General features: G+C 57.2%; 1 protein-coding gene across 7 annotated transcripts; it reads left to right on the top strand.

Moving 5' to 3' along the window:
- Positions 1-10,126: 10,126 nt before the first annotated feature.
- Positions 10,127-66,451, top strand: PCDH1 (protocadherin 1). Of its 7 annotated transcripts, none has more exons than XM_030459226.1 (6): positions 10,127-10,388; positions 16,243-17,057; positions 18,789-20,981; positions 37,045-37,264; positions 59,748-59,789; positions 62,004-65,001. In XM_030459226.1, exons 1-5 carry the CDS (start codon positions 10,313-10,315, stop codon positions 59,771-59,773), a joined length of 3,330 nt encoding a protein of 1,109 aa, XP_030315086.1. In that variant the 5' UTR covers positions 10,127-10,312; the 3' UTR covers positions 59,774-59,789; positions 62,004-65,001. The 7 variants fall into 7 exon arrangements, 6 of the variants coding, with proteins under 6 accessions (XP_030315086.1, XP_030315081.1, XP_030315085.1 ...); XR_003988128.1 differs by lacking the exon at positions 59,748-59,789 and adding an exon at positions 66,321-66,383 and having other exon boundaries at positions 10,152-10,388; positions 62,004-64,946; XM_030459221.1 differs by lacking the exon at positions 59,748-59,789 and having other exon boundaries at positions 10,152-10,388.
- The last annotated feature ends 2,163 nt before the right edge of the window (positions 66,452-68,614 follow it).

Here is a 68,614-nt window from a genome sequence, read left to right as displayed (position 1 = left end):
TGGCAGCAGAATGTCTTTTCCTTCTCTGGTGTCTTCACCTGCAGGAGGAATCTTTGACTTTTTCTCCATGGGTTCAGCCAGGAGCTGCCATCACCTCAGCAAACCAGGGAGAAATGTCAAGGACAGGAACCCCCAGATGTCCCCATAGCCACTGCTCTGCTGCTCCCAGGGGTGGTTTCCTGCAGGGTTTGGTTGTGAGGCCTCCCATGGGTGCTGCTTTGGGTTTAGTTTGGGTTTTTTTAGTGCTAACAATAGGGTTGCAAAACAAAATGTCTTCTGGGCTGGGTTGGTTTTTTTTTTATCACTTCCTCCCCTCCCACTTTCCTCAAGAGGTAGAGGGGCACGAAGAGGACTCTGGGGTTTTAAATACCTCACTCAGAATGAACAAGAAACCCCCAGAAAACACCCCCCAAAAAAAAACCCCAACCCAGCTGAGAGACTTTGCTGTGATTGGTTTTTCCACAGTCCCCCAGGAGGCCCTCAGGCCCTCGGGATGGTTCAGCAGAGGTCCTGATGCTTGGGAATTGCCTTCTCCAATCCTTTGGAGCTCCCTGGGCCTCCAAACCAACTTCTTGGAGCTCCCTCTCCCTGTGTTGGGATGAGGCAGCACAGCTCACTGTGCTTTTTCTTGGCAGCCACAGAACAAGAACCTCCCTCAAGGGCCTCCCCTGCCTGCTTGGTGCCCTGGGGAGGTTTGTGCACCTTTCTCCAGAGCATTTGCACCCCAGGCTGGTCTGGAGGGACACCAGGCTGGAAAAACCCACTGCATGTGACAAGGGACAAGAAATCAGGAGGGACTTCCCCACATCCCCCCCTCTTTCCCTGCTCTTCAGTGTTCAAAAAGTAGGACAGGTCTCCCAGGCTCTCCTCTGCTCCTTCCATCCCTCCCAGCATCTCCCCCCAGTTCACTCCTGTCTAACCCTGTCCTCTCCTGCCCCCCCAGCACAGTCCTCAAGCTCCCAAGTGTCCCTGGTGGTGGCTTCACCCCCTTGGAGCTGGACCTGGCTTGGTGCCTCAGAGGATGTGAATGCTGCAGGCATGGAGTGATGAGGAGGAAGAACAGGATAAGGAGGTGGGATGGGATGGGATGCCCAGCCTGGGAACTGCCCCTTCATCCCAGCTGAGAGCACCTCTGCAGGCAGCTCAGGAGCATCCTGGGCTTCCTGGACTCTCAGGCATCCTTGAGAGGGACCAGAAAAGACCCAAACACCAAGGGTGCTTTTCCTTCTTGGCTCCCACATGCTGCAGCTCAAAGCCTCTTGTGACTGAAGCCTTGGTCACTGGGTGAGGCTGAGACAAAGCTCTGCCCACAAAGGGGGTCACAAGGAGAATGTCCCCCCCATGGTGGTGACTGTCACCATCATTCCTTAGGGAGACAGAGAAGGGTTTTCCTGATCCCTGTCTCCTCCAGTCCCCACAAGGCTCTGTTCACCCCATCCCATCCCCTGGCTCACCCCACTGGTGCTGCCCACACCAGACGAGCTGCTTGTTCCCAGCCCCCCAGCAAGGAGCCCCCTCCCCATCCCTGCCCCAAGGGCCTGGAGTGGTCACCCCATTTCCCAAGGGCTGACACAGCCTGTCCCTGGGTCACCCCATGTCACTGCTGACCCTGGCAGGGGGCAGGGACCAGTTCCAGCACTGCTTGGCCACCAGTGATGTCAGAGTGGTGGCCATGGCTTTGTTTGCCTGCCTGGCTTCCTCACCCCTCACTTGCCAGGCATGTGGGTTGGGTGCCTCTTGAGGCCCCTTGCCCCGTGCCAAGGGAGCTCTTCTTATCTCTGCAGGGATGAAAACCTTCCCAAACCCAAGTGCTGGGGGGGCTTTGAGGAGTTTCCTCAGGAGGTGAAGTGAGGCTGGGGGGCTGATGCTGGAGCTCCTGCTGGGACAGGGCTTGGGTGCTTGCAGAGCACTGGAGCAGCTCAGTGGTTACCCTGGGGTGGGTTTTTTGGTGACCTCAGCAGGTTTGAGGCTCAAGGAGCCATCCTCCAGGCTAAAACTGTCCCCCCAGGGACAAAGCCCAGCAGCACGGGGCTTTTTCCAAGGGGCTGGATGCTGGCAGGAAAGGCAACCAACCAACCGAGGAAGAGCTGAGAGGGTTATGTGGGGATGCTGGAGATGTTCAAAGGGCATCCAGTGCTCCACAGATCCTCAGGGTCCAGCTGGAGGGGGGAAAAACCAAAAGTGAGTCCCTGGGAAACAAGTGGGAATGGAGACAACTTCACTTTCTGGAGGCAAATCCCTGGGCTGGGTTTGTTGTGCTTGGAGCTGGAGGGACTGGAGACAACTTTGTGGTGGGCATGGGGACAAGACAGAGGTGCTGGGGTGACCTGGAGCTCAGCACCACGGCCTGGGGAGCACCAAAGGGTTGGGAAGGCAGCCTCAGGTCGAGGCTCTGCTGTTTGCTGCTTTCCCTTCCCTATTTTCAGTCCTAAAACAAACAAACAAAAGTTCAGGGCCCTGCAGGTTGTGTCTGGCAGCAGGGGAAAGCAGGGACTGTCTGGGGCAGTGCAACCCCTGCTCTTTGTTTACCAGGATGGCCAAAGTTCAGCCTGCATGGACACATCTTGTCCCAGCTCCTGTCCCAAAGGTCACCCAGACAGCCACCCACCCCTCCTGGGCAGAGAGCACCCACCTGATGGGATTTAGGGTTCTCCTGGGCTTTGAGGACACAAGTGGGTGAAGCCCCACCCTGGAGTGGTGACCAGGAGGAGGAGGAGGAGGATGGAGGGTGCTGCAGGCTGTGTCACTGCTGCTTCCATCACCCTGCCACAAGCAGGGACCCTGGGGGGGACACACAAGTGTTGGGTCCATGGTGATGCTCCCCAGGTGCATCCCAGCCTGTCCCTCACTGCAGCCCAGGTCCAGCTGGGCCCCACATCACCACAAACTCCCTGACACAGCCAGCACCCTCAGGTGTCCCAGCCCCAGGTGGGGATCCCAATGGAAAGGATCCCCCCAGCCCTTTAAGTTCAGACTTGGCCACACTCCTGGGAAGATCCAAGCTGTGCATGGCCAACCCCACCACCCAGAGCTCCCACTGCTGGGAACCACAGCCCACGGGAGAAGGACTCAGTTGGACCTCTCCAGCAGAACCCAGCTTGGGTGGCACTTGTTTGTCACTGCTGTCCCCACGGGGCCTCTCAGCTGCCTCTGGATTTTGCCCTGGAGAAGCAAACAAAGATAAAGTCTTTGGCATCAAACATGACTCCAACCTCAAGCCCAGAACACCCAGGTCCCAGGGGTGTCCTCAGCACCAGGCAGCACCTTGACATCCCACAGTCCCTCTGTGCTTCTGCATCCCCAGCCTGGGCTGCTCTGGTCCCCTCCATCCATGAGGTCCCCAGTGCCCAGGCTGCCCCCTCCAGCTTTGTCCCCACCCTGCTGATGCTCATGGCACCTCCAGGGCCCTGTCTTCCCCCTCCCTCCTCCTTTGGTGTCTCTTCACTCACACACCTTGTCCCTGGCCCCACACCTCTCTCCCTGTTCCCACACCAAGTCCCTTCTGTCCCTCAGCTCTCCATCATGGTCCATGAGCATGGTCTGGCTGCCCTCACCATGATTCCAGCCCCATTGTTGGCACCCAGCTCCCTCCCTACCTTGATTTCTGACCCACAGGTGGTCCCCAGCACCCTCCCTGCTCCATGGTTGGTACCCAGCACCCTCCCAGCCTCATCATTACTCCCCAGCACCCCCCCTCCCCCATGGTTGGTACCCAGCACCCTCCCTGCCATGCTGCCTGCCCCCAGTGCACCCTGGAGCCCTACAGAAGCCCAGCCCTGCATGTCTGGCCAGGAGCAGAGAGGAGAACCCGGCCTCTCCCTTCCTCTCCTGCCCATCCCAGTCTCCATGGGCATGTCCAAGCCTGAGCAGAGTTTCCTGCTGGGTTGTCTCCTGTCCCCTGGATCCGTCACGCTGGGCAGGGCAGGGCTGAGCTGCTCTCCTCTCCCTGGCATTGCTCCTGCTTCCCTCAGACTGCAGGGAAACAGCAGGGACAGGGCTCAGATGCTCCTCAGCTCCACATCTCCAGGGCTTGGAAACCCCCCCAGGGATGGGGAATCCCCCTGGGCCAGGCCCTGAGACCCTTTCCAGGGAGAAATTGTTCCCCAGCTCCAACCTAAACCTCCCCTGGCACAACTTGACTTGTGCCAAAAGTTCCTCTTGTCCCATCCCTTGTTCCTGGGGAGCAGACCCCGACCCCCCCTGGCTCCAACCTCCTCTCAGGGGCTTGCAGAGAGCACAAGGTCTCCCCTCAGCCTCCTCTGCTCCAGGATCAACACCCCCAGGGCCCTCAGCTGCTCCTCACAACTTCTCCAGACCTTCTCCTTGCTCTCCAGACCCTTCCCCAGCTCCATTCCCTTCTCTGGACACTCTCCAGCCCCTCAAGCTCCTTCTGCTCCTCAGGGGCCCAGAACTGACCCCAAGGTTTGAGATGTGGCCTCAGCAGTGCCCAGCACAGGGACCATCCCTGTGGCCATCGTTGGGGCAATGAGCAGGGTGCCAGGGGCAAGAGATGAGAAAGAGGCCCCCAGAGCCCAGGTCTCTGGCATGGACATGGTGCTGGGACCAGCATCCCCAGGGGCTCCTGATGGTCCTTGGGAACCTCTCCTCAAGTCTGAATCCCAAGATCCCCGTGGGGCTCTGGGTACCAAAGCTCAGCTTGCAAGCAGGGTTTCAGTTTTGGTGCTCTGCTGGTCCTAACTTGAAGAAATCTGCAGAGATCCACCTGGACCCTGAAGCTTCTCCAGGGCTGGGGGCCTTGCAGGGAGCTGCAGCCAATCTGTTCTTAACGAGGGGTGAATGGGAGGGAGGGGGTGGATCTTGGGAGGTCACTGCCCCAGCCCATTTGCAGCTCAGCCTCAGAGCTGCTCCCAGGAGCTGGATTAACTCCTGGGGTTTTGTTTGGGTGGGTTTTGTTGTTTGTTTGTTGGGTTTTTTTTAACAAAAGAGAGATCTGATCTCTTTACAAAAGCTTGAGCAATGCTGTGAGCTCATCATCTCCCTGAGGAAAGCTCTTCCAGCCTCCAAGAGCTTCCACCTCTGGGACATTGGCTTCCAATTCAAGGCTGGATCTGCCTCTCTCCAGCTCTTGTGACCCGTTGCTGTGGGACTGAAGGGTTCCTCACTACCATTTCCACCTGGGAGGACACAGCCCAGCTCCTCAGATCCCACTTTTTAAGGAGCATCACATCCTGAGGCCCAGCTTTCCAGCCTGGGCTGAGCTCTGGGGGGCTCCTTCCAGCTCTCCAACCTTCTCCTGAGTGCGTGTGCCCCAGCATCGAGGTGGTTTGGGGATAACTCATGGTGCTGAGCCCTGATTCCTCTTCCCTGGGCAGCTCTGTGAGGCTGGCTGAGGGAGATCATCCTGGGAGGGCTGCCCAGGAGCTCTCCTGGTTGTCAGTGTTCAACATCTCCACCCTGGAGTCCTCACTTCCCAAGAGCTCTCCTGCAGGCTGGACACCCAAGCTTCACTTCCAGACACATTCCTGTCTTTATCCTCATGCAAATGCACCCTGACTATTTTCTGGGTGTGATCTGGGCATGAAACCTGCCTCCTTCCTTTCTCTCTCCTCACTCTGGGTGTCGTTTTCAAGCTTTGCCAACCAAGGTTTCACAGCTTCATCTACATCATGGATAAAAATGTTGAATAGCAGTGGACGAAGAAAGAGTCCCCGGGGGGGAGATGAATGGGAATATTGCTGCTTACTGCTCTCTACCCATTAGCAGCCACCTCACAGACCTGCCAGGGAAGCAGTTTTTCATCCATCTCATCTGTGCCCTGGTTATTCCTCAGAGTGCAAGTTCTCAGCAAAATGGCAGCTGGAAGGGAGTCAGACTCCTGGGAGAGATCTGGGTGAACACCATCCCCTTCCTCACCCAGACTGGCCAAAAAGAGGCACCAGGTGAGTGTGACAAGCCCTGCCACCCATCCCACCATGGCTCATGGTTTTGGGGACCTCACCTCACAGTTTCCTTCTTGACCCAGGGGACCACAGGTGGTCCAAGAACCCCCCAGAGGCCAAGGAACCCCCCCAGCAACCCCTTCTCCTGGCTCATCCCCCTGCTCCCTCCTCATTGGCAGGAGAAAAGTGGTCCCTGAGGAAAGGGATGAGGTTTGGAGGCTGCACCAGGAGGTTTGTGGTCCTCAGCCCCAAGGGATGTCCTGAGAGGAGCTTCCAGAGTGGCCGTGGTGGAGCCCTGGGATGAGCACGGTGGGAGGACAGGAGCTCAGGGGCTTCCCCAGCTTGCAGGATCTCTCATCCTTCGTCACCACAAAGCTGGGCCAGGTCTGTGTTTGCAGCAGCCTCCAGGAGCTGCCTCTGTTGTCTTATTTTTGTTATTTTTGAGAGGATATTTTAGCACTGAGCACATTCCCTCCTGTTGCCATGGCAGCCGTGACAGGGGTTATATACCGTGAGAAAAATACCAAAATTAATGAGTGAGTGAGTGAAAGAGCATCCGAGAGAAAAACAAGGTTCAAAAAAAAAAAAAAAGAGTTAAAATCAGTGACAAAACCAATCACCCAATAATTCAACAGCCAACATCCCACGAGCAGGAGTGACTGTGACCATCTGAGCTGCTCAGCACCTCCATCCATCCACCCATCCATCCATCCCAGAGTAGGGGTGAGCCACCTGCATCCCTTGGCCAACACATCCCATGGCCAACATATCCCACATCCCATGACCACCTCATCCTGCATCCTGTGGCCAATGCATCCCATGGCCAACATATCCTCTAACCCATAGCCAACAAATTCTGTGGCCAACACAGCCCATGGCCACTGAATCCCATAGCCAACATTTCCTGCATCCCATGGCCACTGAATCCCACATCCTGTGGCCAGGACATCCCATGGCCAGCACACCCAGCATCGTGTGGCCAAAGCATCCTGAGCCCTTGGGCCAGGACATCCAAGATCCCAGTTACTCCATCCCGCACGGGATGGTCCAAGGGATGCTCCTCTCCCTCAGCATCCCACGTACACTCCAGATGGGGCTGAAACCACCCAGCTCCTTCCCCCCCAATCCCACAGCCCTTTATTATGTGGCAGGCAGGCAGAGGAAAAGAAGCAGAAGAAGTTCTTTAATGTGCTCATTTCCTTGCATTCGGGTTGCGAGGCTCTTTTTGTTGTTGTTGTTGTTGTGTTTAATTGTAGAAACAAGCAAATTGTCAGAACATCTGTGTTATTAGCATTTGCTGCCCAAAATCCATGCTGCTGCTTCTCCTGTGGAGCCTGGAGCTGATGAGAGAGAGGAAAAGAACAGAGGAGCCTTTGAACTCCTGGCAGCAGACGGCAGCCAGGTTGCTGTGCGTGTGCCTGTGGTGGGGAGGGGGGATTTATCCTCTTGTAGGGTTCGTTTGCTCACCCTGGTTCCCTTTCTTCTCACTTTCCTGGAGATTTAGCTGGATGCTCTTCCCTCGCAGAGCTTTGTTCTTCCAATGAGCCCCCTCCACCACCACCCCCCCCAGCACAGCCAAGAGATTGTAGGGGACATCGGCACCTCCAGGGTGGTGGCACTGGGAATGCTGGGGACAGGATCTAGAAGGTCTCTCCCCAAAAAAGTCTGTGGCCAAAGCTGCTCTGTGATGGTTTCCTGTTGCTTAGCCTGGTTTTGCTCCCTGGGAAACAACCAGGACAATGTAAGGACCAGTGACTCAATCTGGAACACTCAGGAGAAGGAAGGGAAGGGAAGGGAAGGGAAGGGAAGGGAAGGGAAGGGAAGGGAAGGGAAGGGAAGGGAAGGGAAGGGAAGGGAAGGGAAGGGAAGGGAAGGGAAGGGAAGGGAAGGGAAGGGAAGGGAAGGGAAGGGAAGGGAAGGGAAGGGAAGGGAAGATGCCAGCCATGAGGCTTCCTTGCTGGCAGAGGGCAAGGAGCACCCTGGAAGAGCCTGGCCACCTCCAAAGGTAGGGAGCAGAGAAGGAAGGCAGAGAGAGGCAAATTGCTCCTGGGGTGCCAGGCTATTGGTCTGTCCCATCAGCTCCCTGGGCTCTAGAGTGACAGCCTCTGCTAAGGCCAGGACACTTTTTCTGCCCCACTTTACAGTTTCAGCAGGATAAACCCTGACAACCCCCCCAGGTCCTTTCTCTGCCCTTCCAGGGTGGGCTTTGACCTTCCCTGGGTTCTCATTTCACATCTTCTGCTCAACTGGCTTCATGAGAATTGACCAAAATCCCACCAGTAACCAGGCAAATGCCTTGAGTGACACCTCCCAGCTCGTCCCTGCCTTTCCTCCTCATTTGCAGCTGGGGAGGGTGGTCCCTGAGAACAGGAATGAGGTTCTGAGGCCAAAAGAGGCAGACCTAAGATGAGAGGTGTGCTGAGCACTGGGTCAGTAGAGTGAAACCCTGACAACACCCCCTCCCCAGCTCCTTTCTCTCCTCTTCCTGGGTGGGTTTTGGCCTCCCCTGGGTTCTCACTTCACATCCTCTGCTCAATTGGCTTCATGAGAATTGACACTCAGGAGTTAAAAAAAAACAAACCCAAAACCAAACCAGCACCCCACGGATACAGAAAAGCCCAAAAGCTCTGCAGGAAAAGCCTGGAAGGAGAGTGGGGTTTTCCACACGGAGGGGGCTGCCCCTCCTGCCCAGCGGGAGGTGGGGGCTGAGCTGCCGCCTTGGAGAGGGGGATAAAAGCCGGGGGTGCCGGGCGGGGGTGGGGGATGCTGAGCCGGATTCAGGGGTGTTTTGAGCAGCCTCTAGATGGTGCAGCGATCGCAGGCGAGCTGAGCATGTGTGCAAGCGGGGGAGCTGCGCAACAGGTTGGCGTGGAGCAGCGGGAAGCAGCAGCAGCTCCGCACCCAGCCCCGCACCCAGCCCCGCGCTGCGGTGAAGCCGGAAGGGACCTCCCAGAGACGTGGGGGAAAAACTGCCCACCCCCCCACAACACACTCCCGCCCCCCCCCCAAAAAAAAAAGAGTGGTGAGGGGTCTTGGGGTGCCCGGGGTGCAAAGAAGCACCCCAGCATCTGAGAGAGGAGGGGAAGGGTTTGGTAGAGCCAGGCTGCAGATCCAGCCCGCTGCTTGGTGGCACTGGCTCTGCTGGCGGGGACACTGCGGGGGAAGGGGCAGGCTGTCCCCAAGCCCCCCACCACCCCGCGACTCGGGCTTGCTCATGCAGAGGTCCCGGGGGGGCCAGGGGGTGACCACAGAGCTTATAAAGGCAATGGCGGGAGCTCAGAAGGTGCGGTTTGGAACCCAAAAGGTGCGTTTCGGAGCTCAGAAGCTCGCAGGGTGCAATTCGGAGCTCGCAGGTGCTTTTTGGGGCTCACAAGGTGTTTATTTAGGGGAGCTCGCAGGTGCTCTCTCGCTCCCCAGCCCTACCAGCACCAGCATTGATTCACCGAGGTGTGGCGGGAGGGGACAGTCGCTTTTCCGGGTCCCGCTGCCTCCCCTCGGCCAGCGCTGCCATTGCTTGGAGCCCTGCTGGCTTTGGGGGGGTGGAGGGAGCCGAGGAAGGGTGGGCACAGCCCCTTCCTCCCCCCCCATCCCCTTAGCAAACCACGGCCGACTGGGCCCCCCTTCCTTGTGCAGTGGGGTTGGGGGTCGAGGCGGAAGGGTTGGTGGGGGGGCGGAAATTAAGGAGCCGGCTGGAGAAATAAATGAATGAATGAATAAATCAGAGCAGCGGGAGGGGACCAAAAGGAGAGACCCGTCCCACGCGTGAACGAAGGTGGTGAGGGGGTCCCGGGAGGGGGGTGTCTGTGGGAAGGCACCGCCATAGGGCTTGGCGCAGTGGGTCAGGGAATGGGGGGTTGGTTCTGCCCGGCAGCCGCTGCCCGGTTCGTCCCGGCTGGGCTGGGGATCTGATAAGGAGCCGGAGCTCCACCTCCCCGTGGCGGCGGCGAGAGGCGGAGGCAGGGGGGGGGTGGTGGTGTGTGTATGTGTGTGTGTGTGTGTGTGTGTGTGTGTGTGTGTGTGTTGTGTGTATGCTGGGGGGGTGGGGGGGTGGGAAGGGGCCGTGCCTGCGCTGCGCTTCCCTTGCACATCCTCACACACACCGAGGGACGGAGGCGGGCACGGACGGAGCTGCCCACCGGGGCTGCCGCCAGCCCTGCCGCCGCCGCTCCGCCGGAGGAGCCGCAGCCCCGGCTCGGGGGAGGGGGGCGGTTCCCACCGGACTTTTTTTTTTTTTTTTTTTTTTTACCCCCTCCCTCTCCCCCCCTCCTTTTTTTTTAATTTTTAATTTTTAAAATTTTTATTTTTTTTTAAATTTAAATAATTTGCTTTTCCCCTGTGGATAACGATCGAGAGGAGCCCGGAGGAGGGGGGGGGGGGTCGGTGGGGAGCCCGGTCCCGGCGGGCAGGAGGCGATGCAGACGCCGCTGGATCAGCGCTCACCGAGCCGGCACCGAGCGCAGCACCGAGCGCAGCGCCGACCGCATCCAAGTAAGAGCTGCGGCAGGGCCGGGTAAACCCGCGGAGGAGAACCGCGGAGGGCTGCGGGGAGGCGCAGAGAGAACGCGGAACGATGCGGGAGCTCCCGTGGCTGTGAGGGCGAGCGGGGCTGGGTGATGGGGGAAAGCGGTGTAGGGCGAGCATCCCGCTCCCCTCCGCCTTTCTTCGCGTTTCTCCGTGTTTCTCCGCGCTTCTTCTCCGCGCTTTTGCGCGGGCGGGTGGCGGAGGTTCCGCTGGTTGCCGGTCCCGCCCGGCGCTGCCACTTGTTGTGCGGTGAGGAGCGGGGCCGGCTCTGGGTGGCGGGTTGGAGGGGGTTTGTGTCCTCCTCGGGGGTGGAACTGGGGGGGGGGGGGTGTGTCCCCCTGCCAGCCCCCGGTATGTGTGTCCCTGCCAGCCCCCCCCTGGCTGCGAGCGGGACTCGGGGTGCGGGAGAAGTTGCGGGGGCAGCTGGGAGCGAAGCTGTGCGTGGCTGTGTGGGTCTGTGAGAGGGGCCGGGGGGCTGGCAGGGAGGTGGGGGCGTGGGGGGAGACCCCCCGTGTCCCTGCTCGGGTGCGCGGGTGCTACCGGGGTGCGGGAGACAGGCTGCTTGCGGGGAGCCGGGTGGGTGCCGGGGTACGTGGCGGAGGAGGTGCGGGGGAGGGGGGTTTCTGGAGTGCGTGGCGCGGGGGTGGGTGCTGGGGAGGGGATAGAGGGGCTTGAGTGCCCGCGCCCCAGAAAATCGCGGGTTCCCTGCCGACTGCGTGAAAGCGATGCGGGGAGAGCGGCTCCCGTGTGTTTTGCCTCGGGTCTGTGTGTGTGTGCGGGGGATGTGCGGGAGTCTCCCCACACACATACACACACACTTCATCCCCCCGGGATACGGGGGATCCTGGGGAGCGAGTCGCTCCCTTCCCCGGAGCCGGTTCTGCCGGGGCTCTGCAGGGCTCCGCCGGCTGCGGGAGGTTCAGCCCGGGCAGCCCCGGCGGGAAGCGGGGATGGGAGCCCAGCCCGGCTTCCATCCTCCATCCCAGCCGGCGGGGAGGACCGGGAGCCGCGGTTTCCCCCCTCCCCGGCACCCTCTCCCCCCACCCCAGGCTGCGGTCCTGGGGAAGAGCCCCTCCTGCTGCTGCCGGCTCCCTGCGGCCCTGCCAGGGTGCTTCAGGCCCGCGATTATTTTTGCCTTCCCCCCGGCTCCCCCCCTTCCAGGCCGGGATGGCGACTGTGGGGGACACAGGAGCCCGGAGGGGCTGTGGGAGGGCGGGGGACGGACACCCCCGGGGTGGGAGGATGGAGGCTGCTGCCCTGGGGAGGCTCTGACAGGTTTCTGCCTGGCTGGCTGCTGGAGTTGGAAAGGATGTAGAGAAGGAGGCAGGAGCAGGAGGAGGAGGAGGGAGGGCCCCGGGCTGCGCCGTTTTTTCCCATCCCTGTGCGGCTCCTGAGAGATGATTTTAGGATAAAACTGCATGGGGTTCCTCATCCCGGGGGGTTCTCCCGCTTCTGGGAGCCGGGGGGAGCTTGGGCCCAGCCTGCAGAAATTGCCGAGCAGCCGCAGTGGCAGCCAGAGGTGAAGGAAACCGTGGGACGTGCCACGAAATGCCCAGGATTCAGCCCATCCCTGCCTTCCATGCAGGACCCAACATATCAGTGGCCCTCTTAAATTTTTTATTTTATTTTATTTTATTTTACTTTATTTTATTTGCAATCTGGCCCTGGAGCTCAGCCCTTCGCTCTCACTGGAAGCGTGAGGATCATTTGCTGCTCGCTCGGATGTTGCTCCAGCTCCCAGGGTTGGAGCAAAGCTTGGAGGGGGGGATGTCGAAGGGGCAGGGGGTGGTGGTGGTGTGGATTTAGTACTCGTGTGCTCAGTGCAGGGTTTGGATGGACTCGGAAGGATGGCTCCGAGCCACTCAATCAGCCGTCGGGGAGCAAGGAGGAGGGTGGGTGGACTTTGGTGCCCCTTCCCGGAGCGGTGCTGCCTTCCATGGAACGGGGCCAAGGGGCTGTGGGAATCACAGGGAGCTTGTTCAAGCAGTTGCTTAAATTTTCGGCACTTTTATAACCTCCTTCTCATTAAGGCTTGGGTGTTGGTTTTTTTGGGGTTGTTTTTTTTTTGTTGGTTTTTTTTTTTTCGGGAGGGGATGGCTGAATTTTGTCGGATTTTTGCATGCCACTGTGCTCCGAGAGCTTCCCAGTCATGCATTAAGCAGCGTGACTAACGCCTCTCTCATGTGGTTCGGGCTCTCTCTCTCTCGCAGTCTCCCCGTAGGGAGAATTCTGTGTGCGGAGGAAGAGTTGTTTTGGGAGGGGTTTTGATTTTTTTTTTTTTTTTAAGAGCTCTGCCAGCAGGTCGGGGAAAAAGAAAGGAAAAAAAAAAAAAACCAAAAAACCCAAGCAAAACAACAACAACAAAAAAAGGTGCCTGGCACTGGAGAAGAAAGTGTGGGATGGTCCTTAGATCCCATGGGAAAATAGCCCGCTGCCTTGGACCGGCCCCTGGGAAGCCTCTGTCTCCTGCACAGACGTGCTTTTCCCCGTGGTGGAGGCTTCCTCCTCCTCTTCCTCCTCCTCACACCCAGCTCTGAGCTCTCACGTCTGCGCTGTGTCATTCGCACCCCGAGGCACCCAGCAGGATTCCTCACCCCGGCCAACCTGGGGCCCCTTTCCCACCCACCCTGGGACCTCTCAGGTTCCCAGCCCCTTTTACCCTCCTGCTTGGGAGATTTCCTTCACCTGCAGGAACAGGGTTCAGACTCCAGCCTCTTTTTTATTTTATTTTTTTTTTCTGAGTGGAAGACATGGGTGCTGGGCACCCTTTGGGTGCCTCCCTTCCTCCTCCAACCTCCCACTGGGCTCTTTCCCCACTCCCTGGATCCTCCCTGCCGGTTCAGGCAGGACCATGTGAGGCGTCACCCTCTCTTGGGACTTTCACCTTTACCTGCCACCCTCCACCTCACGGCAAGGCTTAGTCAGGGCCACCCTACGTCACCAGCAGCCACGGCCCAGCCTAGTGCAAACAGCCTTGTGCAAACAGGCTGTGGGGGTGGCTGCCTCTCCCAGCTGGGGCATCCTCTGGGAGCACCTTCCCAGTGGCTGAGGTATCCTCTGGGACCACCTTCCCAGTGGCTGGGGTATCCTCTGGGACCACCTTCCCAGTGGCCAGGGCATCTTCTGGGAGCATCTTCCCAGTGGCTGGGGCTTCCTCCAGGACCACCTTCCCAGTGGCTGGGGTATCCTCTCTCTGGGACCACCTTCCCTGTGAACAGGGCATCTTCTGGGAACACCTCCCCAGTGGCTGGGGTGTTCTCTGGGACCACCTTCCCCGTGGCTGGGGCCCCTCCTGGGAGCATCTTCCCAGTGGTCAGCACTGCCCATCTTCCCCTTCTCCCCGTCCTCACCATTTCCAGCACAAACAGACAGAGCATTTCCCAAGGGACGTTTTTTTTGGCACTGCCATTTCCAAAGATGACATTTTTGGCACTGCCATTGCTGAATTCAGAGCAGGGCAGCAGGGTGCTGAAGCCCAGCGAGGGTCTGGTTCCCCCGTGAAGCCAGGTGGGTGTCGGGTGTGAGCGCACACACGTGCTGCGGGCAGGCTCACGCGTGTCAGAACCCACCCCCATCCCCCCACCACCACCTCGGGGTGTGCAGGCACAGTGCAAGTCCCCCCACACAGGGTGACATCACCCAGAGGCACAGCCGGTGGTGACAGGGACATGCGCACACGCTCCCCCCGCGCAGGCACACGCGTGGCCTGGTGCACGCACACGTGCGCTGCGTGCAGGGATGCCAACTGGTGCCTGGTGCAGGGGGTGGGCAGGGGTGTGCTCCTCACAGTGTGCACACCTTGCTGGTGCACAGGGGTGTGCTCCTCACAGTGTGCACACCTTGCTGGTGTGCAGGGATGGGGCTGTGCTGGGTTTTGCCCGTGTCGGGGTGGAGATGCATCGTGTTTCTGCTCAGCTTCTTCATTCCTCCATCCTCAGCCCCGTGCGGGGATGGCAGGAGCTTGGTTCACCTCATCTCTTCCTCCTGGGCTGGGCATCCCGGAGGTGTCCGCACACACACAGCGCCAGGCTGGATGGGTCTGCACAGTGTCAGGGGGTGGAAGGATCTCTTCCTCAGGGGTCAAGCTCAGCTTCAGGACCTTTGGTTCATCCCTAGAACCAGAGATAGATTTTCCCCTGTGGAGGGAGAGCTTTTCTCTTCCATGCAGTTGTCCGTGGAGAAGCAGCAGGGTGGAGAGGCTGGGAGCTGCCTGCTGGAGGGGAGCAGCGTGGTGGCCAGGGCAGGAGATGTCACTTGTTGAGCTGGGAGACGCTGGGATCCATCCCAGGTGTTCAGACACTTGCTGGGTGGCAGCCACAGAGGGGAGATGGTTGGAGATGGTTGGAGATGGCTCAGCCATCCCACCAGAGACAGGGAGCAGTGGGAGTGGCAAGCGAAGGGTGGCTGCTGGGGGACAGGGGTTCTGGATTTTGGGGCACCCAACCAGTGGGGTTTTTGGGTGTCAGTGAGCTGGGCTGCACCTGTTCACCCTTACGGCTCAGCAGAAGCTGCGTGGGTGCTCTCAGAGCCTGGAGGAGCAGGAAGGGATGTTCCCAGCATGGAAAGCTGGCGGCCAGGCACAACAGGAGGCAGAGGCTGGGTGACAAGGCGTGTGGCTCGGCACAGAAGGGACGGGTCGGTGGGGCTGGCAGTGTGCCTGGCACTGCCTCTGCAGTGCGTGGGTGCCTGCAGTGCAGCCTGTGCAGTGCTCATCTCTGCAATGCAGGGGGGCAGTGCTCCCAGTGGGCAGGGGTAAGGGGTAGGGGGGGAGGTTGGCACTGGGGGGGCACCCACGGGGGTGTCCCGGTGTGGGGTGGATGGGAACGGGGAGGGACAGTGCATTTGCAGTGAGCCACAGGAACAGCATTTTCTGGCAGAGCCTGGGGGCTGTGCAGCAGGGGGAGGGGGGCTGTGCCCACTGCTGCAGTGTGCAGTGCCACTGCTCCTCTGGGGGGGCACGGGCTCTGCCCCCGGGGTGTGTCAGCACTGCAGTGGGGGGCAGGGTCCCTCTGACATGGGTGGGGTGGGCAGTGCCCCTCCGCTGTGAGGGGATGGCAGTGCCCTGCGTGCAGTGCAGGATGGGTGATGCTTGGGGCTCCTGCAGTGCTGGGTGGAATCGTGCAGTGCTGCTGAGTGCAGGGAGGGCAGTGCTGCTCTCTCCCTGCTCTGGCAGTGCCCCCATCCCTGCAGTGAGGGATGGGTGGGAGCCCTGCAGTGCAGGCAGTGCTCTGACTCCCTGCAGTGATGGATGGGTGGTAGCTTTGTCTCCTGACAGTGCCCCGTGTCCCTGCAGTGCGGGTGGGTGGGTGGCATCCCAGCATCCTTGCAGTGCAGGCAGTGCTGCTGCCTGCAAGTGCAGGAGCTGCCTGCCAGAGCACTGCGGGGCTGGCAGTGGGGTGCAGTGCCCCGTGTCCCCACCCTGCGTGGCATGCAGTGGCCCTGCAGTGCGTGGCACACGTTGTCTGACACCACTGGGGTGAGAAGCTGCCTCTAAGCCTGGCTGGCACCCTTGGGATTGCTGCTGGTGTGCCTCCTCCTTAGGTCTAATTACAGCTTGCGTGGTGACAGAGAGGGTGGCTGGTGGCAGGAGTGGCTTCCTGTCACTCGTGGAGAGCCAGGGCTGAGGTTTCAGTGAGGGGTGGCTCATTCCAGGGCGGTGCAGGAACTTTGGAAGCCAGGATCAGTCCTCCCGGGCAGCTCTGCCAGGGCTGGGGCAGCTCTGCCAGGGGAGCCCCTGGAGCCCCATTCCTCTGGGGAAGGAGCCTGTGGTTGTGGGGTGCAGAGGGGCTGCCTGACCCGGGGTGTCTGTGTCTCCTTGCAGCTCCCCCGCAGCACAGGATGGAAGCGCTGGCGTCCTGCCTGGGGCTGTGGCTCCTCTGCCAGCTCCCTGCCCTGGTCTCTGGGACTCGTGTGGTCTACAAAGTGCCAGAGGAACAACCCCCCAACACCCTGATCGGGAGCCTGGCCTCCGATTACGGCTTCCCAGACGTGGGGCACCTCTACAAGCTGGAGGTGGGAGCCCCGTATCTCCGCGTGGACGGCAAGACCGGGGACATCTACACCACGGAGACCTCCATCGACAGGGAGAGCTTGCGGGAGTGCCAGCACCTCCTGCCCGGAGAACCCTGCTTCCTGGAGTTCGAAGTCTCCATCACTGACCTGATCTTGAACAGCGGCCCCCGCCTGCTGGAGGGGCAGATAGAGGTGCTGGATATCAATGACAACACCCCCAACTTTGCCTCGCCCGTCCTCACCCTCTCCATCCCTGAAAACACCAACCTCGGGGCGCTCTTCCCCATACCCCTGGCCATGGACCGGGACTCGGGGTCCAACGGCGTCGCCTCCTACGAGCTGACGGCTGGACCGGAGGCGCAGGAGCTCTTTGGGCTGCAAGTGGCAGAGGATCAGGATGAGAAGCAACCGCAGCTGATTGTCATGGGGAACCTGGACAGGGAGCAGTGGGACTCTTACGACTTGACCATCAAAGTGCAGGATGGAGGCAACCCACCCCGGGCCAGCAGCGCCCTGCTCCGCATCACCATCCTGGACATGAACGACAACGCGCCCAAGTTTGAGAAGGCTCTGTACGAGGCTGAGCTCTCTGAAAACAGCCCCGTGGGGCACTCTGTCCTCCAGGTGAGCTCGGCCCTTCTGAGGGTTTCCATACCCACTCCCCAACTTAAGGAGTGTTCCTGTGGTTTCCCAGGGGAGGTTGTGGAGTCCCCATCCCTGGGGATGAAAACCCACCTGGATGCAGTCCTGTGGGATGTGCTCTGGGTGTTCCTGCTTTAGTGGGAGAGTTGGAATAGATGAGCTTTAAAGGTCCCTCCCTTTAAAGGTTTCCTTCTGATAATTCTGTGATTCTACAGCCACTTGCCACCACGGTTGCTCAAGGAAGCCTGGAAGGTTTGCAAGCTGTGGGAGGCCATGGTGTCCCCCGGCTGGCAGGCAGCTCCCGGGGATGTCACATCTGCTAAAACAAAGTTATAAGGATGCGTGGGAAGGTGCAGCCAGCATTTTGGGAGGAGGACAGGAGCAGCAGCAGGGTTGGGGGTGGGGGTGCCAGGAGGGTTACGAGGAGGGCTGGGACCCGAGGGCCATGGGGACTCTGGCTTCATGCCCGCAGACAAGACACAGCCCCTTTCATGAGCTGCATTCCCTTGGTGGCTCCGTGGAAACACAGGAGGAAGGGGGCAGGCAGCATCCCTGCTGCCCCACTTGGGGGCTGCCCCACTTTGGGGGTGCCCAGGGTGGTCAATGGGGCAAAGTGGCCTGGGGGAAAGGGTTGGATCTTGGTGGATTTGGCTTGGAGAGGGGGCACTGAGATGATAGTAGGTGACATCTGTTTATCTGCAGCTGCCATCTTAATCAGCAAGCAGGGCCAGCTCTCGGCTGCTTGCTTAATTCCACTGTGAATTTTTTTTTTCTTTAATTTAAGAATTCATTTTTCACCGTTAAAGAGAATGGAAGTTGGGAAGCAGATAAGGGAGCCGGAGGAGAATGAGCTGAGACGTTGCTGCTGCCATTGCTCAGCTTTTATCTTGGGGTGGGGGGGGAATGACTTCCGCCTGGTGTGAGGGTTTTTTTTTTTCCCACTCCTTTTGCAAGTGGAGAGGTAAAAGGTGGAATTTACACCTAAGGATTATCTTGGTCCCCCTCCTCCCCATCCTAAACCTGCTGAGTGAGATAGCGGTGGGGGCAGCAAACGGGGCAGAGAAGAGGCTGTTCAGGGAGCCAAGTAAGGAGGGAAATGTGAGACAAACCTCATCTCCTTCAGGGAGCAAAGCAGGGGAGCAGGGACAGGTTGGTGGGAACACAGAGCTCCTGATGGGTGGAAACAGAAGTGCTGAGGCACTAACAGGCTGACTCCTGTTCTTCCCTCTGCTGTCAGAGTGGTTCCAAAGAATGTCTATCAGTGTGGTGATAGGCACTTTATGTATATAAATATAGATATATATATGGTGCACCCCTTCCCCCTCAGCCCCAGCCCTGAATGCTGGGATGGGGCTGCTGCAGCTCCCCACACCTCCATTTCCCTTCCCCTCCCCTCGCCTCTCTTTTGGGGAGGATTTTTTTTTTTCAAAGCAGGCAGAGAGCTTTCCCTCCCCGCTGCTCCGCCTGGTCCTGGTGGCACGGGTTCCCAGAGGATTCCCTGCGTGCCGGGAGGGGAGCGTGGCCAACCGGCCCAGCCGGTTCCACTGGAAAAGCCAGGAGCAGCCTGGGTGCCTCTCCCAGCTGCTCTGCCGGTCCCAGGCTCTTTGGCCCCAGAAGAGGAAATCCTGGTTTTTTTTTCCCCCCCTCCCTCTGCCTGGAGGAGGCACGGCCGCCTCGGCCTCTCGCTCACCGGTTGCCCCTCCAACCCCGCAGGTGAAAGCCAACGATTCGGATCAGGGCGCCAACGCCGAGATCGATTACTCCTTCCACCAGGCCTCGGACATGGTGCGGAGGCTCCTGCGCCTCGACCGCGCCACGGGGCTCATCACCGTCCAAGGGCCCATTGACCGCGAGGACGTCGGCACCCTCAAGTTCTCCGTCATGGCCAAGGACAAAGGGGCCAACCCCAAGAACGCCCGCACCCAAGTGGTGGTCACCATCAAGGACATGAACGACAACGCGCCCTCCATAGAGATTCGGGGCATCGGGCTGGTCACCCACCAGGATGGCATGGCCAACATCTCGGAGGACGTGCCGGTAGAGACGGCGGTGGCTCTGGTGCAGGTGTCAGACCGAGATGAGGGCGAAAACGCCGTGGTCACCTGCGTGGTGGCTGGTGACGTCCCGTTCCAACTGCGGCAGGCCAGCGAGACAGGGAGTGACAGCAAGAAGAAATACTTCCTGCAGACCACCACGCCACTGGACTACGAGTCGGTGAAGGAGTACACCATTGAGATCGTGGCGGTGGACTCGGGGAACCCGCCCCTCTCCAGCACCAACTCCTTGAAGGTGCAGGTGGTGGACGTGAATGACAACGCCCCTGTCTTCAGCCAGAGCTTCACCGAGGTGGCCTTCCCCGAGAACAACGAGCCCGATGACCTGGTGATGGAGGTGAGCGCCAGCGATGCTGACAGCGGCTCCAACGCCCAGCTAGCTTATTCCCTGGTGACGGACCCCTCTTCCAAAGGCTCCTTCAGCATTGACCCAGACTCCGGGGAGATCCGGGTGAAGGCGGTGCTGGACCGAGAGCAGCGGGAGCGCTACGAGTTCTTGGTGGTGGCAGCAGACAAGGGCAGCCCCAGCCTCAAGGGCACAGCGTCTGTGGCCATCAACGTCATGGACCGGAATGACAACGACCCCAAATTCATGCTGAGCGGCTACAACTTCTCTGTGATGGAGAACATGCCACCCCTCAGCCCCGTGGGCATGGTGACGGTGATCGATGCTGACAAAGGAGAGAACGCCCGCATCCAGCTGTCGGTGGAGCAAGACAACGGGGACTTTGTCATCCAGAATGGCACCGGCACCATCCTCTCCAGCATCTCTTTTGACCGGGAGCAGCAGAGCACCTACACTTTCCGCCTCAAGGCGGTGGATGGCGGAGATCCCCCCAGGTCTGCCTACGTGGGGGTGACCATCAATGTCCTGGATGAGAACGACAACGCTCCCTTCATCACGTCACCCTCCAACGCCACCTACAAACACATCCTGCCCCACACCAGCCCCGGCCAGCAGGTGAGCAAAGTCAAGGCGGAGGACATCGACTCCGGCGTCAACGCGGAGCTGACCTACAGCATCACGGGAGGCAACCCCTTCGAGCTCTTCCAGATCTCCCCGCACAGCGGAGACATCACCCTGGAGAAGGAGATCCTGCGGAAGCACCACGGCCTGCACCGTTTGGTCGTGCGGGTCAACGACAAGGGCAAGCCCTCACGGCACGGCACGGCGCTGGTGCACTTCTACGTCAACGAGACGTTGGCCAACCGCACGCTGCTGGACACCCTGGTGGGCCACAGCCTGGACACCCCGCTGGACATCGACATCGCCGGAGATCCCGAATACGAGCGCAGCAAACAGAGAAGCAACATCCTCTTCGGAGTCATTGCCGGCATTGTGGCCGTCACCCTGGTCATCGTGCTGGTGGTCCTGGTGCGCTACTGCCGGCAGCGGGAGGCCAAGAGCGGCTACCAGGCGGGCAAGAAGGAGACCAAGGACCTCTACACCCCCAAGCAGGCCAGCAAGAGTGGGAAGAGCAAGGGCAAGGTGAAGAAGAGCAAGTCTCCCAAGCCGCCCAAGCCCACGGAGGATGAAGAGGAGACGGGGCTGCAAAAATCGCTGAAGTTCAACCTGATGAACGACTCTGTCAGCGACAGCCCCCGGATCCACCTGCCCCTCAACTACCCGCCGGGCAGCCCAGACCTGGGTCGTCACTACCGCTCCAACTCGCCTCTGCCCTCCATCCAACTCCAACCTCAGTCGCCCTCGGCCTCCAAGAAGCACCAAGTGGTGCAGGACCTGCCGGCCACCAACACCTTTGTTGGCACCGGGGACAACAACTCGACGGGCTCTGAGCAGTACTCGGACTACAGCTACCGCACCAACCCCCAGAAATACACCAACAAGCAGGTAGGAGAGCTCATCCTGCGGCCTGCGGCGGCCCCCGCCCTGCACCGGGGACCCATCTGGACAGAGGTGTGGGAGTGAGCCTGGACTGGCCCCCAGCCCTGCATGCGTGGCCTTGGGGGGCTGGCAGAGGACTACCCTGGAGCCGAGCCACCCAGCCTGGGCGTGGGGAGGGGAAGGGGGATGGTGGGAAGGGGGTGGCCTGAAACCCCCACACACACACACACAAACACCCTATAACTTTCGGAGAGCCCGGGGCTGGGTCCTGGGTGATGGTGGTGTGAAGGGTGCTGCATGTTTCTGCCTCTGCATGTGGAGCTCCAGGGAAGGAATCTCAGCCACTTGGGTCCACTCAGGGGATCGGCTCTAAGAGCGCTGAGGAGGGCAATGTCCACCCTCCCATCCACCCTCTCATCCATCCATCCATCCATCCATCCATCCATCCATCCATCCATCCTTCCATCTCTCTGCTTGAGCTGGCTCAGGGATAGGATGGACCTGTCCTGGCCAACCCATCCCCAGCCAGGGAGCACTGAGGAAAGCCTTAGCACTACTGCCACCCCCGCTCACCAAACCTTTCACCTTCTCTGCTCAAAGCCACCCAAAAGGATGCTTTGCACCCAGCGTGGCTGCCCGGGCAGGTGGGGTTGGGTAGAGGAGCAAAGTTCTGCCTTTTTCCCAGGTTTGGGCTCTGGTTTCTCTCAGGATTGGGCCTTCTGCCATAGCCAGCTCAGGGAAAACCAACCCGCCCTTAGCACCAGGAGGAGGAGGAGAGTGGATTCCTTGGGTCGGGTTGTGTGCTGGGGCTGGAGGAAGGGGACACAGGGTCAGAGGTGGTTCTGCTGCCGTCGGGTCACTGCTCTTGGTCCAGCTCTTGGTTTCTGGTGCTGCGTGGCGATGGGGCAGGGTCTTGGCTGCAGAGTGGGGAGGGCTGGGCTGCTGGCTGGTGTGCACTGGAGCTTGGAGCTGGTCGTGGAGGTTGTGGGGTGAGGAGGTCGGAGCTTGCAGGACCCTCTTTCCCTGGGGCTCTCTCCCTGTTAGCTTGCACCACGTCTCTGCTTTGGCGCCTGTTGGGTCTGACCTTCACCAGCTAGAGAGGGAGAGGGGGCACGAGTGCCTGGGGCTTTGCCTTCTTCCTGGGGTCTTCCTGTGGGTGAGGACCACCCACTGCTCCCCCTCACACACACACACACACCACCCCGTGCTGTACCCGCGGAGTCCCCTGGAGACCCCTGCTCCCCTCTTTGTACCCCGGTGAGTGGCAGGCTGGGCTCCTGCCAGCTCGGCTGCCCTGTTGGATTTGACTTCAATAAAAGTTTTATATTTTTGACCTCTTGTGCCTTATTTTCCCCGCTGCCCCAAAGATGTTCTTGCCTCCCAGGCAGTTTCCCAGGTGTATTTTCCACGTCCCCAGCCACCACAGCACCCAGAAGTGATGCTCATGTGGGGCCGGCCATCTCCTTGAGCCCTCCACCGTCTCCCGCTCTGGCCAGTCCCCAAGGACTCGGGGTACTGATCCCCTTACCCAGATGGCCGTGTCCCATCTCCAGTCACTGCCTGCCCCTCTGAGGAGACACCTTCCTCCAGGACACGGATCACAACACACACGTGTACATGTGTGGACGTGAAGGCGAATCTAAGCCAGGGACCAGTTAGCCCAGCTTCCTTCCAGCCCACCATCCCGTTGCGTAGCTTCTCCTGCTGCATCCCCAGGTCCTTTTGGGACCCAGCCATGTCCCAAAGCCCAGCGTGTGGAGGAGCAGGTTGAACCCTGCCTGGCATGACCCAAATCCTGCCAGCAAGGGCTGGAAGACGCCTGCCTCTCCCCCGCCGCGGCGCTGGAATGAGGACACGCGCGGTGGCAGATGGAGGTTGGGTGCGTCTGCAGCACCCAAAGCAAGGTGCTCCCCCCACCCCAGGATGTGATGGGCACCACTGTAGTGAGGGAGGGGTCCTCCCAGGCAGGCTTGGTGGCCCTGCTCCTCATGAAGATGGCTCTGCCCCTGCCAGCGGGCAGCTTGGAGGTGATGCAGCTGCCGTGGGGCTTGCTCAGGCTCTTGGCTCCAGTGCGCTGGAGAGATCACAGAGTCCCAGACTGGTTTGGGTTGGAAGGGTCCTTCAAGATCACCCAGTTGTAACCCCCTGCCATCCACAGGGACACCTCCCACCAGCCCAGGTTGCTCCAAGCCCCATCCAGCCTTCAACACTGCCAGGGATGGGGCAGAGCCACAGCTTCTGGGGGCAACCTGAGTTAATGTCCCACCATCCTCACTGAAGACTTTCTTCCTGCTCAGTCTCAGGGGCAATCCTACATCTCCAGGATCCCCCTTTCCAGCCACTCCTCCCTCTTTCTCATGGTTTTCCTTTCAAACTGGGGCAGCCACCCCTGTGCTCGTCTCACCAGCTTCACCTTCACCTCATCCCCAGGGGCTCCAACCAGGCTGCCGGAGAAGAGGAGCTCTGGCGCTGGGGGAGATTAGATCATCCAGGGAAACCAGTGGTTCTGGCTTTGGTGGTTTCAACCCTGTGCCAGCCTTGGCTCTCACAGCCTCCTACTTTGTTTTGCTAACAGCAGAAGGTTTTATCTTGAACCATCCAGGAAGCGTCTGGGCCTCCTGGGCAGGCAGGGCTGGGACCTGGGGGGAGATGCGATGGCTGCGAGAGGAGGAAAGGAGACAGCACCTAACCACCTAAATAACTGCTCCCTGCAGGGCTGGGCAGGGCGGGCTGGGGGCTTGGCTCAGCCTTGCTATCTGCTTCCCTTTGGGAACTTTCTGAGAGACGTTTCCCTTCCTTCCTTTGATGAACCCGGGGCGAGAACACAACCTTGGAGACACTGGGGTGGGGAGTGTCTCCTCTCTTCTGCCCTTCTCTCAGGCTCCATCCTTTGGAGCTTTTAGTTTTTATACCAGGGGGGGTTATCATCTATCTTTTCCCAGCTGCACAAAGCCCCCCAGACTGCCCTAGGTCCTTCCAGCCTCCCCCCATCTGAGGAGCTGGTTGGGGTGGTGCTCAGCAGAAGTGGCTGCACCTGTGTGCAGGCTCGGGAGCAGGAGCAGTGTTGGTTACTGTCTTCCAGGGGCTGTGAGGGATGAAAAGAGGAATATTTCAACTGTAATGGCCAGAGATGAAATTGTCTTGCTGGAGAACTGGGCTCAAAGCCTCCATAAATTGCAGGTTTAGGTGTTGGCAGCTGGCTGGGAAAGTCTCCTCTCATCCCGGGTCAGTGGGTTTGCTCAAGGTCGTTGAGGTGGAAATGAACTGAGAGATGGATCCAGCAACGAGCCACAGGTGGGGCTGAGGGCTCAGGGGGGGACCTGCCCTCTTTTCCCCCCCAGTTTCAGAGCAACTCTGAGCTGGAGGAGTTCCCAGGCTCTGCAGATCAGCTCCTGCCCCTGGGATCCATTGTGCTCAGCTCAGATTTGGCTCAGGTTGGTGTGCAGGGAGGGAAGGAGGGAGTGTGTTGGTGAGGTCCTGGGGTGCTGAGTTGAGGCTGTTGGGATCTGGTCCTGAGTGCTGAGCTGGGAAGAGTAGCTGGGCTCTGGAAAACAACTGGGAATGCTGAACACCTTGTGGGCATCAGTGGAGGACTTGTGGGGTGAGGAGAAGGTTGGAAGTGATGGTTCCTAGGGGTTTGATGAGGATGCTGAGACATCCCTGGGTGAGACAGGATGGCTCTGGGCAGGGCTGAACTTAGGGGGCTTTGGTTTGTGGTAGGGATGGGGTGCCTAGAGGAGGAGGGCACCCTGGGGTGTTTGGGACCTCCAAATGAAGGGCTTCACTTGGGGACAATGAGATGGAGCCAGTGTGGGGGTGCTGTGGGGGGAGGTGACAGCAGGGTGGACACAGCACACAGCCTCGGGCAGGGGCTGGATGACTCCTCTGCAAGGAGGTGGTGGCACTTGCTGTGCCTGTCCCCTCAGGGGACATTGGCTCATTCTTGGCTGACAGTCCCTCATCCCAGCAGTGCTTGGGACCTCGTCCTTGGCAGGTTGGCCCAGCCTGTCCTACCCACCTCAGGTGGACATGGGGTGTGTTGGGCTGGGCTGGTGGCTCTGATCAGTTCCTCCCTTCCCACCCTGCTGAACCAGGGGCTGTTCCTTCCTCCCTGCCCTCCTCTTCCTCTCTCCAGCCCCTGGGCTCTGCTATGCCCGATGCCCTTGGAGCCAGCGTTGGGCTGGTGAACACGAGCTTGGATCTGGGTGACTTCTCCTGGCTTTTTCTCCCTCTCCACCTCCTCATTTGTATTTTCACAACCATACCTGCTCTTCTCCATCCCTCTCCATGCTCTGCTCGGGCACTGACCTCCCCCTTCCCCATCTCCTGGCCCTGGTGCAGCCCCAGCAGCCAAGCTGTGGCTGGGATGAAAGCCCTGGCTGTGTGGGCAGCCACCTCTTCCAAACCATCCTGATTGATATTCCCAGCACTGTTCTGCCCGCTCCGTTGGGCTCTCAGCTGCAGGGCTGCTCCCAGTTCTGCTTCTCCTCCAGCCTTCCCCCAGCTCCTGGGGCAAACCCTCACCCCCCAGCTCTGTCCCCAGGGGTGACCACAGAAACTTTGGGGGCCCTTCCCCCAGAGAGAGGCTGGGGATGAAGGGTGGAGGGTGGGGCAGGATGGAGGATGCTGGGGTAATGAGAGGGTGCAGGATGTAGGGCAGGGTGAGGTGGGGGAGAGGGAGGGCTGAAGGACATGGGGAACAGAATGCTCCTGCTCCTGGGAACTCTGTCAGCTCCTTGGGGGGAGAGGAACCCCCTGAGGGTGTGGGGCAGCACCCATGTTTCTTGGTTGTGTCCCCCCCACCCATGCTGGTGTCCCCTGCTGGGTGAGACTCATGTGGGGCTGAGCCAGGGTGGGCTGCAAGGAGCAGGAACTCCTCATGGTGGGTGGTGGGGACATTTGGCTCCTATGGTACCCTGCCAAAAATCTCTTTTTTGCCACTATGGTCTCCTGCTGGCTGCCCCTGGTGCTGAGAACCTCATGCCAAGCCCAAAGCACCTTCTTCACCCTCCACCCATCTCCACACGTACCTGTACCTGTCATGTGAGAGCACCTGACCGTGAAACCCTGGGCAGGGCCCACGGCCACAGGACAGATGTGCTCCTGCCTCCTGCCCTGCCAGCCCCACCATCCCAGCTGAACTTACACAACCCGAGATCTGCTCCCGGGTGAAACCAAGATGGTCAAGGCAGATTACTTTAAATGCCTTATTCCCACAGTTCCCTGCTCCTTTGGTGCCCCGGGAAGTAGGCAGGCTGCTCACCATGAGGTGCTGAGGGTTGAATGATGGGTGAGGAGGAGCCTGCCCACCCCTGGCACCTTGGTCTCCGTCTTCTTCTTGGTTCCCCTCAGCTTCTGGAGCTGTTGGTGTGAAGCCAGAGGTGATCCAAGGGCTGGAGCAGCTCTGCTCTGAGCCAGGCTGAGAGAGTTGGGTTTGGTCAGCTTGGAGAAAGGAGCAATGGGGAGACCTCAGAGCACCTTCCAGTGCCTGAAGGGGCTCCAGGAAAGCTGGGGAGGGACTGGGGACAAGGGCCTGGAGGGATGGGATGAGGGGGAAGGGTTTCCAGCTGCAAGAGGGGAGATGGAGAGGAGATGGGAGGGAGAAATTGTTTGGGGTGAGGGTGCTGAGCCCCTGGGTGCCCAGGTTGCCCCCAGAAGCTGTGGCTGCCCCATCCCTGGCAGTGTTGAAGGTTGGATGGGGCTTGGAGCCCCCTGGGCTGGGGAAGGGGTCCCTGACCATGGCAGGGGTGGCACTGGATGGTTTTAAGGTCCTCTCCATCCCAAACCATTTGGTAATTCCATGATTCTTACAATCACAGCTGCAGTACCCAACCTAGGGGAAGCTTAGTCTTGGTTTAAACTCTGGGAGCCAGGATCACCTGCAGCTCAGACCCACCCATTCCCCCCACGTATGTGCCCTGATGATCTTATCTTCTCTCTGCCTTTTTTTGGCTTCTCTGGAGGTCTCAGTCTGCACCCTCGAGGACCTTTCCATATCCCACCACTAGTGTGGGTTTCTTTTCCTTGTGGAGTTCCTGATTCAAGCCTGTGGTTGAGAGCACAAGAGGCGGAGGAGGGGAGACAAAAGGAACAGAAAGAAAACAACTCCCCTGCATCCCTTCAAAACATCTCAGTTGTTTTGCCTCATCATCCCCTCATGGTGTAAGCTGTTTACTGCCTCAGTCCTTCAGATGCTCCCAGGAAGGAGTGGGTGGGAGAGGAGGTTTGTGGCCATGACCTAGAGGAGAGCAGGAGAAAACCCACTTGTTATTGTCTACATCCAGTCTGGCATTCCCAGCCTTGCCCTGCGGATCCTACCCTGAAGATGCCCCTGTCCCAGGAGGTGAACGTCCTTCTGAGCACCTCTGCAGCTGCCAAGCACCCACCTCCCCATCTCCTGTCTGGCTGTGGCACCACTGGGTGCCACCCACCCATCTTGGCAGGTCCTTTAGAGGCATCGTTTTGGGAGGGCAGCCTTGGAACCCCTCCCCAGCAGAGTTGTTGGAGGAGCTGAGTGCCCTGATTCAACTCTCCCCAGACGTCTCAGAAGGCTTCAGCAACCTGAAAGCCCTGAAGCTGTTTAGTTCCCACGTGGCCTGGTTTTCACATGCTCCCAACTCCTTCAGCAGCTGCAGAGCTGCTGCCAGGGAGGCTCTGCCAGAGCCCTCCCTGCTTGGGAAGAGGAGGAGGAGAAGGGGGGGGGGGGGGAGGACTTCTTGTCTGAGCTCGGGTCTCAAATCGTGCTCTACACGTCTTGCTAATGTGATGTCTGATGTTCCTCTTACACTAATCTGTTAATCTTCCTTGCTTCTTCATCAAAAGCACTCGAGCCCAGAAGAAAGCAAAATCAGATGTTTGAAGAGCCCTTATTATTCAGGCTGGGCAAAGACCTTTGGGGTTGTTGTGATTCAGGGCCCTGGGAGTGCCTGGAGGAGCTTGGGCTGGTTTTTTTCCAAGGGTTTCAAGTAGATCACAGTTTATTAGAGACTATTCAGGATGTCCCTTGCCCAAAGAAAGCTCAGAAAGCTTCTCTCATGTTCAGGAAATGTTGCTTGAGCCAGGATCTGCACGGACCTTTGTCCTTGGGCCAGCCCAAGTTCACCAGTAAGCCCAGTAGAGCCAAGATAAACGGTCCTAACTGGTGTCACTGGTCCTACCTGTTTGGTCTCCTCTGCTGGAGGCTTCTCGGGTGCTGCCATCACTCCTCATCCTGTGCAGGTTGGTTGCAGACCACTGGAGCTCTGCCCACAGCCTCTTGGTGCAAGGACTTCATGGCACAGGCACAGTTCCTTGGCCAAGCAGAAAATCCTTCTGCCCTTTGGCTGTGGGAATAGAGGGGATCAGAGAACAGGGTTGGCATCAGGGGAACATTTTCAATTTGAGAACAAATCATCCAGAATGATTTTTTTTTCCCTAGTTTGGCTCAAGCCAGGAAATTAATAAATATATATAATTTCTTTTCCCCTATTAATTTCTACAGGCATGATTCTGACCCACCTTTTTTCATTTGGCTTCATAATGAGCCCTTGACTTGATTCTGACGTCCAAGATCCCTTTGCAAGGCCATCATGTTTTCATTTTTCCATCTCAGCAAAGATCCCCTCCCTCCTGCAACTCTGAAACAAGGAGCTCGCTTGAAAAATGATCTGATTTCAACAAACTGACGTTTTTCCCCCCGTGCAGAGTCTTCTGTTGAAGCAATCTTTGTTGCCTCTCCGTTTTTGTTTTATTTTTTAATTTTTTGTCTCTTCTTTTCCTTGGGGCCCTGAGGCTTGGGACCCCCTGCTCTCCCCAGAGCTTTCAGTCCTATCTGTCAGCTCCACTGGGTGCAACTGGGAGCCAGATTAGCTCATTATTTTCCCAGCATTATTTTCCCCACTCTACAGCTGTTGGGCTCCTTCAGGGTTTTATTCAAGTGTTACTCCCTGTCCTGGAACCTTTTTCTCCCTGGGATTTTCAGATGGTTTTAATGTGATTATGAGACCTCCTCCTGCGTCCCGAGCAATTTCCTCTCTACCAACCATCCACCAAATGGCTCTATTATCAGCTTGGAGGTTATAGACATTTCAGGACACCACGGTCAGTCCAATTTAGACATTATTCCATAAAGATTATGACCCCTTTAGATTTTATGATTCACCCTTTCGATGATTTATTTCCATATTTTCCTTCCCAGTCTTCATTTCACCCTAAGAAAAGCCAAATTGCCCATCCTGGAGGGGCTGGGGGCTCTGATAGGCTGAGAGGTTAGGCAATCTCTGTCCTCAGGCTGGCTAAATGGCTTTCTAATTGCCTTCCATCTTGCTCTGAGTTAGATAAATTCCATCTGACCAGGCAGGTTGGCACCAGGCTTTGGCGGCTTCTTTGAGCAGCATGCAAATTTCCTGAAGCTTCAGGGCACCCATGTGGAGTCTAGACCACATTTCACCCAGATTTATTCATTAAACAGTGCCTGGGGAGCCTGATGGCCACTTGAAGGTGGCTGTGCTGCTGTGGTTCTCTGGGCAGCACTCGGAGCAGCTCTGTGCTGCCTGCAAGCTCAGCACTTCCGAATCCTCCACTTTAGGAGTTGCTTTCCAGGTGATAACCAGGAGCTGGGAGCTGGGGGTTTTTGGGGGGATCCCTGCCCAAGCCACTCGAGGGGTTCCTCCTGTAGCTTCCGTTGTCCCCAAAGAGCTAAAGGGTGGGTGGGGGCATGGGGATGGACACGAGGGTTTGTGGGCAGATCCCAACCATCACCCGAGACCTCGGGAGCATCAGAGGGAGCAGAACTGTCACCCCCATTGCTATGTGGGCATCAGGAAACTCCAGTGGCTGTGCTGGAGGTGACCTCAGCAAACCATCAGGCAGGGAGATCAGCAAACTGGGCTTCCCAGTCCTGTCCAGAGCTGTGAGCGCCCTTTGGGAGCCACCACATTCCATGACAACATTTGAGGAAGGCTCCAATGGGTTTTTTGGGGTTTTTTTTTTGGTTTTTTTGCACGCTGGAGGGGTCTTGCAGATGTGCCCAGCTCACATCTTTGCTCAGAATTGGGTCCATCTCCCTCCCTTGTTTGTAGTGGCTGGAGCTTCAGGCAGGCAATTGTCCTGCCTGGTTGCTCCATCCCTCCCTTATCCAGAGCAGGCAGAGCCTGCAGGACTGGTTCCTTTCCTCTGGGCCAGTTCTGTCCTCAATTCCTTCACGTTGTGCTAAAAGGGAACAATCCTGTAGTGCTGGGAACTGCAGCTCTGGTGTGGTTTGGTCAATCTCATTCCTGCAGTCCTGGTCCTCGTGCCTTGGAAAAGCTGAACCTGGAGATGCTGTGGGGGGGTAGGGAGGAGCCCATGGGGCAGAGAGGATCCCCAGAGCACCAAAGGGACCAGAGAGGCACGGGGGGGGGGGGGGGAAGAAATGTTGTCTTTGAGGAGCAGAGAGTTCCTGTGGGTGCCAGGAGGTTGTTGCCAGGGCATGGTTTGCTGCTGTCTCCAAACACTGTCCCTCTGTGCTGTCACATCAGGGCATGAGCTTGGACACCACCTCATCCCCCTGGATGTGAGAGTGGGCTCAGGAGGAGCAGGGGATGCTCTGGGGTGGGGTGGGGGTTCAGTGCAGCATCCAGACAGTGTGGAAAAGGCTGGGAAGAGCCCTGGCCCCTTCCTCACCCCAACCCCCCAGGAGAAGCTCCCAGTGCTGCTCAGACAAGCTGGGGAATGGTCTCTGGCCACCAGCTGAGCTTCTCTCCTCTTTCCTACAGCCTTGCCCTGCTGGATGAACCTTTGCACTTCAGGTCCAGCTTCCCTCCAGGCTTGCCTTGCTTTCCAGGGGCAGGATTTTTCCCCAAGCCCAGGTTACCTTGCTGGCGTTGTGCTCCTTCACAGACAAGACCCCAGGGAAGAAAATCATTCCCCCAGGCAGCAAAACCTCCGTGGGTGGAAACCTGCATCCCTTCCACTTGGGGCACGGTCCCCAGGTTTATATTTCTGTGTGTATTTGGGGATGTTGTGTAGCTCCAGGTTGGTTTGTACCGGAGAGGGGCTGAGGGATGGATCTGAAGTTGATGAACCCGTGTGTACAAAGGCTCCCTTGTCACTTCCCTTCCCATCCCAGGCAGTGGGGCTGCCACTGCTTTTCCTCCCAGCCCTCTGAGATGCTGCATTGTGGTGGCTGCTGGGGAAGCAAATGCCTTTGGCAGCCGTGGAGGCTCCTGGCATGTGGGGAGGTTGCCAAAGGAGCCCATCAGCTCCTGCTCTGGGCTCAGCGGTGAGGTGGTTAATTTCCCAGTTGGATATTTTCACCATTCCAGCTTTAATCAGGGCAGGGAAAGGGAGGGGAGGGAGCAGGGTGGCTCATCTCCGCGGGGGCTGGTGCTCTGCATCATCCCTGTCAGCAGGAAAAAAAGAAGAAGAAGAAGAAAAAAAAGGGTGCCCGGGGTGGATTTAAAGGGTTTCTGTTGGGAACAACCCAATTTCTGGTGGGTCAGGTGGGACTGTGTCCCCTGCCACCCACCCAGCTGGGTTTGGGGGGGTCAGGGTGGCACCTGCAGCCCTGTGCCCTCCCAGCACTGCTCAGCTTCTGGCTGGGTTTGTGTTCCCCAGGTCTAGCAAGGAGAAGCAGCTTGGAGATGTCTGACAGGGGGAAGCAGAGTGGGTTAGGGTTAGGTCTGAGTGGGGCTGAGGAGGGAAAGGGTCCCATTAGTCCCCCCCTGCAGCACCCAGGGGTGGGGGGACCCTCCTGGCCCAGGGCATCCAGGGCAAAGCTGCCCCAGGGCAGGGATCTGGTGTTGAGGGGGTTTGGGGTGTGCAGGACCAGGGAGGTTGGGGAAGGATCTCAGGGTGAATCCAAACAAATCCAAGTCCCTCCTACTGGCAGATGGGCCCCAAAACCAGAACCAGCATGGAGAAGGGCTGGAACCAGTATGAGGAAGGGCAGCAGAGCTGAAACCAGGATAGGGAAGGACTGAAACCAGTATGGAGAGGGGCAGCAGAGCTGAAACCAGTATAGGGAAGGACTGAAACTAGTATGGAGAAGGGCAGCAGAGCTGAAACCAGGAGGGAGGAGGGCAGCTGAGTGGGAACCAGTATGGAGAAGGGCTGAAAGCAGTAGGAAGGAGGGCTGGAACCCGTATGGAGAAAGGGCAGAAGAGCTGGAACCAGTAAGGAGAAGAGCAGCAGAGTGGGATCCATTAGGGAGAAGGGCAGTAGGGTCAGAACCAGTATGGAGAAAGGGCTGGAACCAGTAATGGGAAGGGCAGCAGAGCTGGTCAGACCTGCCTGGGGTCAGTTCATCACTGCAGGATGCTGGGGGGGCCAAAATCAGGTGTGGACTCAAAAAGCATTTTGCAGAGGCCAGGGGTGATTGAACAGGGGAACTGCAAAGGATTCCTGATTCCTTGCTTGAGGAAAAAAACCCAAACCAAACCAACCTGAGCTGTGGGACCCCCGAAACCCCCAGGGTTCACCAGGGGGTGAATGCTTCCATGGGTGCTGGAGGCAGCTGGTGGGGCTGGTGGGGTTCAGAGGGGAGAAAAAAGACAGCTTGGGTCCAAATCCCATCTGGTGCAGTGGGAAAGTGGAGACAGCAGCTAGGAACAGAGAAAAAATAGGGAAAAAAGTTAGAAATATAAAAATAAATGCAGCCTGGGGGGGGGAGGGAAAGAGAGAGGGAGTGTGTAGCAATTAGTAGACATGACTTGTTGTGGAGTGGAGAAAATTGGCAAGGAAAGGCAAAAATGTGGCAGGGAAATCGATTTTGATGAGCTAAACATGATCAGGAGGGCTCGGGATAAAAAGCAGGGAAGAGGTGGAATCCAGCAACTCATTTCCCCATGGGGGCTGGAAAATTGTGAATTATGGAGAAAACTGCTGCAAGAAAGAGCTCTGGTAATTTGGGCTGAAATGTAGTTTGGAGGAGGCTGTAATTTGGAGGAGGACCTGCTGGGGGTTGGCAACCAGGGAGGGCATTCCAAAGATCAGCTCCTTGAAAGAGGGAAGAGGGGGATGAGGAGGAGGAGGAAGGAGCAGTCCTGCTGAGCCATCCAAACTGAGCTGAAACTAAAGGGGGGTTAAAGGTGGAGGAATGCAAAGCTCTGCATGGAGAAGTGGGGGATGAAGGTTTAGATCCTGGAGAACATTGACTTGAGGATCAACCCAAGGGTAAGGCTGCAGGAGGAGCTTGGTTGGAGTTAGCAAAGACCTCAGGAGGACACCAGGGCTGCCTTGGTGACATGGTGACATGCTCCAGAAGGGTGGCTCCTGCAGAGGGATGGGGACAACAGGGGCAAGGGAGGTGAGGACCACAAAGCTGCCAGCAAGAGAGAGACTTCAGGAATGTGGGTTGCTTAACTTCTCCCAAAGAATCATAAAGTCCTGGAATCCCAGACTGGTTTGGGTTGAAAGGGACCTTAAAGCTCATCCAGTGCCACCCCCTGCCATGGTCAGGGACACCTCCCCCAGCCCAGGGGGCTCCAAGCCCCATCCAACCTTCAACACTGCCAGGGATGGGGCAGCCACAGCTTCTGGGGGCAACCTGGGCACCCAGGGGCTCAGCACCCTCACACCAAGGAATTTCTCCCTCCCATCTCCTCTCCATCTCCCCTCTCCCAGCTGCAAACCCTTCCCCCTCATCCCATCCCTCCAGGCCCTTGTCCCAAGTCCCTCCCCAGCTTTCCTGGAGCCCCATCAGCCACTGGAAGGTGCTCTGAGGTCTCGGAGTTGCCTGGATTGCTCTGTACAAGGAACTTCTATAGAAAATCCTGCTTGCTGCAAGGCTCTTTAACCCAGCAGAGAAAGGTCAAACAAAAGCCAGTTTCTGGAAGCCAGAGCCAGACAAATGGCTTCAGTTTCTCTCCATGACTCCAGAACAAAGCCCTCTGGGTGGAGAGCTTCAGCCAGACACAAGCTCCTGTTATTTTTTGAAGTGTTTTGGTCACAGCGTGGTGGGGACTGCTCAGAGGATGAGGGAAACCCCAGCCCCTGTCACTGCCATGGCCTCGTGTGGAGTTGGCTTGTGATGGAGATGAAGGGAGGAGAAGCCTTTGAGAGGCTGGATCTGAGCTGTAATGAGGGGGGGTTTACCTGAGAATGATGCCATTTGGAAGGAGGTTCCTCAAGTGAAGGAGAGGAGCTGTCACAGGCTGGGTTTGTGGGGCTGTCTGTGGGTATCTCTGGTGGCACCCCAAGGAGCCCTGGTGGCTTGGCTGGGGTTTGACAAGCAGAGAGGGACAGCAGAGCCTTGGAGCTCAGGCTGAGCTGTGGAGATGGAGGAAAGAAGCTTCAGACAAAGAGGAGGAGGCTGTAGGACATCTGCCTTGACCTCAGAGCTGTACCAAAGCTCTCCTGAGAGCTTCTTGTCCATCCCTTCATGACCAAGGTTGCACCTTCTGGTTGGGCAGTCCATCACCCAACCACTGTGGGGTCTTCTGAAGGCCAAAGCTCCACCTTCCCTGCTCCAGGTGGAGGCCACTCTGTCCTGTCTGCCCATGAAGCCTTCTGCCTTTGCCATCCCCTCCCCAAAGCAGCTTCCTCAGCCCTTCCCTGGCTTGTCATCCTTTCCAACACCTCCCGGGCTCTGCTCCTCTCTACTTACCTGGTGGTTACCTGGTTTTTTTTGGAAGTGATGCTCTGCCTCTGAAGTCCTCCTGGAGCCCAGCAGATCCTTTGTGACCCAAAGCCAAGATGCCTGTTTGGGCACCCTGATAGACAGGTGTCATTTTTTGGGGTGCTCACCCCCTGATCAGTTGCCACTGCTCCACCCTTCAGCCAAGCTGCTGCTGCTGGGAGCAATGGTTTGGGGTTTTTTCCCCCAAAGGTGCAGATGTGACAGATACATTCCACATCTGTCACCTCAAGCTGTTCAGGAAGAGCCAGGGCTTGGGACACAACCCCAAAAATTTAATTTGATCATAGAACCATAGAATGGTCAAGGCTGGAAGGGACTTTTAAGGCCATCCAGTCCCAGCCCTCTGCCATGGCCAGGGACCCTTCCTGACCTTCAGCACTGCCAGGGAGGGGCAGCCACCACCTCCCTGGGCAACCTTATTCCAGTGTCTCACCACCCTCATGGAGAAGAATTTTTTTCCCATTATCTAACCCAAATCTCCCCTCTTTTCAGTTTAAACCCATCACCCCTTGTCCTATCCCCACCCTTGCTGGTGAAAAGCCCCAGCCCAGCTTTTCTGCAGCACCCTTCAGGGAATTCTCCCCTCCAGGCTGCCCAACCCCACCTCTCATCCTGTCCTCCCCACAGATCCCTCTGATCTGATTAATTCCCAACTACAACCTTCCAAAGGCTCCACATCCACCCCACGGGGTAGTACCTACACCTGGGAGTTCTGCTCTGCCCCTTCCCTGCAGCACTTAGGAGAGCATCACCTGAAACAGTGTCAAACCCCCCCCAAAAAAATCCCCAACCCTTCCTGCAGTCAAAGTGTGACATCTGCTGCTCCTCCTCCCTCCACCAGGCCTGATGGCTTTTCAAAGGCAGAAGTTGGAGGGTTTGACATGTTTGTTTGTGACAAACCTACAGTGGCTGTTACTCATTTCCTTGTTATCTTGTAGGTACTTACAAAGAGTTCTTTCATCTGTTGCAGTATTTTTCCAGGATCTGAAATTAAGCTAACTGTTATAATTCTCCAGCTCTTCTTTTTTTTTCTCTTCTCATCTGTAAAGACAGGAGCTATTTTAACTCGCTTCTGGAAGTCCCTGATCCTCCACAATTATTTTTTTTTTTTTTAAGAAAAAAATATATAAAAACCCTAACAGCTCTGAAGTTCTCTAAATCAGGTCTCTGAGCACCTGGGGTGAATTTAATCAGGTGCAACCACCCCAAAAGCTCATCTGAATGCTCCCTGGGTGTTCCTGCCCTGGGTTAGGCTGGATTCTTGCCCCTGCCTGCTGGTAGGATGCCTGATTGCCACTTGTAGTAAAGGCATCAGGAGAAAGGGGATTTGCACACCTCTGGTGTGTTGGTTCCACACCTGCTTGGTTCCTCTCTCCTCATGGCCTTCAGATCCCCACCAAATAGCTCCTTTTTTGGGGGGGCTCCTTCCTGTGTTCATGGGGGACTGGGTGTCTTTTCCTCCCTCCCGGTGTTCAGGTCTCATCCTCCTGCTCTTGCCCCGTGACTTTGTGCTCCCTTTTCTTTCCACTCCTCAATCACCACCACCAAGAAGGGTTTTATGGAGGGGTTGGGAGGAGGATAACACCATGGCTGCTTGCTGGGACCTCCTCCCAAGCATGAGGCAGAGCTGGGGAGAGCAAGTGTGAAGGAGGAGTCTGGGGGATGCTTAAACACCATGACAGGAGATGGGGGAGAACCTCTTGGGATGGGAGATGGTGTCAGGGCAGAGGCTGGAGGATGACCAGGGAATGGTTTGGGTTGGAAGGGACCTCAAGGTCATTCAGTCCCAACCCCCCTGCCATGGGCAGGGACCCCTCCCACAGCCCAAGTTGCTCCAAGCCCCATCCAACCTGGGCTGAGACACTGCCAGGCATGGGGCAGCCACAGCTTCCTTGGACAGCCTGTTCCAGTCTCTCACCACCCTCAAATTAAACGTTTTCTTCCTAATCTCTGACCTACATCTCCCCTCTTCAACCATTTCCCCTTGTCCTCCCTCTGCACACCCATGAGGATGTCACCGTGAGGATGTCACCAGAGCTCTGTGCTGGGCAGGGATCCCATCAGAGAGACTTTTGGGAGAGGTGACCCTGGCCAGGAGGGAGTCTGAGAGCACCAAGGGTGTTTGCAGAGGCTGAGGGACCCTGGGTGAAGGGTGAGGTGGGGATGATTCCTGATGGGGACCTTTCCCCAGGCTGTCTTGTCACAGGAGAGGACATCTGGTTGTCTCTGGGTTCAGGAGCAGCTGGGTCAGGGGGAGTGCAGGGACGAGGGTGTCCACATGGAAAAGGGTCTGGTGGGATGCTCCTGGCTGGGATGGAGCTGGGCACTGTGTCTGGGGGGCAGATGATGGACATTGCTGGGGTGGGGAGGTCTGGGCAGGAGCTCTCTGGGGTCAGGGTGACTCCATCACCCACCCATCCCACAGATGAAGGCAAAGGGGGGGTCACCACCAGCTTTTCTCTTCTCCCCCAGTTACCTCATCGCCGAGTGACGTTCTCTGCAGCCAGCCAGGCTCAGGACCTGCAGGATCCCTCCCAGCACAGCTACTACGACAGTGGGCTGGAGGAATCAGAGACCCCAAGCAGCAAATCATCATCGGGACCTCGCATCGGGCCCCTGGCCCTGCCTGAGGATCACTACGAGCGCACCACGCCCGACGGCAGCATCGGGGAGATGGAGCACCCTGAGAATGGTAGGTCCTGGCACCCAAGCCTCCTGCTTCTCCCAGCCCCAGGGACCCTGCTCCCCAGGTTCTTCATCCTCAAGGCTGCAGCTCCCCCCCGGTGTGGGTGAGGTGGGGTGAGGAGCTGGGACAGGATGGGCTTGGTGTGTGTGTCAAGTCTGGAGAAGGAGGAGATGGGGATCCAAGAGAGGAAGATGGTGGGATGGGGAGAAGTGGGGTCTGGGGAAGGTTTGGAGGAAGTCGGGAGAGGTGGGAGAGGGAAGAGCTGAGGAGGCAGATGGTGGGTTTGGGATGGTGCAGAGGGAGGGCCCAAGGTGATGGTTGGAGATGTGGGCAGCCCAGCCAAGGGTGAGCTGGTGTGCTGCAGCCAGGAGGTCCCAGGGGTGCAGGGGGTGCTGCAGGCTCCTTGCTGTGCTGGGTGTCAGAACCAGGGGAGGTTGTGGGGAGCAGGAGGGTGAGAGGAGGTTTAGTGGCACAGACTGGGGTGGGAACATCCCTGGGGTGGAGGATCAGAGAGCCTGGAGGTGGCAAACCCAGGAGTGAGGTGTCCTGGTTCACTGGGCCCTTCAGGGCTGGGTCCACCTTTGCAGGAGAAGCCCACCCGAGGGGCCTGCAGTCTCCCTGCAGGAGAGAAGGGTTTGTCCCCTGCCCTGGCACAGCTTCAGCCCCACTTCTGCTCTTTGTGCTGCCTCTGTGCTGCCTGCCTGACCCCCCCAGCAGCCCACCCCCCAAGCTATCTTCTCTGGCCACCTTCAGTCGCTTCCTTGGACTTGGCTCTGGCTGTGCACATAACATCTCCTTCTCTGTACCTTCTGTGCTCTTGTCTTCAGGGGAGGTCACAGGTCAAGTTTAAAGAAACCTCCAGGAGGGAGGGAGAGGGGGGGGAGAAAAATGGGGGTGCAAAGATTTCTCTTGAAGTCTCCTCTGCCTTAGGGGAGCAACTTTGGCTTTGGGAGAGGGCTGGATGTGGTGTGAGGAGGTGTTCAAACCTGCTGGGTGTCCCTGCTGAGCAGCACAAGGGGCCAGGGGTAAATTGTGGTCTTTGAAGGTCTAGTGGGACATCTCTCCCACCTTCCCAGGGGAATTCCTGGAGTAAAGCTGGAGTTAGCTACGCTGTGGTCATTGCAGCACCAGGGCTGGCAGGGTTCCTCAATCCATCCTTTGCTCGTGCCATACGAGGTATCCTCCTACCTAGGAGTGTTGTGCAGATCACTTTCTTCCCAAAAGTTCCATCTGGGAAGAGGGGTGTGGAGAGGTTCCTGGAGCCTGGAGCAGGATGAGGGTGCTGGATTTCTCGTTTGCCCTCGAGTCCTCAGCCAGGTGCCTGCAAGAGAAGCCGGAAGGCCACGTGGGCAAGGAGATGCTGGGTGGCTGTGCTGAAGGCCAGAGGGTGGCTGTGGTGATGATGGGGCTGGAAGAGGAAAGTTTGAACCCCTGAAGGTGAGAAGCAGCCCAGAGGTGAGGAGGAGGCTGTGGATCTAAAACTAGAAAGAGAGAGAAAGAGAAGAGGACCTGGAAAGTGTGGGGTGGGAGATGGAGGGCAGAGAGGGTTTCCTGTGGTCCTTGGGATGTTTGTTGGCAGCTTGATGGGGATGAGCAGTGTCCTCCTGTAAGAGCAGCTCCCTCCCTTTGCCCAGGAGCCCTCGGGTATGTTCCCAGCCCAGGAGGACAGAAACAGCCACACATCTATCCACACACAAATCCACGTGTGACACGGACCTGTGTGGAGGCCCCCAGGGATGGGGGTGACCCGGTTCTGCTGGCTGTCCCCCAGCCTGGCCTGGCTCCCTTTGTGTGCCAGGGCTTGGGAATCAGGCTCTGGCGTCCCCAGCAGCTGCCCTGACCTGGATAAACCCAAGGAGGAGGCCACGGCAGGTCAAGGCTCCAGGGAATCCACAGGCATTAACTCCAGTTGGTGATCTTCAGATAAGCTGAACCTGGGGGGCTGGGTCAGGGTCATGAGCCATTAAATGGACTATTAGGGGACCTTGGCCCTGGGCCAGGTGGTTTGGGGAGGATGAGGAACTGGTTGCATTAGATGGGTTCATCAGAGTTGTGTTTCCTGTGGTCCACCTGCCCCAACCATGGCTTGTTGGACCTTCCCGTGGCACCACCAAGACCTTCCTGCCTCCTTTGGCCAGGGAAGGGTCACATCTTGGTGCCTTTCTTCCTACAAAGCATCTCCAGTGATGTGGGACCCCTTTTTGGGGGGCTGTCTCCCAACACCTTTGTCTTGGCATCACCAGCCCCTCCAAGAGTTCAGTTTTTGCTTTTTTTTTTATTTTTTTTGGTGGGTCGTTTTTGTGGGTTTTTTTTTTTTTAATTCATGAAGCTGGGGAGATGAAGCCATTTCTTGGCCTCATATTAAACCCAAGAGACTAATTGGATCCCACACCTTCTATCTCGTGGCACGAGCTCAGGGCTGACACTCCTGTGCATTTCCTAGGCTTTCATCTAGTTATAAATATCCAACAAAACAAGGCTGCCATTGCCTTCTCCAGGAGATGATCCCTGCAGCCCAACCAATCTGATAAGCAAGTATGCAAGGTTATTTATAGCTTTTTTTTTTTTTTTTTTTTTTTTTTGCAACTGGAAGACAGCTCCATGCCTTCTCTTTGTAGATGGTTCTTCACTTGATTAACACACCTATCAGTGTCCTCCTTTTTTGGACACCTTTTTGCCACGCAGACTGCAGTAAAATGCTGTATTGCAGGGGCTGAGCCAGGGCCTTCTTTAAGGGGAGCGTTGATGTTGTTGATGGAGACTTCTCCAGGATCTTGGCACCGATGTGGCAGCTCCTCAGCCAGCCCAGGCATTTCTCATCCCTTGGTATTTTACCTCCTTGCCCACTGTTTCCTCCCCAGCATTTTGTTTTCTGCTTCTGGGGGTTAAACCAGGCTGGGAACTGAGTTTTTCAGCCTCCCACTTGGCCACCCATTGCTTTTGCTGGAGACAGAATCCCAGACTGTTTAGGTTGGAGGAGACCTCCCAGATCATCCAGTCCCTCCCAGATGATCTGTCCCATCCAGACAGATTTGCTTTCATTGGAAGGGGGCTGGGAGCTGGTTGGGCCCTGCAGAGGATCCTCCCTGCCAATCTGCACCTAGAACTTGGGTCAGGAAGGTGCCAGTCCCTCTCCAGCAGCCACAGAGAGAGCTCAGTAAGGTCACAGTCTGGGAAACCTGACGTGAAGGCTCTGTCCCCAAGTGGCACAAAGAGGGTTTGCCCTCCACAGGGACAGGAGTTGGGCTCCATGATCCTGCAGGGTCCCTTCCAACTCCCATGAATTGGATCTCTCCCCTCCCATCCTCCCTGGCAGTGTTGAAGGTTGGATGGGGCTTGGAGCCCCCTGGGCTGGGGGAGGTGTCCCTGACCATGGCAGGGGGTTGGGACTGGATGGTTTTAAGGTCCCTTCCAACCCCACCCATTCCATGTTACATACCCAGCATGTTCAGTTGGACTCGGTGATCTCTCAAGGTCCCTCCCAACCCCGACCATCCCGTGATTCTATGAAAGGTTCCTGAGATGATGACATCTTGGATGAATTATTTCTGAACTGCATCCTGCAGCTGCCCCCAGATCAGGGGCAAACCTTGAATCTGTTTTCTCCCCCCTCCTTTCAGCTGCCATTTTCCATGCCTGCCATTCCAACCCCTGCTGGAGCTGCAACCAACCATCATCCCCACCTTTCACCCTGCCCTGGGTGCTGTAGCAGCTCCACCTCACAGATGTTAATCAGTTGATCCTCCCCGGCTCCTCTTCCAGGGAAGAAATCCCACCATGGGGAGGGAATGAAGCTGCAATCCAGCATTTACATTTCTGAGAAGTCTGCTAGCCTTGGGTGACCTGCCCAGATCAGCTGGCAGCTCCTTGCTCTCCTCTTTTCTTTGGACGGCAGGAGATGATGGGAGGTCCCAGTGCCTCTGAGCCACCAGGCAGGGCTCCAGCTGCTCTTGGATGGAGAAGCTGGAGCTGCATCAGCTGTGATGCACCAGCAGCACGGCCTGGGGACTTGGTGACTGAGTTAGATATCCAACTCTCTCACCTGGTTGGTAGCAGAGGCTTTTCTAACCAGCCCAGCCTTTTTGCCATGGTCCTCTACCTCCTCTGTACTCAGCACAGAGTCACCAAATGGACTGAGGTGCCACTGCCCGGGTTTGGCTGCTGAAAACCTTTTCAACCCAGGTTGTCCTTTGTTTCAGGAAAGGTTGGTAGACTGATGTGCTGGGAAGCCAGGAGCAGCAGTTGTGTGACCCCTGCCATAAAACGTCACCTTTCCATCTCCAGGAGCACTCCTTTGGGAAGGTCCCACCTGGACAGCAGGTTACAAATGGTGGCAAGTGTGAGGGACCTGTGCAGAACCCTTCCAGAGGAAGATCCCCTCTGCCCCCTCTTTCAGCCCATGCTGAAATTCTGCTGGAGCTGCTCTAGCTCCCATTCCTGCCCCCTGGGTCCTGTGCCATCAGAAAACACCTCGGGTGATGTGTAGATCAGACACGTGAAGCTCTCTTTGATGCACTCAAAACCTTGAGGCAAGACCTCACTGTGAGCAGAGCCCAGGCAAGACATTTTGCCAGCTGGTCCTCTCTCTCTCTTCATTCCCTCCCACCCTTCCTTGGGTCCCTCCCAACCTTTGCCATCTGCTCCTGACACCCTCACAGACCTGCAGCCCCATTCCTGGCCACCAGCAACATCTGGCACATCTGGGATGGAAGTGCTGCTTTTTGGCAGCCCTCGCCGAGGAAGCCTGGGGAGATTTGATTTTGTTTTTCTCCGTGTCTGAGCCTTCCATTCCTTCATCTCCTTATCTTTATTTTTTCCCCCCTGCATGATGGCCAATTTGCCAGCAACCTTTCAGCAGCCTGGCTGTGGCCAGCTGACAGCCTGCAGCTCTCCAGCAGCTCTTGGTGGCACCCAGAGCAGCACCAGCACTCAGATAATGTCATTGCAAGTGTTTGGCTTCATCAGGCTCACACCAGGCGTGTGTGTGGCCATCACGAGGAAGCAGAGATGGGGCTGGGGCTGGGGGGGAAGGCAGGTGGCTCAGAAGAGGACTCCCAAGCCAAGGAGTGCTGATGAGATGGATTTGCAGCCCTGGGCAGCTGCTTCCTCTTCTCTTCTGCTTAGTGGCAGGCTGGTGATGAGCTTCTTCACAAGCTTCTCACAGCTATTGTTATGTAGTTCCTTCCAGCCAGCAGATGGGACCAAAAATTACTTGTTGTCTCCTCTGGAATTCTCTAAATCTTAAAATCTATTCTTTTTTTTTGCATTATCTTTAAACGTCCCTTTTGTCTCGCAGAAAGTGTTCCAGGCACATGTTCAATCTGCAGATATTTTTTTTTTCCCCCAAACGTAGCCTGCAGCATTTTCTTTTTTATTTTGCTTTGTTGCAGAGTGCTGAGGAATGCTGTGGGCTGGGCTGTGGGATTTCAGCTCTGTGCCCTCCCCAGTCCAACGCTGGTGAGCCCAGAGAGGATGGTCTGGTCCACAGATCCAGAGAGATCTCACAGTTTTGTCAGAGAAACTTGAGGGTATGGCATAGGGCAGGATGAATGCTGGAATGAAGATGGTTTCTGGCTGGGGCTCTGCTCCAGTTTCCCCTTGGCTGGGGTCACACATCTGCCCAGCTGAGGACTCTTGGGTCTGGCTGGGGCTTGGGCTCCTCTGTCCCTGAGACCTGGTGAGGGTTTTGTGCCTGATCTGAGCCCTTTCCAGCTGTGGCTGTAATTCCTTCCTGCAGAGGTTTTGGTCTGAGTCTTGGTTCCCAAGTCCTGCTCTTGTTCAGGGCATGCACGATGAGGCTCTCTCTGTGCCACCACCCTCTGCCTCTCCTTGCCTTCTACAAACTCTGGGTTTCTCAGTGCTCCTCAGGCACCTGCATTCCTTCCAAAGTCATGATGAGCTTCTCTGCTTTCCTCACCTCCTGTTGGGTCATCCCCAAAGCTGCCTTCTGATTTTCCTGATGGCTGCTGCAGAGGGATGTGGGAAGAGATTCTTATCGAGACAGACAGCTCACAAATGGTCAGGGATTGCAGCAGCTGGGTTTCAGCACACGTGTAGGTGTTGAATTCCAGCCTCAGAGCTGGAATTCCCAACTCCTTCTCACCCTCTTTCTTCATTCCCTTTGTTTCCAGCACCCGTGTCTGGATAATTCCCTCTTAGGAAAGAGCTGCTGAGGTCAGAGCAGTCCTGGTGACCACTCAGCCAGGTCACCTGCTGGAATTGCACCCAGGATCAACAGGGTGCAGATCTTTTTTTTTTTTGCTCCCCCAGACTAACAAGTGCATTGCTTGTAGCTGCACAGAACGCCTTTAATCCTCTCAAGACCTTCTAAGAAGGCTGCTACTTCCTTCACAGGTTGTCCAAAATAGCTTTAATAATGTATTTGACAGTGACTTCCATGCCTCACAGGATTAGGTGGCAGCACACATGTACGACTGTCCTCAAGCTCTCCAAAGATCCTTGGCAGGTGCAGGGCATCTCCCGAGGAGTTATTGGAAGGAATTCAATTTCCCTCTTGGTATCTGATGAATTTTTTAAATTATTATTATTATTATTTTCACCTTTGCTGTCCCTGAACTGTGGCCACAGAAATCTAGGCAGGACAGGAGTTCTGAATCAATGCCCAAGAGACAGAAAGCTCCATATTGCAGTGGGCAGGTGCCTTCTCCTGGAGGGCAGATGGCTCCCCGGGGCTCTGTGTGTGCCTCCTGCATTTCAGATGGAATTTTGTCAATTTGCTACTATTCTTTTCTGGGCTGGGCTGTGACATCTTCCATTTCTTCTTGCTGTCTGTGGCAAAATGATGGAAATCGGTGAATGTCCTCTCCCTTCTTTTATGTCCTTGGTGTTCTTCCTGCTCTGGACCTCTCAGATGTAGAAAATCCTGTTGGTTTTTTGGGGGTTTTTCTGACTCATTTTTATTTCTTCCCTTTGGAAGCCCCACCCAACACAATCCTCTCCCTGCAGTGCCCTGCACATCAGAGGGACCTGACCCTGCTCTGACTTTGCTGACTGAATGGGTGACACTGCAGAGCCCACAGCCTTGGAGAACATCTCAGGGCCAGCCCCAGACTCACCTTGCTTTTTTTCCCAGGTCACCAAACCACAGCAGACTTCAGGTTTTCCTTTTCCTGTAGACAGGTGGGAGCACACAGTTTTACTCTAAGAACTCCTAAATGAGCTTATGCAGGGACGAGGACTTCTCCTGTCCAAGGGAAAGGAGGAATTCCTGGTCTCCCAGACCCAGGAAACCAAGTTACACCTCCTCCAGTCCAGAGCAGGAACATTTCCCAGCACCATTTCATCTCAGCAGGCCTGGGGTTGGGTCACCTGGCAGGATGTATGACATGAAACCAGAGGAGCTTCACCTTCACAAGGTGGCTGCAAGGTGAGGTACAGGTTATGGTCACTTGGGCTGCACAGGGCTTTTTCTTGTGCCTGGCTGCAAATGGCCATGGAAATGGTCATGGAAATGGCCACAGAAATGGCCACGGAAATGGCCACGGAAATGGTCATGGAAATGGTCATGGAAATGGTCATGCACAGCTATGTTTATCTTGGGCCAAATCTAACCTCCTCTTCTTTGGTGTAAAGTCCATTTTTTGTGAAGAGCACTTTCTGTCACCCTCAAATTATTCACGGGTTCAACTTGAGTTCACAGAATGGGGAAGCAGGAAGAAGCTTCCAGAGTTAGAGCTGGCAGAGGACCAGGAGGGTGGGGTGGGTCCCTTCTTCCTTTGCCCAGGGAGGTGCTGGAGTCACCACCCCTGGATGTGTCATTTGTGTGTGGTGTTGGGGGGATGGTTTAGGGCAGAACTTTGTTCAGTAGGGATGCTGCTTGGACTTGATGATCCCAAGGGACTTTTCCAGCCTAAAAGATTCTGTGATTTTATGCTGCTCTCCAGGGAGGACATTTCCTCAGAAGGAGCTGGATGAAGCTCCTTCAGACTCTTTTTTTGTGTGTGTGCTCTCTAACATTTTAAAACCTGCACTGAAGACCCCATGCCCTAACTTTGGGGGGGTGTTTGGAGCACTTACAGATGATACCAGGGGGGGAGGACCAGCAGCTGAGGAGCCTTTCTCTTGGGGAACCTCTCACCCCAGCCAGCACCCCTGCATTTCATTAGCACAAGTGCCAGGCCAGGCAGCTCCCTCTTCCCCAGCTTGGTTTGCTCATCCCTGTCCCTGAGCAATTCCCTGACCTGAGTACCCCAGGGCTCCCCCAAGAGAGAGCTGGCAGAGGGCAGGGGTTTGGCAGCAGCCAGGTGAGGCTGAGTTCAGGTTTAGCATCTGGCCAAGACCAAAGGGACCGAGTGTGAAAGCTCCAGACAAGCAGCATCCTGCAGCAGTCCCCAGCTATTTGTTGTCTTCAAAGTCCTGCTTCCTTAGAAAGCTCCTTTTGAAGTCGTTTGACGTGCCATTTCCAGCTCCTCTGTGATCTCACTCACTTCTTTTCCCTTTATCTGCTCCTGGATGTCTCTGGGAACCATCCTGCTAGGCAGGACCTCATCCCACGTAACGGGACCTGCTTGGGATTTCAGCTTAATGCTGGAGGAGCTTCTGGGCTCTTCCCACCTGAGGAGCTTGAGGACTTCACACCGCATTTTCTGTCTCAGGAAAAAATAGCCTGGGCCTGAGTTTGAAGGATGGGGGTCAGGTGAAGGTCCCTTAGGTGGAAAAAAATCTCTCTTGTAGACAAGAGGCAGAGAGAAAGGGATTTGTTCCTGTCCCCAGCAAAACCAATGTGAGCTCTGCTCCAGAGACAGGTCAAATGTCACTCTCAGTTGTTCTCTCTTCCCTGGGTTTTTATCCTTTGTGCTCTTCACTATCAATGAATCTCCCTCCCTGTCTCCTCCCCACAAGCTCTCATCCATCCTGCTCTGAAGGCACCTCCGAGGAGCTCCAGCTCTGGACACTCCATCCATCTCCCATTAGTCGTGGCATCTGCTGGGAGATACCAGGGCTGGGCTGCTTTGACTCAGAGCTTCTCTCACCAGAGCAGCCCCCATGTTTGCCTTCCCTTTGCAGAGAGCTGAGGCTCCCGACAGGAACCAGGGCTGGTTGGGTGGGAGCTGCTGCAGCCTCCTCCCAGGCACTGCCAGCTCCACAGGGAAGCCTCATGCTGGTCAGTCCCTTCCTCCCTGGGTGCTCTGCTTGGAGCTGGGCTCCCTTTCCAACACCTCAGCCCTCTGGCAGGTCCAAGCAGGACAAAGAGCTTCCCAGAAGCAGAAATGGCTTGTTGAAAGGCTCCCTTTTCCCAGGCAGGACTCAGAGGAGTGCAGTGAGAGGTTGTCCCATGTTCATTCTTACTGGAGTGGGATGGAGACGGGGCTGTGCCTTTGTACAGGCTGCCCAGATCCCCTCTGCCATGGGCTCCAGCCACACACCCTGTGGAGGGCTGCAGATTCATGGATAGGAGAATGGGATTGACCAGGGTCTGATGGACCCCAACTGCTATGGGGCTGCTCTGTCCACCTCCATATCACAGAATTCCAGGCTGCTTGGGTTGGAAAGAGACCTTAAAGACAATCTGTTCCAACCCCCTGCCATGGGCAGGGACACCTCCCCCAGCCCAGGGGGCTCCAAGCCCCATCCAACCTTCAACACTGCCAGGGATGGGGCAGCCACAGCTTCTGGGGGGAACCTGGGCACCCAGGGGCTCAGCACCCTCACACCAAACAATTTCTCCCTCCCATCTCCTCTCCATCTCCCCTCTCCCAGCTGCAAACCCTAACCCCTCATCCCATCCCTCCAGGCCCTTGTCCCAAGTCCCTCCCCAGCTTTCCTGGAGCCCCTTCAGGCACTGGAAGGTGCTCTGAGGTCTCCCCATTGCTCCCTTCTCTTCTCCAGCCTGGACACCCCCAACTCTCAGCCTGGTTCCAGAGCTGCTCCAGCCCTCCCAGTATCTCTGTGGCCTCTTTTGGACTTGCTCCAAAATCTCCATGGCCTTTTTATGTTGGGGACCCCAGCTCTCAGGAGAGCAGAGCAGAGGGGACAAACCCCTCCCTCTCCCTGCTGGGGATGCAGCCCAGGACACAAAGTTGGCTTTGAGGCCACTGCCCCAGCACAGCTCCTGCCCACTGGGTTCCCATCAGGGTTGCTTCCTGCCCATTGGGAAGGTCTCCTCCAGAATGGACATCCCCAAACTGTGCCAGGAATAAAGCAGAAGCACTGGGAGAGGCTGGGGAAGGGATCAGGGGAGAATAGCAGGATGCTGGAGGAGACAGACAGAGGTTCCTATACCCAGCATTTCTCCATCACTTGTCTCCATGTTTAAAAAATCTTAGTTGGAAGTGAAAAAAAGGAGGCAGGGAGAGGTTTGGGTATGATCTTTGCTGAGGGACCTGTCAGAACAGCATGGTGTGTTGTTTTATAGCTGCAGAGGAAAGAGAAGATGGAGTAGGGAATGGAAAATGACAGAGAGAGAGTAGATGTGATATTTGCCTGATGTATTTGGCTGGTAATTAGTATAATGCCAATTAGACAAAAGTAATCTCTTTTTATTTCTTCTTTTCCTTCTCCTTCAGCTGGATAAGTTATTGCTTGAAAACGTGCCAGCTAAAACCAAGATATTAAACTTGGAGGGATATGGAGATCTCTGTTCCTTGAGGATCTCGAGATGAAATTACCCAGACAAGAGGGATCTCCACAAAAGCAAGAGTTATCTCTAGAAAGAAAATGAAGGGAAGGGAAAGCAAGGGGAGAATTCCATGCCCAGCACCTGCCAGGCAGGAAAGGCACCCCCAGAGCTGCAGCTCAGTCCAGGACAGGAGGCAAATCCCACACCAGGCAATGCTGCTGCCATGGGATTGCAGCTTCCCTCAGATCCCAAACCCTTCCCGTGCTCTGGCAGCAAACCCTGCTGCCCACACCCTTACTTATTTCCTTCCCCAAGCTCTGGATTTATCCTCTTGCTGACCCCACACCATCAGGCAGAGGACTGGGGGGGTTTTGCCTCTTGGTCCCTCGGGACAGAAAGCTCCATAATGGTCACTTCTGGCTTCCTTGCAAGGGGCAAGTGTTGATCCTGGACCTCTCAAAGCCCAGCTCCTTTTGAGCTCTCCACCTTCCTGCTTCTGGGATGCTCTTTCCAAGAGGTTCCCACTGCTTCCCTCCAGGCCACGACAACTTTAGCTAAGGGGAGATTTTTTCTAGCAGAAGGAGCAGAGCTGCCCTTACTGTCTTCTCCATTTCGAGAAAGGATCATTAACAGAATTCTGCCCTCGGACTGATTCTGCAGGTTTTCAGACATCTCTGGGGGCCTGTGAAATCCAAACCTCCCCATGATCATCCCTGGTGCTCTGGGAGGGAGGATTGGGGTGGGACAGAGCTGGTTCCTTGCTCAGTCTGCCCCCAACACAAGGTGATGCTGCAGCCCCTGTGTCCTGCCAGGAGGTTTAACAGTGAGTTTCATCCTCCACCTGATTCTCCAGGGTGGGTTTATTTTTTATTTCATTCTGTGCCTTTAGGATTGCCTCTGGCAGCTCTCCCTCCAGTGGTGCAAACTCCCAGTGGTTGCATCTCACCTCCAGCAGTCTGTAAACTGCAGCACCCAGGGGTAGCTGGAGGTTGAGGTTCCCTCTTGGAAACGATTACTCTCTATTTATATTTTTTGTCTTTATCCACAAGAGTGCCTTTCCTGATAACAAACTGAAAGCAGAGCAGAACTCATCAGGATCTGGGGATTTCTTTATTTTTTTTTTTTCCTCCAAACCTGCCTGCCCTCCTCTTCAACCTCAAAAATGGTTCAGTTCAGAAGCTCTGACCACCTGGCTTGATTTCTTGGCCTCTTATTTTTTTGGCCACGCCACGGGAGGATTTGCCTGGTGCTCCTGCCATGTGCCAGCCCCCAGTTCTCTCCCTGTTTTGCTGCCACTGCAGATTTTTCAGCCTCTGGGGGGGTTTGAGGTGGCTCTGATATTGCATTTTCAGCAGTTTTCTGGCCTGCCCCTTCACTGCAGAGAAATGGGCCGGGTGGTTCAGAGGTTCAGGCTCTCCTGCTCTTCATCTTCGAGGGCTCAGACCCCTCCTTTGGTGGCATTCAAACATTTTTCCATATTTCCAGGACCATGCCCCTGGTTTAACACTTGCAAAAGGTTTTCATCCCCATTTGGTTCTCCATGGCTGGGTGGGGATCTACGTGCCCAGCAGCAAGCAGACATTTCCTCTTCAGGGCAGCCCAAGAGCCTTTGGATTTCATGCCCATCCTCTTCAAAAACCCATGGCAAATTCTGGCAGGGATCTGGCCTCTTCCTCCTCTGTGTCTGCCGGATGGATCAGGCACCCAGCAAGTTCCTAAGGTTGGAACTGACTGTAAAAAAAAAAAAAAAAAAAGGAAAAAATGGGATGACAAGTGGACATGCTTACTTTGCTCATGAGCAGCCCAGGAAAAGACCAGTGGGAAGGAAGCAAAACCTCTGAGTGCAAAGCCCTGCTGCCATTTCCTCTCCTGCTTTCCTTGAGGTTTGGTTTGACTCCTGTCCAAGGGCTCTTCCTTCCCCCCCTGCTCTGCTTCTCTCTGAGTGGCCTTGGGTTTTTCCTTTGTTTCCGGATCCCCTGGCTCTGAGAGGCAAGCCCTTCTCAAGGAGTTGTGATTTTCTTTTGTCCCTCCACCACTTGTGAGACTTGAAAGGCTCCGAACTGCAGCTTTGCTTTTGTGACTCCCCGGCCCCCCTGCCAGAATCATTTCCCCCCTCTCATTGTCCTGCCAGTGACAGATTATTGCGTTGGTGATGGGGCCCAACAATGGCTTTGTTCCCAGGCAGACACACACGTGTCTGCCAGCTCTTTTCTCCTTGCACAAGAGCTTCCAGCCAAGGGGACAATGAGAAGCTGCCACCAAGGAGCAAACCCCGAGAGCGCTCCTAAATCCAGAGCTCTGCTCCGAGTTGGTGCCCCTGGTGCTGCTCTCCCAGCTCTGATACAATCATGGGATTTTCAGGCTTGGAAGGACCTTTCAGATCATCCAGGTCCAAGCCCTGCCATGGGCAGGGACACCTCCCACCAGCTCAGGTTGCTCAGAGCCCCGTCCAGCCTGGCCTTAAAAACTTCCAGGCATGGATGGGGCTTCCATCCACTGTGCCAGGGGCTCAGCACCCTCATGGGGAAGAACTTCTTCCTAACTTCCAATCTAAATCTCCCCTCCTCTAGTTTGCATCCATTCCCCCATGTCCTATCATCCTAAAGATGCCCAGTGCCAGCCTGGGACTCTTAGGAGCCTGGGGGTGACTAAGGTGGTCTTGTTGAAAGTGAAGGAAGGAAAAAAAAAATCATGAAAATATCATGATTATCTTCTTGAGGTACAAGGAGGACACCTGAGGTAGAGGAGGTGGGACAGGGACCACCCTTTCCAGGAGCAGTGGAAGGATTGGGCCCTGTTGGCATGAAGCTCTTCCCATGTTCCACACATCCATCTCCCACCTGCAATGGGACCTGCACTGAGGATCATTCCCCAGCCTGCTCAGCCTCGGGCTGCTTGGCATTTGCTGTTGTACATGTGTGTTGTACAGCCTTCTCCTCCATTCCTGAGCACTTCAGCAGGTTTCCAGCAGTAAAGCTGAAATTTTCCATGCTGGGTTTCCTTCAGGTTGATTTCTTTTTCTCTCATTGTTGTTTTTTTTTTTCCTTGTCTTTCCTTAAGTTCTAGCAGAGGTGTTCCAGCTGGGTTTTTTGAGAACAAGACACGCTGTCTCAGCCCTGCTAACAAAGTGCTCCTCAGAACTTCTTTCCAAGAGCCATTGGCTTCCCCAGGCTTTGGAAGGGAAGGGGTGGAATTTGGCACGGAGGCTCCCAGCACCAGGCAGGGGTTGTTTGCCCCAAAATCTTTGAGTCTGTGGTTGAAGGGCTGCCAGCACACAGCCCCATGGAGCTGCTCCCACACATCACTTTCTGTGCCCTTCACACAGTGCTGTTTCTCAGGGCTCTTGTGTCCCTGCCCTCCCTCAAAGACCTCACTGCTTGATGGACATAGAATCCCAGACTGGGCTGGGAGGGATGGTCAGGGACACCTCCCTGAGCCCAGGGGGCTCCAAGCCCCATCCAACCTTCAACACTGCCAGGGATGGGGCAGCCACAGCTTCTGGGGGCAACCTGGGCACCCAGGAGAGCCCCCCCAGAGCTCAGCACCCCAAAGCCTCTCGTTCTTCAGCTTCTTCTCCCTTTGATTGTCCTTCCTGGGGTGAATTCTCTTCCCTTCTCCCCCTTCTCCCCTGGCAGAGGCCTCAAGCTCCAGTGCCCTCCCTGCTGAGCTGATGGGGGGGGTACCAGGACATCAACTTTAATTAAATGATAAGGGCAGAGCCCCAGAAGTGGGGGAGATAAGGGCAGCAGCTCGGGGGCTGCCACCACACTTTGTAATTAGCTTTGAGAAGCTCAGATTAACCCTCGGGGGGAGGCTGGGGGGAGCACTGGGGCTCAGGCCAGCTCTAGGGGTGGAGGGGCTACAATTTGCCTCAAAACTCCACCTGGGATGGGGGCTGGAGGGGACCCTTCCATGCTGTCCCCCCATGCACATGGAGCTGGGGTGGGATGGGGGTGACCTGGGCCTCTGGCAGGGTCAGGATGAGGATAAAGCTGGAGGATTAGCTGCCCAGGTGCCCTCTGTAAGAAGCATTTGTTGCTTAAACACATCCTGTTCCTGGTAGTTATGGGGTGGCTCAGGGCAACTGGGTTGCTGAGCTTGTCCCCAGGGGACTGTCCCCAACCCCTGGAGAGGTGGCAGGAGTGCAGGGCTCATTCCTCCTGCAGGAACCAGGGGACAGGTCCAGAAGGTCAGTGTCCCAGGGATGCTCTGAGAGGGGAGGAGGGAGATGGGGTAAGAGGATCACTGTATGGCAGCAACCCATAATAATATGGACCAGGAGCTCCTCGGGACCTGACCCGGTGGCTTTGGTCCCTCCAGGTCCCCTTCCTTGGGCTCAGCTGAGATCAGTGCAGAGAGACCCAGAAGGTCCCAGAAGGACCCATGTGTGCTGGGGAGGCTTTGGGGGCAGAGGGGGGACAGAACAGCCCCAGAGCTCCCCAGCAGGAACCTTTGGGAGGAATCCCAGGCATGGGGTGGGAACGTGGCAATCAGGTAGGTATTTGGGTAGCAGGAATGTGCATCCCAGGCATGCAGGAGCTGAGAGCCCCTGGGGCCATCAGGTGCTGTGGATTGACACCTTCAGAGCCTTCCCTTCTCCTTGGGCAGGGCCTGGGGAGCAGCCTGGGTGCTCTGCTCCCCACAGCTCCTTGGCAAGACCTTTGTGTGCTCCTGAAGTGCTGGAGCAGTGGAGGCTCAGCTGGGGATGGCAGGAGCACATAATGAGGTTGGTTTGGTGACCACAGTCTGATTTGGTTACCAAGGGGCTCCCCAATCTTTCTGGGGGGGATTTGTGGTGTGTCTGGAGGTGTCATGAGAAGTTCTGGGTTGGCCAAGGGCCAGGAACCAGGATTTGATGATGGAGTTAGACTTGTTCCAGTCTTTTCTCCAAGGTGGGTGAAGAGGTTTGCCCAGGAATGCTCATTGCCTGGCTTGCTTTTCAGTTGCTTGAAGTTTTGGCACTTTGTTGCTTTATTTCTTTACAGTGGGCCTGTATCACCTAGCAAATAGTTTGGAAATGTGGCAGTGAAACCTCTCCCAGGTATTTCACTTTGAAAGGAGGAGTAGGGAAGGAAATTTCTAGGTATTTTTTCTCTTTACTGGCTAGTAAAGCAATCCCCCTATCCTCCCACCCTCTGGGGAGATAACTCTGTGATCTCTCGACCTTTTTATTGTACTTACCCTAATTTCTCCAGCCTGGGGGGATGGAATCTCACTAGCAAAGCCTCTTCTCCCTGAAAAGCCTGGAATATCTCCCAGCTGCTTCAGTCCTCTCACCCGTAGGCACAAAGGGACCTCAGGGAAAATGTTTTCCAGCAGATGAGAACTCTGCTCTGCATCACCAAGCAGCCTTCCAGCCAGGAGGTGAAGGAAAACTGCGTGGCCAATCCTAATTTGGGCACCTCCTAACCCTTGAACCCTGTAATCCTATTAAGGCAGTTCTTAAGATAATTATTCTAGAGTTTAATGTCACCATGCTGCTTCTGAGAGCTGAGAGAAGGTTGAACCCCACTGTGTGGGGGGAAGGAGCTGATGGAAGTGGCACCAGGAGCACAAAGCCCGTGGCAGGGGGATTGGATTTGTTTCACTGCAGGGGGGTTGCAGTGGAGATGAGGTTGGGGTTGGGGGAGGCAAATGATGGTTTTTGGAGTCCTGTGAGTGCCTGGTCCTGCAGGGTCAGGGGCCAGAGACAGCAGTGCAGGGAAGGGACTGGTGGCCAGGGGATGCTGGTGCTTCCCAGCTCTGCTGATGGCAGCAGGGAGGTTGTGCCTAAAGCTCTCCAGCTACAAGAACACATCCTCTGGGACCCTGGGCTCAGCCCCTCGAGGACCCTGGGCTCAGCCCTTCTGGGACCCTGGGCTCAGCCCCTCTCTGCCAGCAAAGCTGTTGAGCTCTCCCTGAGCTGCTGAGCCTCTTGGGTGCTTCTGTCTCCATTCATTAGGGGTGGGTTCTGCCACGATGCCCTTGGCAGGCTGGGGGAAGTCGTTTGCTTTGGTGCCACCGGGATAGACTCCAGGGAACCCATTTTGATCCAGGTGTGGAGCTGTGGGGGCTGACAGGCCATGAGCTCTGCAGCAAGCTGCCTTTCACTGCCACTGTTTCACAGGAGGGGAGGGATGCTCAGCACCATCAGGTCCAGGGGAGGCAGCTGCACCAGTGGTACCACCCAACTGGGGCACCTGGGAGAAACCCACCTGGGTCTGAGGTTCTGTACTGGGAGAGCTGGGGTGTTGCTGGTTTTTTAATCACAGACTTGTCAGGGTTGGAAGGGGCCTTTAAGATCATCCAGTTCCAAGCCCTGCCATGGGCAGGGACACCTCCCACCAGCTCAGGTTGCTCAGAGCCTCACCCAGCCTGGCCTTAAAAACTTCCAGAGATGGATGGGGCTCCCACCACCTCTCTGGGCAGCCTGTGCCAGGGTCTCGGCACCCTCATGGGGGAAAACTTCTTCCTAACTTCCAATCTAAATCTTCCCTCCTCTAGTTTGAATCCATTCTCCATGTCCTGTCCCTATCTGATATCCTGAAAAGTCCCTCCCCAGCTTTCCTGGAGGTGTTTTTGCCCCCTCCAGAGCTGGAGGTGTGGCTTGGAGCAGCATTCTGGGCAGCACTGGGGTCAGGCTGGGATCCCAGCAGCCATCTGCCTGCCCTCTGGAGTGGTGGTGTTAAGTTTGGAAAGCCATCTGTCCGGGTGGGGTGGTGTGAGAATGGGTCCTGGAGCCGTCTGCCTGGGTGTTGTGGTGCTAAGGATGGTCCTGCAAACTGTCTGCATGGGTGTTGTGAAGGAGGGTGGCAGCTCAGGAGAGGGAAAAAGAGGTCCTGCTGTGGGAGCTCTGAGCTGGGGCTCTCAGCTCCTGCTGTTGTCATCCCCATCGATCTCTGGAGCATCGCTGGGGAAATGGGCAGCAGCCCTGCAGCCTTCCCCAAGGCCTGGAAAGTCCAATCAGAGTCATGTCTGTGCTGCTCTGGCCACGTGTGATGGGAATCAGAGACCAGAAAGGGCTGGATCGGACATTAGGAAAAAGTTCTTCACCGTGAGGGTAATGGAAAACTGGGACAGGATGCCCAGGGAGGTGTCTGAGGCCTCATCCCTGGAGATGCTCAAGGTGAGGCTTGAGGAGGCTCTGAGCACCCTGAGCTGGGTGAGGGTGTCCCTGATACTGCAGGGGTGGCACTGGGTGACCTGGAGAGGTCCCTTCCAACCCCAATTATTTTGTGATTCTATTCTATGATTCTCTGACTGGGGAGGTGCTGAAGGGGAACTTGCTGCTCCCCATGTCCCCATGCTGAGGAAACCCACATGGCCCACCTCACCTGGAGGTTTGGATTGGAAACCTTGTGCCTGGGCTTTGCCAAGGAGCTCATGGCTCCACAGCTCCCTCCAGCACAGCTTCCCCATCCCCAAAACCCTTGTAAAGGGGAAGTGGGGTGGAGAAAAGCCACTGTGCATCAAAGGAAGCCCCTGCTGGGCTGGCTGGGTGGAGATGGGCACCTGAGCATCTCTTGCTGATGGGGAGCTGGTGGGGAGGCCCTCCAGGATCCTGAGTTGGGCTGTGGGGGAAAGGCAGAGAGGGGGGAGAGAGAGGAGGGACTCCTCCCAGCATGGCTGGGTTGCAAAGATGTGAAGAGTAGAGGATTGGGTAGGGTGGGATGGATGGGATGGGACTGGGGGAGTAGAATAGGATGGGATGGGATAGAGGAGTAGCATTCTACTGGGGTGGGATGGGATGGGATGGGATGGGAGAGGAGGATAGAATGGGGGAGTAGAATGGGATGGAGTGGGTTGGGATGGACTAGAACAGGATGGGATAGAAGGGAACAGGGGGGGATAGAAGAGAAGAGGATGGGACAGAAGGAAAGAGCGATGAGGCTGCAGCTATTAAAAAAAAAAATGTTGGGGCACAGTATCCAAATATCTGAACTGTTAGGTTGCAGAGGAGCAGGAACAGCCTGCAAAGCTGCAAAGCTGCAAAGCTGCAGAGCTGCAGAGCTGCAGAGCAGTGGTGGCTGGGGGAGGCAGCACAGCAGGAGTGGTACCTGGAAGGGAAGAAGCTGTAAAACACGGCACCACTGGAGCAGCAGTGCCTGAAGGGAAGAGAGCAGAGGGGGGGAGGCAACACCTGGGGGGAGCAGCAGCACCGAACATGGCACCTGGAGGACCTGGCACCCTGGGGGAGCTGTACCTGTAGGCAGCAGCACCTGGAAGGATGCTTCTTCCTGGGAATGCACTGCGGGAGGGAACGGCACCTGTAGGGAGCAGCTCCACGGGAGAGTGGTCCCACTGGGATGGTACCTACAGAGAGTGGTCCCACTGGGATGGTAGCTACAGGGAATAGCCCTGGGGGGCCGTCCCTGGAGGCAGTGGTGCTGGAAGGGGCTGGTGTCTATAGGGAAGAGGGACATGGGGGAATGGGAGCTGTTGGTGGCGCCTGATGGGGAATGGAGCTGTAGGGAGGAGCTCTGTGGGTAATGGTACCCACAGGTGTGAGCACTCCAGGGAGTGCTACCTGGAGGAGGGATGGTGGAGTAGGGGAGTGGTGGCTGCTCTGAGGAGCTGGGCTGTGGGAACAGGGGGTTGTTGGAAAGAGCAGCCCCAGGGAGGCTGCTCCCGTTGTGTTTGAAGCTGTAGGGGCAGGCAGGGAGGAGGGTGCTGCTGGGATGTTAGGTTGGATATTAGGAAAAATTCTTTCCAGAGAGGGTGCTCAGGCATTGGGATGGGCTGTCCAGGGAGGGGGGGGATTCTCCATTCCTGGAGGTTTTTAAGCAGAGACTGAATGTGGCACTGAGTGCCATGGGCTGGGAACCACAGGAGGAGTGGATCAAGGTTTGGACTTGATGATTCCAGAGCTCCTTTCCAACCTGGATGAGTGTGATTCTGTGGGATGTGATGTCACTACCCTAAGGGCTGTCCCAGGAGTGGTCTGCAGAGTCCTGAGAGCTCAGTGTGGGAGGAGAGGTCTGCAGGCACCTGCAGGGGGGTACCAGAGGAGAGGAAAGCTGCCTCTCCTGGCACCACTGCATCCTTCCCTGGCAGCTGACAGCCAGCCAGCTTGGAAGGAAAACCTTGCAGCCATCCTTCCCTCTGGGTGTGCTCCACCCTCCTACCCTCCCACCCCCCGAGGTGCAGTGTTTTGGGGCTCTGAACAGGGACAGCTGCTTGAAATGTGTGGCCAATGACTCAGGTAGGGAAGCTGAATCTTTCTGCTCTGACACTTCAGGAATTCATCCTGCTTTGCCTCCCAGCTCCTCTCCCCACCCTCTCCCTTTCCCCACTTCTCCATCCCACCCACCAAACCTCTCCAGTCCCCTCCTAGCATGCTGCCCTTCCCTCCCTCCTCCCTTCCAGGCTTCTCTGCACCCGCTGCCGTGCTCTGCCGTGTCACATCCCTGCTGCCTTTCCCTCCTGGAGCTGCTCCACTCCATCCTTTCACCCCCAGGATCCGACCCCCCCGTGGGGCAGCATCACTGCCACGAGTGGGAGGCAGGGAGAGCCCAACCCAGCTGCCAGCCCCCCAGCTGGGGGGAGAGGAAAGAATCCCAGCATGTCTTTGGTTGGAAGAGACCTTCCAGATCATCCAGCCCAACCTCTGACCACCACTGAGCCATAGCCCTAAGGACCAGGTCCACACGCTGTTTAAATACCTCCAGGCTTGGTGACTCCACCACTGCCCTGGGCGGGCAATTCCAGTGTCTGAAAAGCCTTTCAGAGGAAAAAAATGTTGCCACCTATCCAGCCTAAACCTCCCCAGGGGTAGCTTGCATCCATTTCCCAGTGAAAATCCAAGTGGTGGAGGTTGGCCCTTGAAAAGAGAGAACTCTGTCAGAGGAGCCCTTGCAAGGAGCTGTGTCCCTGCCCTGCCTGGGGATGGGGAGAGAGGGAGAGAGAGAAATAATGAGCAGCAGCACCAATCTGTGCCTCTTCCCCGAGGAGACAGCCTGGCCCCAGGCTCCTTCACAGAGAGCAGAGGTGTCCTGGATGTCAGGAGCTGAGAAAAAAAAAACAAAAACCCACACACACACCAGGACTGGAGAGTTTCCCCTCTTCCAGCCAGAAGGAAAGCCCAGGATGCACCCCTGAATTTCTCCCGGTGCAAAGCCCCCTTTTCATCTGAAGAGTTGAAAGGGATGAGGGGTTTGGTGCTCTGGAGTCATCCCCGAGGCAGCTGACAAGAGGATGGCAAGAGAAATGCTGAAGCTAAAAAAAGGAGGGAGCCAGAAACCTGTGAATGCCCCACAAACCCCTCCTGGCTGTGGGGTGCAACCCGTCTGGCATGGAAATGGGGATAAGAGGATGGAGCAGCCTCTGGAGGAGCTGAGGAGGAGGAAGAAGAACACGGAGGCTTCTCCAACGTTGCTTTTTATTTCCATGGCCAGGATGCTGTGGAGATGAGGAATGGGAGAGGAGCAGCCCATCCTCTTCATCACCTGGGAACCTTGGGGGGGATCAGCACCACGGGACTGCTTTCCTGGAGGAAGGAGCCCAAATCCACTTGGGAAGCTGAAGTGGGCACCCTGCGTGGGGGCTTTGGGCTCTGCCTCCTCACCCCCACCACAGGGCATCAAGAATCAGCACTCTGGGGGGCAAAATTCTCCCCATTTCAGGAAAGAAATGGTTTTTGCTTGGCTGCTGTGGCACTCTGAAGCCTCTAACATCCCCCCCCACCAGCAAGTGCTGAGAATTAGGCCGTGGGGTCGTGTTTGCTCTAAATCCCAACTATTCAGGAATGACACCCTGCCCTGTTCCCGGGCTCCTCAAGCAGAGCTGCTTGTGCTCCTGGCACATAATGCACTCCTTGAGCAGCAGAGCTCCCGTGCCAGCATCTCACTGCAAGCAGAGGGACAACGCTGGGAAAAAAAGAATACAGCGGTGCCAAAAAAAGGGACAATGGGAAAAGCAGAATAAAAGAGCCTGGACACGGCGTTCCTGCTTGATCCTGAGCTTTCTGAGCTGCTGTGGGGGCAAGGAAATCCCCCTGCCTTCGTAGCATTAATTTGGGTCCTGGCAGACCCCTTCAAGGCACCTGCTGGCCCAGCAAGAGGAGGTGGCACTGGGCCACTGCCCACCCACCCACCCAAGGTGGCACCGAGGAGTCTGGGGAGGTGGAGGGGATGCTGAGCCCCCCCCGGGTCAGCTGGTGGGGAAGGAGATGAGAGAGGCACAGAGAGAGATGCTGCTGCTGCTTGGAGAGAAGTGGGAAACAACAGAACACGACCTCAGAATGAGCAAGCCAGTGGCCACCTGGGCATCCCTGCTGTCCAGAGTGAAGGAGCTGGGGGATCACTGAGGACTCAACCCTTGACTTGCAGGGAACAGGGATGAAGATGAAGCTGCTTTGCCTCTGCTTTCATCTTTTGCTTTCTAGCTGGAGCCAGGAGAAAGAAATGAGGCAAATGCTCAGGAACTAGGACAGTTGGTTTGTGGCCAGCTCTGGGAGTGACCCTAAAGAGAAGCTGTGCTCTCAGGCTGGCTCCATCCTGTCCCCTGCCACGCTTGGCCTCCTGCTTTTGCACCCTGCAGCATCAGCACGCCTGCCCCCTGCTTTTTGGAGTGTGCAGCTTTGGGGTGACAGCTTTGGGCTGTACCCCTGTGTGTGTGTCCCCAGTCCCCCCTCCCTCCAGGGAGCCACCAGCCCGAGGGTCCCCACGCGAGTCCCACGGGGCCTTGGTGGGTGCCAGGGTGAGGCTGGAGCAACCACCTTGAGCTGAATGGTGGTGGCCAAGCAGGCTCCAGGAGGCTGGAGCAGGGCCAGGAGAGGACTCTTTGAGGCCAGGAGGTACCCCAGGTGGGGTTTGGGGCGAGGTGATGGGGAGGGCTGGCAGAGGTCCAGGAGGGTCCGAAAGGGGGGGTGTGGAGGTTCCAGGGGTTGGTGCAATGATGTGACCCTCTCGTCCTTTTTCTGCCCCTCATTAGAGTCCCCTGAGCGGAGCAGGCTGTGAAGGGGGCTGCGCTCAGGTACGTCCGGATGGCTTCTGCCAGGATGTCACAGCTGACCTGACGGGGGTGCCACCAGGGGACGGGGACACGGGACTATTCCCAGCACCGGGAGCAGGGCTGCTGCCTGCCAAGGGGAAAAACTGGGGTGCCTCAGCCCCCAGAGGATTGGAGATATGGTCACTGGGGGTTGCTTTAGGGCAAGAGATGCTCAAGTACTGGTTTGCTGCTGACTCGGCCCCTTCTGCCATCCATCATCCTTGTCAACCCTTCTTGGCCCTTCTTGGCCCTTCTCCCAGCCCAGGCTTGCCTGTGTGTGAAAAGCTGTGCCAGGGTGGTGCCTGTGTCCAAGAGCTCCAAAATGGTGGCAGGAGGGACGTGGTGACAAGGGCAGAGCCCCCCAACATGGTGGGAATGGCTCTGGTTTGCTCCTTCCCAGGGCTGAGGCAGTGCCAGCAGGACTGTCCTTTCTGGGGGGAGAAATGAGTGTCCCAGGGTGTATCTGGTGGGAAGGGGAATGCCCTGAGCTGGGGACAGCCCCATATGTCCCAGAGCTCCTCAGTATCTCCCTCCATCAGCCTGCAGGGCTGTAAGGGAGTGAGCACCTGGCTGGAGAGGTGGGAGAAGACTTCTGCCCACCAGGAGGGACATCTGCAAGGCAAAGCAGACACCAGGTCAGGAGCAGCATCCCCCTTCTTCAGCCCAACATCAGCACCAGCAGGGTGGGCAGGTTCCAGGCAGAGGCAAGAGCCATGTGGTGCCCCCAAGTTGGGGGAGATGGCAAGGGGTGGCTTGTGTCACCTGGAGGGACACACACCCCTGCGTGGGAATGCCAGGTCTGGGGCTCTGAGGACTTGTGGCAGATCATCCCGGGGTGAATGATGCCTGGGCAAGGCTCAGGGAGGGCTTGGAGTGCCTGGGGCAGAGGGTGGTTGGTGCTGGGGGGACACCAGCCTGTGACCTGGTGGGGCTGATGGTCAGAGCTTCCCAGCTCTGCCAGGAGCAGGCACCTCTCAGTGCCCTCAGCTACCTGGGTGGTTGGTGCAGAGAGGCTTGGGTGCTCCTGGGGTGCTCCTGAGGCAGGGACTCCTGAGCATCAGAGTTGTCCAACCTCTCTGGTGGCAGACGTGGGTTTGCAGTGTGTGCTTTGCTGTGCTGGGGGATTTCAGGCTCCGTGGCAGATCAGATGATGTCTGAGGATTTCTGGCTGGGTTTGGGGCTCCTGCTGATGGGTGCCTGGGGAGGCTGTTGGTGCCTGACGTGGGACAGGGCAGGGCTGGTGCTCAGGAGAGTTGGTTGTACCTCAGGGCACTGAAGAGTCTGGAGGTGTTTTGGGCACTTCCCTGTCCCTGCGTGGTGGAGCAGCCAGCAGTGCCCAAAGGTGATGGACCAAGAGGGTCCTTGCAGCCCAGCAGGGCCCTGCAGGACCCTCAGCTGTGGGGTGACCAGTTTGGTGGCAGCATGGGTGGCAGCATGTCTCCTGCAGTGCCAGTCCAGGCTGCAGAGCCCCTCGGGCACGATGTTCATCTCAGAAGGGGTGTGCAGGGAGGATGTGTGAATCCAGGGGCAGCTGAGCTGGGACAGGGGACACCAGCTGCCCTGGGGCCTTGGGGTCCCCTCCCAGCTCTGCTCTCACTCCCTGGGTGATCTTGGGACCAGTTCCATGGGTGACCGTGGATCTGGCTCCCTAGGTGGATCTTGTTCTCTGGGTCACTATGGATTTGGTTCCCTGGGTGACCATGGGTCTGGCTCCCTGGATGAGCATGGTACCAGCTTCCTGAGTGGCCATGGTTCCAGCTCTCTGGGTGACTGTGGGACCAGCTCCATGGGTGATAATGGGTCCAGCTCCCTGGGTGGCTGGGAGACCAGTTCCCTGAGTGGCCATGGGTGACCATGGGACCAGCTCCCTGAGTGGCCATGGGTCCCCTCCCATGGGTAACCATGGATCTCTCTCCCTGGGTGACCATGGGTCTGGCTTCCTTGGTGACCATGGCTCTGTCTCTCTGGGTGGCCATGGCTCTGGCTCCCCAAGTGACCATGGAGCTAGCTCCCTTGGTGACCGTGGGGCCAGCTCCGTGGGGTGTCTGTAGGTCTCCCTGTCCCCTCCCACCGTGGAAGGGTGTGGGTAGGACGGAGACCTCCAGCCTGTCGCTCATCCCTGTGCTCCACCCTCATCCCCCGAGCCTGTAGGACCCGGGGGGTGTGTAACAAGGTTCCTCTCTTGCTTCCCCGCAGATCTGCGGCCCCTGCCCGATGTAGCCATGACGGGGACCTGCACCCGGGAGTGCACAGAGTTCGGCCACTCCGATACCTGCTGGATGCCCGGCCAGTCCTCCCCCAGCCGCAGGCCCAAGAACGCCCTCAAACTCTCCACTTTTGTGCCTTACCAAGACAGAGGGAGTCAAGAGCAAGTCGGGAATGGCAGCCCCAGACTCTCAGAAGAGCGCAGCACCAAAATGCCCAACCTCCGCCTGCTCCCCACGTACAGTGCCTTCTCCAATAGTAGCCATGAGCCCTGCAAGGACTCTCCCATGGAGGAAATTCCTCTCACCCAGACCTCGGACTTCCAGCCAGCCACCACCCCTTCCTCCCAAACCACCAAGAGGGAGATCTACCTGTGAGGCTGGGCTGGGGGTTGGCGAGGGGGGCAGCAGGGAGCGGATTCCCCTTCTGAAGGCGAGTGGCCAGAGGAACCTTTTCCATTTCAATGCTTTATGGCTCCTCCTCCGGCGGTGGCTTCAGCCGGGCAGGGCAAGGCAGGGGATGAGTGGAGCATCTCTTTTCTTTTTTTTTTTGTTTTTTTGGTTTGCGACCCCTTGGGCCGGGGTATTAGGGGTGGGGGATGTTGTTGGGTGGGAGAAGGGTGAAAATCATCCCACCCACCCACCCACCCCATCAATTTCTAAAGCACTTGGCGCGTCTCCGAACCGCTGCGTCGCCGGGGAGGGCTGGGCAGGGCACAGCTGGGGAGAAGGGCTTTATGTACCAAAGGTCCATGCAGAGCTGGGGGAGTTCCTGGGGCATGGGAGGAGGAGGAGGAGGAGAAGGAGGAGAAGGAGGAGGGAATGTCCCCGCCCAGGGGGAGCGAACTGCCTGGCTCTTTGCTGTAGACTCCTGTAAATACGAACCTTAGGAATGACAATTCAAGTCCTGCCTGATCGCAAACTTTTTATTGTCCTTGAAACAAAGCGAAAGAAAACAAGCAAACAGCAAAACAGAGACGTTTAAACAAACAAACGAAAAAAAGAAAAAAAAAAAGGAAAAGGAAAAAAAACAAAAACACAAAAAAGAAACAAACCACAGGGAGCAAGTTCCAGCTTTGAATGGTTTTGCTGCGTGGAAGAGCCCACGGGAGCGCAGCCTCCAGCCCACACTCGTGTTCTATATTGTAAATAGAGATGTGACCCGTCCCTGAAACAGCAGCTGGGGAGCTGGAGGAGAGGGGCAGCATCCTCCTCGCCGGACTGTAGGGACTTTTTTTGCTATTTTTCAGCCTGGATCTCTTTTCTGAACGTTGTCACTGTGCCCACAAGCTGCAGGGTCCCTTGGGGACTGCCTGGTGCCATAGGCAGGGTCTGCGTGGAGGGGGGAGGTGGGGATGGCCCCAGGGGCGGCCCTGTGCCCAGCAGGTGGAGGAGGGATGGAGAAGCCCCTGGTCCAGGGACCGGCCGGCTCAGGAGAAGCCCTCTAGTCCAACTCTGCTGGCAGGGGAGGTGCTATCGGTTCCGGGGTCTCAACCCCACCTCCCGGTGCCTCCTCCGGGGCAGGGGATGCCCGTGTGGGCGGCTGTGCCACGCCTTCCACCTCCCTCCCGTCCGCCTCTAAGCCACCATTGCCTTTGTGAGGAGGAGCTTTGTCTCAGGGTCACACCGGGGGCCACCGAGCCCCTGCCCGCTGGAGTCCCGCTTGCCCTTAGGCCACAGGGCCACTCTCACGGGCTCCGGCTTTCTCTTCCATTGTCAAAGGTCGACCGGTCTCCCCGGTGGGTCCCCTCTGTCCTTGGCCCCCTTGCAGGGTACCCAACTCGGGGTGACCCCCGGGCGGGACCCCTCACCCTTCCAAGGGGTTCTCCAGGGCGCTTTCCTGAGCCTCTCTGCTCCCCTCCTAGTCCTGGTTTGGGGAGCTCCTCTAGAAGGTGGAGTCTGGGAGACTCGTGCCTCCACCTTGGGGTGCCCATCAGGGTCCTCCCCCCTCTTTGGGAGGCAGGGGGGGAGGGGGCTGTGCTGCACCGTTGTTCTTCCCGTACTCACACGCGCATCGGTCGCCTTCATCTCTGGGATCTTCCTTAGGGAGCGAAGCCAGCGGTGGTGGTAGCTGCAGGATGGTTCCCCCCGAAGGGTTCCTGGTGGAGCTGCCTTGGCCGAGCTTGACGGGCAGGGGGGGGACACCGCAGGGCCAGGGCCAGGGCCAGCACGGGGCAGAACCTGCCCTGCCACAGTGCCTGTTGGGGTGCAGCGCACCAGGGCCCCCCCTGCCCAGCCTCCTCCTCCTCCTCTTCCTCCAGCATCCCTCTCTCTGAGCAGCTCCTCCCCCTTTGGCGAGGTGCGGGCGGCTCCCCGTGACCCGAAGGGACATGGGGTGAGCTGAGCCCGGGTGACAAGGGAAGGGCAGCAGAAGGCACCTGCTGGAACCCATCCCTCCCGCTCCTCACCTTCCCCGGGGCAGCACCCCGGGCGGCCTCGGCACCTCGAGGTGTCACCTCTGGGGGTCACCTGGAGGAGGCAGGACCCTCCTCCTCCCGGCCTCCCGCTGCCGGCAGTCCCTCGGGGTGGGGGTGACGCTCCAGTCCACCCACCCACCCACCCCTCCGGGCATCCCTGCTTGACCCTGACCCGCCCGTCAGGGCCCGTGTTCCCCTGGCCTGGCTGCCTGAGCAGGTCAAGCTCCTCAAACTTGTTTTTATTGTAGCTCTGTAGTTTCAGGGCCAAACTGGGCAGAATGTGCAATTTGGCCGCGCTGGCCAGGATCCTTTTGACTCCACTGCCAACCCAACTGCTCGTGCAGGGGCAGTGTCCCGGTGCCCCTCTTGGGGACCCCCCCTGCTCCCCAGGAGAGCCACGTAGCCACATCTGAAGGGTGCTTGTCCAAGACTGGCTTCCCCGCTTCCATCTCCTCGCCCACCTTCTGCCGGGGGTCCCCCCGAACCTGGGCTTGGTGTCTTGTCTCCTGGAGCACCCGGTGAGGTTCTCCCTGCTAGCACAGGGTGAGGGTGGGGGTGAGTGCTGAGAGGGTCCCCCAGGGGTGGGAGAGTGGGTGGGTGGGTGGGAAGGATGGGTACTGGGGAGCTCAGCCATGGGGAGGAAGGGTGGGGGAGCAGAGAAGGGGTCCCTAAAGGGTGGGAGGGATGGGTGCTGGGGGTGTGGGCCATGTGGTGGGATGGGTGCTGGGGGTGTGAGCCATGGGGTAAGATGGGTGCTGGGGGTGTGGGCCATGTGGTGGGATGGGTGCTGGGGGTGTGAGCCATGGGGTAAGATGGGTGCTGGGGGTGTGGGCCATGTGGTGGGATGGGTGCTGGGGGTGTGGGCCGTAGGGAGGGAGGGTGGGGGCCATGTGCCTCAGAGGGGTGCCTAGGAAGCTGGTGGGATGGGAATAAGAGGAGATGGCTATCTGTGGGGGTGGAGAGGGTGGTGGGTGTCTGGGGAGGGAGAGGGTGAAGGTGAAGCAGAAGGGACAGGGGGAGGGTGTGGGGTGTGAGTCCTCAGTGGGGTGCCAAGGGGTGGGGGGGTTCTGGGTGGGGTGCAGGGGGATGGGTTCCCTGGGGAGGAGAAGGTGCTGAACCTGACTCCTGGGAGAGAGGGTGCTGGGGTTTGTCCTGGGATGTCACTGGGCAGCAGTGCCAGGGGAGGGTGAGGAGAGCAGCTCATTTGCACAATTATAAGCCAGAAGGATAAAGCCTCTGTGCACGTGGGGGGAGTGGGGGGAAGCTCCCCACGGGCTCCAGTCTTGACAAGAAGCACAGGGATGAGGAGGGGGGGTTCAGACCCCCCCTGTAGTGTGGGGGTGGTGGGGTGGGTAGTGGGTTTTTTTCTGGGGGGGGGTTGTCTGGATCTCCCAGTGCACTAGGACAAGCCAGGGGTAAAACCAAAGGTGGGAGCCAGGGAGCAGGCGGGCTGCGTGGGAAGGAATCGAAGCGACCCCTTTGTAGCTCTTCAGTGTTGGTTCTATTTATACGAGATTTCAGTTCCTTGCTTGTGATGCCTTGTTTTTTTTGTACAGTTTTATGTACATGCAGGTGTAGCTTTTCTAAAAAAAAAATAAATAAAAGAAAAAGAAAAAAAAAAAAAAGGAGAAATCCTATGGCAGAGTTCAAAGCCCCCAACTATTTTTCAGGTGGTGAACCTGTGTCTAAAGGCAACACCTCTTGCTAAGGTTGTCTTGCTCTCGGTGTGTGATGCATTTCCCCCTCCCCCCCCCCTCGGGGAAGGCTTTGGGCCTTGGGCTTGGTTTGGGTTTTTGTTTTTTGGTTTTTTTTTAATCCTCCCCTCTCCCACCCCATTCCCCGGGCGCTGTGAGCACAACTGATCCCTTTGTAATTCTTTCTGTTCCGAGCAGTGAGCATGACACCCGTCGTGAGCCCCCTTTCCGTTCTCCTGCCCTGTTCTGTTGGTTTGCTGAGCTGTCAGATGATCACCTCCGTTGTAATTAGCCCTTCCTGAAGCTTTACAATAAAAGTGTGAAAACCCCGGGGGAGGGGCCTGTGCCTCCTGGATTCTTCTCTTGGGGGTGGGCTGAGGCATCCTGGGAGGGGTGGGGGTGGAATAGAAGCAGGTGGAGGTAGTGAAGAGCCAAGACAGCATCATCCCCCTGGCTGCCTGCCTGCACCTGTGCCCGGCACCACTTCAGGTAAGACCCACCAGTCAGGGTAAGTCCCCCCAACCACCTCCAAACCCCCTCCCACACTCCTTGGAGACCACTTCCCAGGAGGAAGAGTTGCCAAGTGAAGATGGAGCCCATCATCCCCTCGCTGGGGTTTTGTAGAGACCCCTTTTCTACCATCCCCTTCTCCCTGGGCTCTCCTTTGGGCCCTGTGGAGGGGACCCCATGCTCCCCCCTCCCAAGGGATGGTGTCTTCTTGGGTGATGAAGGGGTGGGGGGCTCTCAGCTGCCCCCCTGTGCAGGCCCAGGCCAGCTGGGTGCCAGGGATGTGTCTGCAGGGGTCCTGGGGAACCAAGCTGCCTTGCTGCCTGCTGGTGCCCCATCCCAGGGAAAAAGGGTCTGGATGCTGAGGATGTTGCCAGGTTCCCACAGCTGGCACAGGGGTGGCAGGTAGCACCCAGGCAGAGCTCTCACCACCCCTGGGATAGGAGGGGTGACCAAAAAGTGTCTTCCAAAGCAGAGGGACAGCCCCAGGACCTCCTTTTGTCCCTCCTGAACATGTGCCATGGATTTGTGCCATGTCCTACAGTTGCTCCTCATGCTCCCTCCTCCTCCCCCCTTAACCCAGACTGTGGAGACCCCCACTGTACCCCCGAGTCTGTGCCTCCTTCTTCTCTTCTGCTCCACCCTTCTCTGCCCCTCATCCCACCCACTCCTCCCTTACTCCTTTGTGCTTCCCCTGGCACCTCCCACCCTCCCACCCCACCCCACCAAACCCTTTGGGGCCTCCAGCACATCCCTGAGCATCACATCCAGCCCTGCTTCCCATGGCACCACACGTGGTTTCCAGGGTTGGCAGGGGACCTGGCTGCTGTGGATGCAGCCCCAGGAGACCAGCAGCTGCCCAGCATGGTTTGGGGTTTGGACACCTGGCTCCCCAGTTACTGCTGCCCTCAGGATGGGCTTTGGTACCCAGTGGACCTGGAAGGGGCATGGAGCCACCAGGCAGAGCCTTGTGAGCAAGGAAATGGAGTCAAGGCTTTGGTGTCCCTGCTGAGCCCACTGGTCCTGGGAGGTTTGTACAGCCCCACCAGAATCATTCCTCACCTCAGGTGGGGGAGATGGGGTCCTCCTGCCCACTCCTTGGTGGCCTCCCCAAGATGGGGACATCAGCAAAGAAGGGCTCTGGGCCAGCTGGCTGCTGGGTGAAGGCAGCTGGGCTGGCCAAGGAACCACTTGCTGCAGGAGCTTTGTTCTGACCTGGCTTTGCCAAGTACATCTGGTTTAACAGGGTCCTGGGCTTACAGCAGGAACTGGGAACGTGCCAGGCCAGGGAACATCCATTTGGATGGAAAACCTGATTCTGGTGTCTCCTCAGGGCCTGACCTTGCAGCTTCAGCCATCCAGCTGCCTGCCCAGATCTGGCAGATTCATCTGCAGAGCTCGCATGGCAAAGTGGACGAGGTCTGGGAGCTCTTTCTGGCTCCAACCAGGAGTGACCATGTCCCTCACACAGGCTGCTCCTCCTGAGGCCTTTTCCCAGCCTGGCTTTGCTCACTAAAAGCATCATGAAGCTTCAAGCAGTGCAGGCAGTGACCTGGGCTTGCTGGGTTCCTTGCCTCTGTTCCTCCCTTGCAGAGCAATGCTCATTTCTGGCAACACGGAGGTCTCAGAGGTGCCTGATCTATTTCCACCCAATACTTCAGTAAAATAATCCTGGGATGGTTCCTGGGCCATGCAGAGCTGGTGAGAGGACAACGTGAGCCAGCAGAGCAGTGATTTCCCCCTGGCCTGGCCTTTGCTGCCTGCATGTGCTGGGGTGGTGGCCACAGCTCCACTCCTGGCATGGGAACAGGGCCAGAGCTGGGTCAGCCTGATGCTCAGGGCAGAGCTCCACAACATCATGGAATCCCAGGCTGGTTCATCTTGGAAGGGACCTTCAAGACCATCAGGTTCCACCCCCTGCCATGGGCAGGGACACCTCCCCCAGCCCAGGGGGCTCCAAGCCCCATCCAACCTTCAACACTGCC

Source organism: Calypte anna, chromosome 13 (genome assembly GCF_003957555.1).
Source record: "Calypte anna isolate BGI_N300 chromosome 13, bCalAnn1_v1.p, whole genome shotgun sequence".
Lineage (NCBI taxonomy): Eukaryota > Metazoa > Chordata > Aves > Apodiformes > Trochilidae > Calypte > Calypte anna.
The sequence above is the reverse complement of the archived record's forward strand: the minus strand, read 5'-3'. Positions and strand labels throughout refer to the sequence as shown.

Coding starts and splice junctions, on each gene's coding strand:
- PCDH1 (XM_030459221.1), top strand. CDS start 10,313: ATGCAGACGCCGCTGGATCAGCGCTCACCGAGCCGGCACCGAGCGCAG. Junction 10,389..16,242: donor GCAGCGCCGACCGCATCCAA/GTAAGAGCTGCG, acceptor GTCTCCTTGCAG/CTCCCCCGCAGCACAGGATG. Junction 17,058..18,788: donor TGGGGCACTCTGTCCTCCAG/GTGAGCTCGGCC, acceptor CCAACCCCGCAG/GTGAAAGCCAACGATTCGGA.